This window comes from Puma concolor, chromosome E4 (genome assembly GCF_028749965.1).
Source record: "Puma concolor isolate L17-30 chromosome E4, mPumCon1.1.hap2, whole genome shotgun sequence".
In the NCBI taxonomy this organism is placed as follows: domain Eukaryota; kingdom Metazoa; phylum Chordata; class Mammalia; order Carnivora; family Felidae; genus Puma; species Puma concolor.
Genome location: NC_141683.1, coordinates 4,580,606 through 4,635,045, shown reverse-complemented (window position 1 = coordinate 4,635,045; position 54,440 = coordinate 4,580,606). Strand labels below are relative to the sequence as shown.

Here is a 54,440-nt window from a genome sequence, read left to right as displayed (position 1 = left end):
CAGTTCTACGTAAAAAAACAAGCCCTCCCTGATTTAACTATTTACAGCTACGGCTTATTGGCCACACGCCTCACAACTTTCTGAGACACTCGGCCTGTCTCAGAGCCAAGACTGAGAGTCCCTGCCTTCTCGGGGCAGATTCCCACAGCGGTCCTCGAGGTGGCTATTCCTGCGTCGCTTCCCCCCGTTTGGTCCCCAGATGAGCGTGCTGGGTCTCAGGGCGACCCAGGGCCACGCAAGGAGTCAATGGAGGGACGTGGGTTTGAGCCCAGGTCAGCCCGGCCGCGGGCCTGTGTGGTTCTGCTCAGCAAGGAGCGGGGCTGGAGAAGAACAGATGGCCCAAAGGGGTGTGGAGGTGGGGGTGGCCCTCACCCGAGGACTCAAGACACCGGCTCCTTCCTCGTGTTGCTGCGAGGGTGTTGCTGGCCCCGTGCAGAAAGCAGGGCAACGTCCCTGGCACAGCGAGCACCCAGGAAACGGAAGTGAGGGGTCAGTGGGGTTTGTGGGGCCCCTGCGCTGGGGTTGGTGTCGCCCGACCGTCCTGCTGCCCTGATCTTGCTCGGCGATGCTTCGGGGAGCTCTACCCCCCCTCCCCGCCCCGGGAATAACCCCTTCTTCAAGGCAAACATGGGCGGGTTTGGAGAAAGGCTTGGCCACAGGGTGCGCCTGGCTTCTGCCCGTGACCGCCACCCGCCCACAAGCTCTGTGGGAAACCCCCGTCTCCCCTCAACGAAGCTGCACCTCCCTCCTTCTGGAAATGGCCTGCGCGGACACCTCCAAACTCGCTTTGTTTTCGGTTTGCCTTTTCGTGGCCACGGGAGGCCGCGGTTTTGTGCCTAATATGGCCTCCTTCGTCTCTCCTGCCCATCCCTCCACTTCGGGGTCCCAGCCCTGGGGTTGAGGGCAAGAGCTCCTCTGAATGGCACCTCATTCTCCAAGGTTGTCCACACGGGTGTCTCCCAGTGCCCTGCGCCCAGGGACTGTCCCCCTCCCGTCCTCACCACGGCTCCCTCCTTCTTCCAGGTCTTTGTTCAAATGTCCCCTTCCACGTAAGGCCTTCCCCAGCCACGTCCTTAAAATTGCACATCCCACCCTCCGCCTGCACCCTGTCCTCCTTCCCTGCTTTCTCCTATCAGCACCCGACACACAGTGTATTTGACTTATTTATTTTCTCTCTCCACCCACAGAATGTACACCGCGAAAAGGCAGGTTTGTGTTGGTTTTGTGGATGCGACGAGGTGCCTGGCATGTTGTAGCTGCTGGATAAATATTTGTCGAGCCAATGAATGAATATCACCCTACGCTCACGTTCCTGAATCGCCTGCCCCAGTGACATGGTGCCCAGCCAGACCACGGTCGCAAGTCAGCCAGCCTGTCATTGGGTCTGAGATGGACCCGGCTCATCTGTCTTGTCGGCTTCCAATGCTCCCTCATGGTTCATTTCTAACAGGTGCAAACCTGTGAATCCAGTGTTGGGGGTGGGGGAGGCCAGGGGTGGGTTGGGAAGGGGATGTGTTCTGGGCAAATGGAGGTCACACTGAGGATTTGGGGGGAGAAATGGGAGGGAGGGGCGGGAGGAGGGAGGAGCCAACTTCAGTTCATTTTCTCCTTGCCTTGAAAAATCACCTCGGAGGTGGAGAGAAAGCAGGTTAGGCCCATTGTGACCAATGGAAAGGCCTGGAGAAGAAAGATGGGGGGTGGGGGGGGGGAGGAGGAGGAAGATGGCTCCCCCTGCCTGGCCTAGCTTGGCTCATCCTTGGGGTAAAAGCATGGCGAGGTCTGTGTGGCCTCCTCTTGCGCCTGTGAGCGTGTGTTTAGGTGTGTGAGAATTCACGGGGCGGGGGCTCCGGGGAGCAGGTGGGAGCATAGGAATCTGACCGCGTGTGGAGGCCGTCTGTGAGGCTGTGTCTGCCAAGGACTGGGGGTTCCGGGTGCAGAGAGGTGTGTGTCCGTGTGCGTAGGCAGAATGTAAGCATCCGTGAGTTTGCACATGGCTCCGTGGAGAGCAGTATGCCCCATTCCAGCCGGGGCGGGCGGGGTGGTGGGGGGAGGCCTTTGAGAGCTTGGCAAAAGGCCCAAAGAGCCGCAGAACAGGGGAGAAGCCTGGACAACGGGGCCCCAGGGAGGGAACTGTAAAGGGTCTGGGATTAAATGTGTTGAAGAGAAGCCTGAAGAGTAAGTTAGTAACTGTCTCCTTGCAGAGAAATGAGTTTTCGTCCCAGTGGCTACAGAGGGGGATATTAAAAGAAAACGCACTGAGGTTGCATCTAGAGAAATTTAGGTAAGACGAGGAAAAACGATCCTCTTGACTCCCAAGGTTATTAGCCTCTGGGATCTCCTCAGGGTCAAGAGGAATGTTTTCGATAATAGGACACATTCCATCCTAAGGTGGAAAGTGGGCAATTCTGCCTGGGAACGCATACGCATGCATGCAGTTTTTAAGTTCATGTATTCGTTCGGCAATTATTGGGGTTCTCTGTGTCAGGCCTTACGGGGGATGTCATGATTATTAATACATGATTTCTTTGCTCACAGAGCACATAGTCCTGGAGGGGAGATAAAACGGATATGAGCCCAGCCGGTGATCATTCAGGAAGCCAGCGGTAAGTGCCTTCGGAGAAATGCCAACCTCCCGCAGCCCCGGGTCATTTCTGGAGTGGAGGCTAGTGGTGATGTCGTGGGGGAGCTGAGGCTGTGTATCTCAGGGATCTGCTCCCCTGAGCAGATTCTGGGGGTCGGGTAGGTGCTGTCATACTCGCTTGTGTGATCAGAGGTCAACTTTTAGTGGGGGGTGAGGGGCTGTTCCCTTCCAGCCTGGAGTGGGGGTGGGCAAAGAGGCCCGAGTCGGGTACGAACCAGAGACTGGGTCGGGACAGAGCAAGGTCGCGGGGTAGGGATGGGGGGACAATCACACAACTCCTCGGACGCTGGGGCTGTCTCACCATTTCACCCTGCCACTGGTAGGACCTGAGTTCTGAATTGTGTTTCCATGAGAGAAAAAAGAGTGGGGCTTGGTGTGGGCTGGGCCATCGTGGGGGGGATGCTGACATTCATTGCCACCTTCTGCGGGTCCCAGAGCTACGAGCTTTATCTGTATTTTATATTTGTTCTTTAATTATTTCGGCAAACATTTCTTGAGCACCCACTGAAGACAAGGTATGCACCGGGTGCTGGGGGTGCTGGGGGACGTAGCCTCGGCAAGACAGGTGGAATCTCTGGCCTCCTCGGAGGAGCTAGAAAAGCAAAAGCAAAGAGCCAGGTATAATGAGATTCGGGGCGTGGTGAGGGGAGCATAGGTGCCATGAGATCCCACAGGAGGGGACCACTCAGCCTTGTGGGGAGGACATCAGTGAGGATCTCTGGAAGATGCTGATGTCTGCACTGGGGCATCTAAGGACGGGAAGAAACCTGAAGGGGTGGCCCACGGTAGTGAGGAGAATGTTCCGGGCGGGGGTCCAGCGTGGGCACGGCCTGGAGGTGAGAACAGGCGGAACCCGACCGCGGAACTTGGGCTTGGAGGCTGAGTGCAGTTGAGAAAGGAAGTCGGGACCAGCCCTTCAGAGGAGCTTCAAAGTCAACTGAAAGATTTTAGACCCTTCCTCGAGCGCTTGGGGCACCCCTGAAGAATTTTAAGCAGGGGGCGGAAGGGAAGAGAGTTGTGTCTTCTTTAGAAAGCTTCCTCGAGCTGTCGGGTAGAGATGGGCCTGGGCTTGGGAAGACTCCGGAGGCAGGTCGACCTTAGAAGGCTACTGCACCGGTCTAGGCTGGACTGAGAGTGGCTTTGTTGGGGGCGGGGGGGCGGTCAGCGCCTTCTGGTTGACTGTGGCGAGTGAGGAAGAGGGCTTCAGCAACCAGGTAAGGGCGGTGTTGTCTCTGGGATGGGAAATCCAGGAGCAGCGTATCTGCTTTGGACGCCACCGCACAGATTCTGCTTCTGCCCCATTTTGCAGGTGAGGAGACCGAGGCCAAGAGCAACGGGAGCTTCAGAACCCAGCTGGCGGCCGAACCGGGATTGGGGTTGATGGCAAAAGCCGTCCACACTCACTGCCCGCCCCTGGCAGGGGTCCCCTCTGAGCTCGCTGACCCCGGGAAGGGTTCAACCGGCGGCCAGCAGGAGCTGCGGTTTTTCTGTGGGTGGAGGCCGGGGCCACAGTGAGGAAGGGAGACGTCAGGGCCTGAGGAGCCGTGCAGGAAGTTCAGCTCACAGCAAACGCCCCTCCAAGGCCAGCGAAGATCTGGCAGCTTCAGAAAAGGACTAATGGAGGGACCCCGAGGCCCAGCACCTGGATCCCGTGACTCGGGGTTCCCGTCCCCAACGCTCTCTGACTTTCTGGAGCTTCCTGACGGCCCAGCGTTCACCTCCAGCAACAAAAGCTACCACGACCCCCACGATGTACGGAGAGGTGCACTTTCAAGGGACCCCCATAGCTACTAGATCCGGACAGACTTGTCCCCTCTTGGTGGGGCTTTAGGATTTTTTTCAAATGTTTTTTTAAGTTTATTGATTTGTTATTGAGAGAGAGAGAGAGAGAGAGAGAGAGAGAAAGAGAGAGAGCGTGCGAGAGCACAAGCTGGGAAGGGGCAGAGAGAGACGGAGACACAGACTCTGAAGCAGGCTCCAGGCTCCGAGCTGTCAGCACAGAGCCCGACGTGGGGCTCGAACTCACAAACTCATGTGGGCTCGAACCCACAAACTGGGAGATCATGACCCGAGCCGAAGTCAGACACTTAACCAATGGAACCACCCAGCCGCCGCCGGGGCTTTAGTATTTTTATACCCTTTGGAAAAAAGAGAAAAACAAACCCAGACACCAGGAGCGACATGCTCAAGGTCCCCGGGTGCTTGCACACTTTCTGCATCTTCGAATGCCTCATGGTTCTTGGCCCCGTACGACCCGGCCCAGAGGGTGGCTCAGGGGAAGTTCATGGTTTTGAATTGCTTCTGCATGTCCTAGAACCCAGATCTCTGGACTCCTGGTCGCTCAGTGGACACTGAAAATACCCAAAGTGCGTACCATCCCTGGGGCTGGGGCTGACTCAAGCAGACACAGAGGGCTGGGCGACACTGCTCTCCGTCCTGTGCCTCCCGCAGGCCTGCCACAAGGCATCCCAGCTTGCTCAGACCTCTTCTGCTCTCTCAGTGACATCTGTCCTCAGACGGCCAAGATTGGAGTCACCCAGGGTGCCGGCTCGAAATGCAGAGCCCAGTTTGTCCTTTTAGAACTGCTAGACTGGGAATATTTGGTGGAGTTGATGCGGGTGCTGTCTTGAATTTGCATCGTCTTTTTCTTTTTTAAGGTTATTTATTTATTTTGAGAGAGAGAGAGGGAGGGGCAGAGAGAGAGAGGGAGAGAGAGAGAGAGAGAGAGAACCTCAAGCAAGCTCCATGCTCTGTACAGGGCCGGACGCGGGGCTTGGGCCCAAGGACCGTGAGGTCACGACCCGAACTGAGGTCAAGAGTCGGAGGCTGAACTGACTGAGCCACCCAGGCGCCTCTTGAATTTGCTTTTTACACTGGCTCCCCCCATCATTCTTAGGCAGCCCTGTCGTAGGGGATGCAGAGAGAAGTTTCTCCAACCAGAAGACGGAGGTCTGGGAGGGCCCTGGCTCGAGGCCTTGGATGGGAGTTGGCCCTACCCCCCACCCTGCACTGTTTGGCGACTGTGGCTGAGTTGCCAGGGGAAACAGGCTGTGTAACTTCCTGACTTTGGCGGCTTTCCCTCCTTGGCCTTATCTCAACATCCGCCACCCAGTCCAGGGTCTGTGCTGGTCACGTAGGAGAGGAAGCCGGTGCCAGGCGTGTGGAGGCGTACTCAGGGCACCGGGGAAACGCTGGCCCCAGGTCCTGGGGCAGGGAGGAGCGTGGGGATGTGGTTCTGAAGAGGGGTGGAGGCTGCAGATTGCTTAACGTCCTTCTCCTTGGCCCGGGGGCTGTCCGCCCAGGGGGACCCTGGCCGGGTAGAGGCTGCGATGCGTGGCCAGAAGTCTCTGTCAGTCCCCTGGAGGTTCAGCGCCCCACTCCCCACCATCCCCCCCAGCCCCGAAGGTGGTATTGCCTCCTGGCCGGTGACCTCTCCCCTCCTTCCCTCCTTCTTCCCTCTGGACCCAGGGCCTCCAGCCCCCCCACCCCCACCCCGGGCCCCCCCACACTCTCCTAACCTTCCCTCTCCCCTCTGCTCTTTTCCTGGTGCTCAGCATCTTTCCCCGGGGTCCTCAAACCCTCTCCCCACTCCCGGCCCCACGCCTGGGCTCTCTGGCTGCAGCAGGGAGGCCCCACAGTATTTAAGGATGGGAGAGCGAGTTTTGAAGAAAGAGGGGAGGCAGCAAATACTTTGAGTGAAACAACTCATGCCTTCAAGGGTTTATTTATGTGTTCGGCTCTACTCTACTTTGGGAAGAATTGACGGCCGGTTCGAGAGTTCAAGGGCTCCAGGAAGAAGGGGGCAGTGAGATAGGCTTTCAGGCACCCTTGCAACTTAGAGGATTTACAGTCGGATGCCTGACCGTATTTATACTACAGAGGATGAAGATATCCGCCCTCCCCCCCTTCCTGCTTAGCCCCCTGCTCTGGGGGAAGGAGAAGAAGGGACGAAAAACCACCAGGCCCCGTGCAAATGGATTTCTGAGCCCTCTTTGGGGCTATTTCCGAACGTCACACAAGAGGAAACAAAGGCCCAGGTGGTTAGGCAGGTGGCCCAAGGTCTCTCGGCTGCCAGTGGCCGGGCCAGGGTCCTAACCCTGCTGGTCTGGCTCCAAAATGAGTCCCGCTTTCCTTCTTCGCTGTGCCGCCCAGGGAGCACAGATCACAGGAGAGCTTCTTCGGAGCTGCCCCTTGGAGGGACTTTTCTTGGCTGTGAGGCAGCCTGGAAGAAATTGTGCTAAACTGAGAACTGAGTGAGCATCGCAGAATTCCCTCCTCAGACAGATGGTCACTGCTCCAATGGAGAGCAGAAGTTGGGTTTGAAGAGGGGTGGAGGCTGCAGAAGCTGGGGCGGCGGGGCAGGTCCAGAGGAAGGAGGTGGGGCCCCCATTTTGAAGAAGTCCCGAGACGTACGCATCAAAGGAGTTCAGAGACAACATTAGCGAACGAAGAACTATGTTCTCCCACAGGAGGCATGGGAGTCTCTTGGCCGTTCTCTGTATGTGGCCCAGTTGCCCCCAAGCCACTCTGAGAGGCCTCACTGATCCCTGGGCTACAGGGATCCTCCGAGATGCATTTCAAGGACACAGAGACACAGAGAGAGAAAGAGGAAGAGAGACAGAAGCAGGGAACCGCTGTCCCTTCTCCTGGCTCCCGGACGGGAGACCAGCTCAAGCGACAGGCCAGACTTTTCTTTTTTTTTTTTTTTTTTTTTAATTTTTTTTTTTCAACGTTTTTATTTATTTTTGGGACAGAGAGAGACAGAGCATGAACGGGGGAGGGGCAGAGAGAGAGGGAGACACAGAATCGGAAACAGGCTCCAGGCTCCGAGCCATCAGCCCAGAGCCCGACGCGGGGCTCGAACTCACGGACCGCGAGATCGTGACCTGGCTGAAGTCGGACGCTTAACCGACTGCGCCACCCAGGCGCCCCCAGACTTTTCATTTTAACTGTGACTTGATGACTCTTTTGATGGCTCTTATCTCCCAGGCTCCTCCCATTGACATGTGCTTATCCAGCAGAGTCAAAATTCTGATCCCTGTGGCCTCAGCCCGGGTGGGAGTACCTCTGGAGGCTGGCAGGGTGGGGTCAGGTGAAGCCCCAGGACGGTTTCAAGGCCCAGAGGGGTGAGAAGGAGCTGCCAGGGACCCAGTGCGGCCCGGGTCTGGGACCACACGCAGGGTTTACTCTGAGGCTCCTTTGGGAGTGGTGACTGGCTAGGAAGGGTCAGGGAGCCTGGGAGTGGGGCCCGGGGGTGGGGACCTGCCCTCTTCCTCAGGCTCTTAGCCCTTTTAAGCCTTGATTGCTCTGGCCCGGGGGTGGCCTGGAGTCAGTCGGGCCGCAAAGGGGCGGAGTAGAGGACGGGAGCGAAGGGAAGCATGGGGATGGGACCCAAAGGAGGCGGGTGACCCAGACGCATAAAAGGGAGTACGGCCAGGGCCAGGACAGGGCGGGGCGCAGGGGAGAAGGTGGGAGAGGAAGGCAGGGAGGAGTGGGCAGAGCTGGCTGAGGCTGGGAGGGGAGAGCAAGGGCACCCCACCCTGACCCCACCGGATATGGCTGCACTTTGCAGCCAAGTTTTGCTGAGAAGGGGAAGGTCGCCTCCCTACTTATCATCGGGGTGGAACCGGCTTTGTGAGGCCCCAGGCTTGTAGAGTTTTGGAAGCCCCATTGAAGAGAGACAAGGCAAAATTATTAAGACAAAATCAATTACGGGAGTAAACATTTATTTAGACTAACAAATCATGACAGGTTAGAAGTGTTTTCAAATCTGGCAAATACTATAAACATTGTAACATCTGAAAGAGTCACGTAAAATCTGCGTGAATTCCCTGAATTCAGCTCTAAAATAGCTGTCGCCCTTACCTTTTCTGCCTTCTTAAAAAAAATCTTTTTTTAATGTTTATTTATTTTTGAGAGAGAGGGAGAGAGACAGAGGGTGAGCCAGGGAGGGGCAGAGAGAAAGAGGGAGACACAGAATCCGAAGCAGGCTCCAGCTCTGAGCCATCAGCACAGAGCCTGATGCAGGGCTCGAACCCATGAACCGTGAGATCATGACCCGTGACGAAGTTGGACGCGTAACCAACTGAGCCACCCAGGTGTCCCTGTTTTTGTTTTTTTTTTTAATTTTTTTAAACATTTATTTTTGAGAGACAGAGAGAGACAGAGCATGAGTGGGGGAGGAGCAGAGAGAGAGAGGGAGACACAGAATCGGAAGCAGGCTCCAGGCTCTGAACTGTCAGCACAGAGCCCGATGCGGGGCTCCAACCCATGAACTGTGAGATCATGACCTGAACGGAAGTCAGATGCCTAACAGACTCAGCCACCCAGGGGCGCCATCTGGCTATTTATTCTTTGTCTCTCCAAATGACAGTGATTTTATAATATTATTTTACACAGACAGAATACAGTGATAATTCATTCTTTCCTCTGATAGGGGTTGATCGACACTTTTATTATTATTAATAGATTAGGATGTTTCTTTCATGTCACAGTTTGCTGTGGGCAAAATAGCAATTTTTATAATTGTCGAATTTGGGAAAATCTGAGCTAAATTTCTTATAGGAGTTGCAGAATTTCAGGACATTTTTCAGTAATTAGTCGTAAATGTTCTTTGAATTGATGGCACTCATTAACCAACTCGTCATAGGTCCTAGTTTTTGTGTACTAAGAGGAGTTTACGCAAGCTCTATCAATGGCGATATTTTATGTCAAACCAGTAAGAAATGTAAGATATCCCCAATGTGTTCCTATGATTTTCTTCTTGTTAGTTGGATTATTAAACAATCCAAGTGCCTGTTTATTCAAACTCTGTCTATTTCTCTTATTGAATTGCCTTTTTTGATAGAACTTTTGCTCCAATTTACTTCTCAATTTCAAAATAATTTGTGCTGATTTCATGGCTCATTTTTACCACTTTTGTTTCATAAACCTATGAAGTACTTTTGTTGACATATGATTGACACATAACATCGCATCAGTTCCAGGTGGGCAATATAATGATGCAGTATTTGTATATATTGCGAACCGATCACGGCTGTACATCTAGTTAGCATCCGTTAGCTTTCTCATCACGAGAGATTTTAAGATCGCCTCTCTTAGCATCTTCCAAATAGACAATAGAGTATTATTAACTATAGCCATCATGTTATAATTACACCCCATGACTTATTTGTCTTATAATTGGGAACTAGTGCCTTTTGACCATCTTCGCTCAATTCCCCCAGCCCTGACTCCCCACGTCTAGCCACACAGATCCCCGCACATCTGTTCTCTGTACCTCTGAGTTGGGTTTTGTTTCTTTGTTGTTGTTTTCGATTCTACACAGAAGTGAGTGTTGTTCTGCAACCCTCTCAGGAGCTTCCTGGATGGAATCTCAAACGGGCCCTGTATGTGGAGGACAGAGAGAGACCAAAGAAAGAAATGGGCACTGCAGGTTGGAAGGTGGCAGGTTGAAGAGTGAGGGAACTTACGTACGAGGATGGGAGCCAGACTAGTAGATCCCGCCCCGCTTCCCCCAAATCGTAATAGTTTATATAGAAGGCTTAACGGGGTTCGGTCACATATACTGGCCAGATCACTCTCAGGGCCGCATCATTATCTCAAGGCTGTGTCCTTGGAGCAGCGTCTGGGAGGGGGAAAGCCAAGCGGAACCATAAACCAAGGACAGAGGAGGGGCTAAGGAGCCTCGGATTGCCCGGGTCCGGCTCATGGGTCAACCGAGGTCGGGTCTTTGATGACCTCCCCCAACAGTGAGATCATATCATTTGTCTTTCCCTGTCTGACTTATTTCACTTAGCATAATACCCTGAAGATGCACCCATATTATCAGAAATGGCAAGATTTCACTCTTTTTTTTTTTTTTTTGTCGACTAGCATTCTGTTGTCTATATATACCACATTTTTTCCTTTTTCTTTTTTCTTTGAGAGAATTTTATTGTTTATTTTTATTTTATTTTATTTTGTTTTGTTAAGAAATGTTTAATGTTTATTTATTTTTGAGAGAGAGAGGGAGAGAGAGAGAGAGAGAGAGACGGGGCAGAGAGAGAGGGAGACACAGAATCTGAAGCAGACTCCAGGCTCCGTGTTGTTAGCACAGAGCCCAATGGGTGAGCCCTGAACTCACAAACCACCAGATCATGAGCTGAGCCAAAGTCGGATGCTTAACTGACCGAGCCACCCAGGCGCCCCCTATGTACCACATTTTTTGTATTCATTTATTCATCAGTGGACGCTTAGGTTGTGTTTATGTCTTGGCTATTGTCAATAATGGTGCAATGAACATAGAAGTACATATATCTTTTTGAGTTAAGTGTTTTTGTTTCCTTTGGGTAAATACCCAGAAGTGATTGCTGGATGATATGGTATTTCTATTTTTAAGTTTTTGAAGAACCTCCATACTCCTTTGCACTGTGGCTGCACCAATTTGCATTCCCACCAGCAGCACTCGAGAGTTTCCTTTTTTCTGCATCCTTGCCAACATTTGTTACTTCTTGTCTTTTTGATAATGACCCGTCTGACAGGTGTGAGGTGATATCTCATTGTGGTTTTGATTTGGATTTCCCTGATGATTACTGACGTTGAGCCCCTTTTAATGTACCTGTTGGCCATGTGTATGTCTTCTTTGGAAAAATGTCTACTCAGAGCTTCTGCCCATTTTTTAATTGGATTTTTTTTTTTTTGCAATTACATTGTAGTTCTTTGTGTCTTTTGGGTATTAATCCCTTATCAGCTACGTGATTGGTAAATATTTTCTGTCATTCAGTGGGCTGCCTTTTCATTTTGCTGATCGTTTCCTTTTCTGTACAGAATAAACTCGTTAATTTTTTTTAATGTTTATTTATTTTTGACAGAGAGAGACAGAGCATGAGCAGGGGAGGGGCAGAGAAAGAGGGAGACCCAGAATCCGAAGCAGGCTCCAGGCTCTGAGCTGTCAGCACAGAGCCCGACGCGGGGCTCGAACTCACAGACTGCGAGATGATGACCTGAGCCGAAGTTGGACGCTCAACCGACTGAGCCACCCAGGAGCCTCAAGCTCATTAATTTTAAAGTAAATTTTCTGTTCTTCAACACATACATTTAAAGTTGATGAAAGAGAATGTACTCTCTTTAAAAAATTAAAAAAAAATTTTTTAAGTAAGCTCTGTGCCCAGTGTGGGGCTCAAACTCGCGACCCTGAGATCAGGAGTCACATGCTGTTCCCACTGTGCCTGCCAGGCATCCTGAAGAGGATGGACTCTTGACATCTGCCCATATCTGTTAAATCTCACTTGTATTATTTAAATCTTCAAAGAGACTTTCCAAGATGCAGTTCAGAAAGGCACGATAAACTGAGGGTTGATGGGGGGTGGGAGGGAGGGGAAAGGGGGTGAGGGGCATTGAGGAGGGCACCTGTTGGGATGAGTGCAAATTGTATGGAAACCAATTTGACAATAAATTTCATATTAAAAAAAGGCATGTTCAAGTTGTAACAACTTTTTGAGTAATTTTTTTTTTTTTTGTATTTTGTATTTTGTGTTTCTCTCCCAAGAAATGTTTCAGATCCTTAAAAGGTCACTGTTACCTGGCAAGGTGTGGTAGGCCCCTCCCCTCCTCCAAACATCTCTCAATTCCCAAAACGTCTAAATATTTACCTTGCACGGTAAGACGACTTTGCAGATATGGCTCCGTTAAGGATCCCGAGATGGGAAGATTCTTTTGGGTTATCCTGGTGAGCTCAACCTAATCTAATCACAGGAGTCCTTAAAATCAGAGACACTTTCCCAGTAGAAGGAAACGTGACTCATGTAGAGTGCTCAGAGACGAAAGGCTATTGGCTTTAAAGATGGAGGAAGTGGGCCACGGGCCAAGGAATATCGTGGGCTTCAGAAACTGGATTAAGGATTCACTCTAGAGCCTTGGTAAGTAAGGAACACAATTCTGCTGACACCTTAGTTTTAGGCCAGTGAGAACTCCTCAACGGTAAGATAATATACTTGTGCTATTTTAAGCCAGGAAATTTGTGGTGGTTTGCTAGAGCAGGAGTAGAAGACTAATACGCAAGGCCTGAAACGTTTTTCAATGGGAAGACTTTCCTTCTACTCAGAAAAGTTCAAGTGGGCTTATGTGTTTGAGATGATCTCAGAGAAGAATGTAAAAAGGAAAACCCCTATCACTGTTGGAAAAACAGAAGTAGCCGATAAGTTTAGGTCCTCTGGAGGCAGCTTTCTCTCTGGTGAGGCATACGATGTGTTCATAATTATATTTGCTGCATTACTGGGTCTCTTCCTGGCCAGAGAGAACTTCCGTTTTGGCCAGGCAGTGAGAAGAACGGCCTCTCTACTTACAATATCACACGATGGGGGGTATTGGAAGTTTTTCACAGACTGGCTTCTGGCTTTTGAAACAATGTCAACCCTTGTTTTTCTTCCGCTTTGCACGTACTTTTGGTGTTGGGTGCCACAGCACCTATTCTCACCGAGAATACGGCTGGCACTTTCCGGGTCCTGGCGTGAGGTGAGGTGGCGTGGCAGGCCGGCAGAGGGAATGTTCCAGGCACCCATTCCGCCAGCAGGACGGTAGGCAACAACTTCACTATTGCAGCTGATGGAGAACCACACACACAGGTTTCACAGAAATCCAAAAATCTACAAAACACACGGCCAAGCAGACACATGGCTGCGAGCCCTGATGTGAGTCTTGCAAGGGCTCCTGCAGAGGGAAGTCCTGAAACTTAAGCACTGAGAGCTTTGGGGTATATTCAGAGAAAGCCTGGCAGGGGATTCCCTGACACTACACTGTCACCCTGTCCTTCCTGCCTTGACTTGACACCTTTCCTTCAGAGAGGCGGCCTGGGTTGAGAAGAGAACACAGACTTGTGAGTTTGGACAGTGATCTCTCTTGGCCTCAGTCTCCTCTTTGGCGATGCGGATAATTACCCCCCAGGGATGAGGGTTCGGTGGGCTTACTGGAAGCATCAGCCAGCAGTCAGCAGGCTGCTGACTTTGTCGTGGCTCCTCCTGGGGCTGCTGGGAAGAGGCTGGGAGAGGAGAGGTGCCTGGAAAAGTCCTTCCCCCACTTGACTGCGGGCAGGGTCGTGCTCCCCCTTTCGGGCCTGTGGGGTATGCTACCTTGGATCACCCCCACCCTGATCCCACCTCCAAGGCTGTGGCCACCGCCCCCCCCCCCCCTTGTTCTTCTGAGCATCCCAAAGGAGACAAGGCTGGGAACTCCAGAGAAAGAATGTGGAGGCTGCTGGAGTAGGTCCTTTTAAGAACAACTAGAGGTGACCCCAGCTCCCTTCCTGCCTTCTCCCGGGGGCTGTGAACAGCTCTCGTGCCCCTGCAGACAACCCTTCAGCCCAGAGAGTGTCTCGAATGCACCCTGTGGCTTTGCAGCACAGAAGTCAAGTGGCGGTCAGCTTCGGACCGGCAGGCTGCCAGGGACCGGGGAGAGGTTTGCGAGGGGGAGAGCGGCTCACAGGGTCACAGAGTCATCATGGCGCTTCGGCCCCCGTTCTGCTCACCGGGCCTGGGGGAGAAAACGTACTTGGACGGTGCAGAGGCTTTGTGAGGCTTGGGGCACACAGACTGCCCGGGTCAGTTCAGTTTCGTCCCTGCAGGTTGGGGAGGTATAAGAGGCCGAACCAGACTGGGAAAATCATCAAACTTCTAAAAACACTTCTAGAACAGTCCATGCACAAACTGGGAAGCGGTTAAAAGGCAGGTTTCCCAAAGCCGGTTCCGTAGATTTCCATTCAGACAGTCGACAGGGCATGCGTTTTTTGTTTTGTTTTGTTTTTTTTTTAATAAACTCCCCGGTCTCCAAGCTGGAGGTCAGAGGCCCCACACTTCAAGGAACTGCTCCTGAAATGACACACACATCCTCAGGGCGGGAAGTCTTCTGTGGTCTAACCAGACTCTCTCCTGTTGTGAAACTTGTTTCTTCTGATCCACGGTTGGCGGGCACCTCAGTGGCACCGGCGCAACGGTAACCATGGTAACCCAGGGGGTGTCCCGGGGCCTGGCTCTTGCAGGAGGGCCGTTTGCTAGACGTCCTGGGCCTATGCCAGGCCCCTGAGGGTTCGGGTTCCGACCCTACGGTCCAGCCAGAGCCGGAGAGGAGAGCCGGGGGCGCCCGCGCGGCTCAGCCTTTGCGGGTCACTGTTCCCACCCGGGGCAGGGGTTCGGGTCCCCAGACCGCGCCCGACGCCGGGTGAGTCCGCGGGAGCCGAGGGGCGGGGCCGGGCCGGGGGCGGGGCCGGAGCCCGCGCGCTCTTGTTGCTATGGTAACGCATCAACATCCAGCGCCCTGGTGGCGGTGTGGGCTTTGGAGGCGGCGGAGGCGCGCAGCCAGAGCCTGCGGCTGAGATGGTGAGGTCCCGGGAGAACCAAGGAGGGGGGCCTCAGGTGTCCTGAACTGGGTTGGGGTTCCGAGCGGGGAGAGCGGAGGGCTGGGGAGGGCAGAAGTTGTGTCGAGGTCTGGGGTCAGGAAGGCCCAGGAGCGAGGCTAGAAGAAACAAGGGAAGTCCTGAGGGGGCTCCAAAGGAGGAATGATGGGTGGGGTCGCTAGGGATTGAAAGCGTGGGGTGGTGTTGAGCGGGGGAGCTGCGGAGAAAGGGGTGTTCTCGTCCCTGTCCCTCAGGCTAGGACCCCCACTGGCTGGGGCCTGTGGACCGTGATGTGGGAAAACCACTGGTGAGGAGGCCACGTGACGGGTCATAGCACCAGTTCGGCCACCGATTAGCAGAGTGACAATGCACAAGTCACCTAGGGCCCCCGAGCCTCAGTTTTCTCTCTTCGGATGGGGGGGGCCTTGGTTCACTCAGCAGGTACTCAACAAACATTTGTGAATGAAAGGTTTGAAAAGCCCTGGAGAGGGACTGGGTCTGCTGTGGCAGGCCTGGGGGTTCCCCGGGGTGGGAAGGATCACGGAGTCCTGAAGGTGGGAAGGATCACAGAGTCCTGAAGGTTGACAGGTGCACCAGGCCTGGGAGGAGCCGTGAAGGGGTGTCTGGGTTGTGTTGGTCCCTGAGGGATAAGGGCGTGGGACAGAGGACAGGTGGTGGAGCCTTGGTTGGGTGTGGGAAATAACCTTAGAATTTCTGGGGCACACCAGCTGCCCTGGGTGTATCGTAGACACATTTCATGCCCATAGGTCCCCCTGCTTTTCTAGGGCTCGGTGGTTCAAATGCAGCATCCCCAAGTAGGAATTTCAGAAGAGGTTTGTTAATTATAAAACAAGTCTCCAACAAAGACCAGCTCCCCATATCTGAGGATTCCCTGGGGTATTGTAGTGGGGGATCCCCTTTCATTTATCACTTTTTTCTTTTTTTTTTTTTTTAATATTTATCTATTTTTGAGAGACAGAGAGAGACAGAGCATGAGCAGGGGAGGGGCAGAGAGAGAGAGGGAGACACAGAATCCGAAGCAGGCTCCAGGCTCCGAGCTGTCAGCACAGAGCCCAACGCGGGGCTCGAACTCATGGACCGCGAGATCACGACCTGAGCCGAAGTCGGACACCCAACAGACTGAGCCACCCAGGCACCCCCCAAAAAATTTTTACTGTTTATGTATTTATTTTTGGGAGAGAGGGAGAGAGAGAGAGAGAGAGAGAGGGAGACAGAGAATCCCAAGCAGACTCCGCACTGTCAGCACAGAGCCTGATTCAGGGCTGGGACTCAGGAACCAGGAGATCATGACCTGGACCGAAATCAAGAGTTGGATGCTTAACCGACTGAGCCCCCCAGGTGCCCCAGAATTGTCGTCTTTAGAGGATTCAGATGAGGGATTCCTCACCTAAGGGCCACTCAGGGTCAGGGTTGGCCTGCTGAACTCCCTTGGACAGGACTGGGCATGTGGGCACCTTTGAGAAGTAGTGGGTCAAGTGAGTGATCTCTGCTCTTTCGGCAGGCCTTGTGTGTGTGTGTGTGTGTGTGTGTGTGTGTGCTCGCGCGCGTGTATGGTGCTGCTCACTAGCTTTGGAGAGTGTTTGGAGGAGTGGGGAGGTTGGGAGGGGTGCTGATGGCCGCAGGAAGGCAGGGGTCACACTTAGGCAGGTTTCCAGGACTCTTGCAAAAACAATAAACAGCAACACCCTTCAGAAGGAGGGTTGGGACCTCAGTACTGACCAAGATGCCACCTTCGGATGGCATCGCACAGATGGCCAACCTTGTGTCCCGGCTGGCGAAAGAGGTGGCCTGAGTGGATCACTCAGCAAAAGGCAGGTGCCTGGTGCGTGGACATCCCCACCTTCTTGGACACCAAAGGCCACGGAAGGGGAAAAAAATCGGGCCAAGAGCTGGAAGTCTGCATTTGCCGGCCTGTGGTGCGAACCTGTATGAAAAGAGGGACTGGAACCCGGGGTGGAGAGCACGTCCAGGAGAGGGCGTGAAAGGTCTTTGTTCAGCTGACAGGTGTAACAGGACAGAGAAAGTCCACAGCTGTCTGCGTCATCCATGCTTCAGCTGTCTTGCTGGATTTGAGCTGAACGTACCAGATCTGAAGTTTTTAAGGGCGTCACTTTTCTGTGTTCAGAGTCAGAGCATCAGGCCCACGGCCCTGTTTTGTTCTCAAATAAATATAGTGTGTTATCTATAAAAATAGTTACCTGCTCCACGGCAGAAAACTATCCACTATAAGAACCGTCTTAAGATACTAATGGTCACCCCGGGGCGCCTGGGTGGCGCAGTCGGTTAAGCGTCCGACCAGCCAGGTCACGATCTCGCGGTCCGTGAGTTCGAGCCCCGCGTCAGGCTCTGGGCTGATGGCTCGGAGCCTGGAGCCTGTTTCCGATTCTGTGTCTCCCTCTCTCTCTGCCCCTCCCCCGTTCATGCTCTGTCTCTCTCTGTCCCAAAAATAAATAAAAAACTTTGAAAAAAAATTAAAAAAAAAAAAAAAAAAAAAGATACTAATGGTCACCCCAAGTTTCTGTCCAACATTTTTGTGGATACGCATTCTGGGCATGTGCCCTCCAAACACACATTTCCGCCGGAATAACTTGCACGTTTCTTATAACCTGCTTTCTGCAAAGTTGGTGTATTACGGAGATTGTCCTGTATCGATGACAAAGTGAAAGCCATCCGACTGACCAGCTAATCTTTCTGCATCAGAGTCTCTCCCCAGATTCCTAACAGAGGCCAAATTCCTGTGGTCCTGGGGTGGGATGGTATTTGAAGAGAGAGAGAGAGAGAGTCAGCTAGGTCAGCAAGATGAAAATATCAAAGCGGGGCTGGCATTTTTATCGGTCCCCAATCCTCCCAGTCGCTCTTGCCTCCCCAGCTATAGCCAGTTTTAACGGTCTCTCTTCCTTCCCTTCCTTCGGAAGCCGCCTCCCCCCGCGGGCTCCGCTCAGCTTCTTGGGGATATTTATTTGGTCATGCAAGAAATAAAACCAGCCCTTCACTTCCTGAAAGAACCTTTTGGCTACCGTCTCTGGCCTAGAGGGATCTAACTTTCCATTTCTGCTTGGTTCTTCATTTTTCCTAGTGCTTTTACACGGTGACCTCCCTAGTCCTTGTAACTCTTGGCGAAACTGGCTGTGCTAACCATGGTGCGTGGCTTGTGGCTTCAAAGTCAGCATTTCCCCCGTGAGGTTTCTCAGCCACCCAACCCTAGAGAGCTCAGTGCTTCCCTCTGCCCTGCCCAGGGGCCACTTTCCTGTGGTCATCTCTTTTCCTTCCTCTCATCTGCCTTCTAGGCTCAGGCAGGCTCTCGTGTCTCTTGAGTGACTTCCTCTGGACCCGGGTCCCAAGGGCGCAGGAAAGAGGGGATTGGACCTCAGCCCTGGAGGAACCTGTAGTCTCGTGGACACCTGAGGGAAGAAAAAAACCTGCAGGAGCCCTTGAAAAGAACCGGGAAAACAAATGCAAAACAATAATCATACTTCCCATCTGTATTCCAAGCCCTCTCACATACATTCGTTTCCACGGTGATTCGGAAAACGCGGAGCGGTGTAGTGACCCGGAGCCAGGCGTGTTCTGGGCCTCGTGGAGGTCACCTGGCCGGGTTTTATTCATTCATTCTTCATCAAATGCATCCTAAGCGTCTACTGTGTGCCAGGCCCCACGCCGTTCCCCTTAATTATACCCAGAGCTCTCGCCATCCCTGCTGAGCCAACGCCTTCCACCTTTTCCAGGTCTCCCAATGCGTTCCCTCCTCCTCCCTTTTGTAGCTTCTATTCATTTCTTCTTATTCTATTTTTGGTGGAAAGGGGACCACTTACCATATAATAACCCTTCAGACTCTGTTATTAGGCATCCTCAGGGCCTGCTATATTTGCCTTTTAATAAATCCAAGCTTGCCTGCTCTGCTGTCCCCGGGGCTGCCTGAGGCTGTAAAGGGAGGCTCCCACTGGAAGCCAGGCGGTGCGCTCAGCTGGAGAATAATCTCCCGATTTGGTGTGAAAGCCTGATCCAGGTGGAACAGGTGCCCAGGGCTGTCTTTTTGGTCAGGGCAGGTCGGAGAGAGCTTTTAGAACACACTGCCCAGGGTCTGGTGACCTTGAACGACAGAGTCCGTTTCCCTGGACGGCTGCTGATTCCCAGGTTCGGGAGACCCAAAGTGGGTAGCTCGTGCCCCCGAGACGGCCCAGCTTAGAGAACTGTGGGACTGCGTGGCTCCTCCAAAGGGGGATTTGGATCAGCTTTAGATGAAGCCTGGAGTCGCCCCACAGTTCTCACAGAAACCGCCTCCTGGGGACAGACTTCCCTCCGGGCAGAGCTGAAGCCTCGCTGAGCCTTGGGCGCGGAGGGTGTCTTAGCCAGTCTCGTGGGTTGCAGGCCAAGGGCCAGAACTCTACTTTGAGTACAAGGGCATATACTGAGGGGATTTGGGAGAGCTCCCGGCTGGGAAAGTATGCGTGGAAAACGGCGACAAAGGGAGATGCTGCAGCCGGAACCGGGGCCAAAATCACAACCCGGACCTGGCCTGGCAAGGACCCTTGACGCACGGGGAGCTTGGTGGGTGCTGCTGTGGGCGTCCTTTTCAGCAGGGCTCCAGGCGCTGGGTGCAGCTGCTGCTGCTGCCTTCGCCAGCACCTCTCTGGGCCGCCAGCTCCCCTCCGTTCTCCGGCTCAGGGGATCCGATCGGTGAAGCCGAGGCCCTCTGCCCAGGCTCAGAAGGCGCATGTGGATCTGGTGTTTTTAGCATCTATAGTTGGAGGAGATGGGCCTTAGCTCTCACAACTCATTAGATGAAGACTTCTCCAAATAGTGGGAGATACTGGGTGGTTAAGCTTTAGGGGTCCCAGGAGTGAAAGCCACAGCGTGGACACCATCAAGCAGTTTGCCTGATTGTAGAGGAGCCTTTGATCCACTGGAGTTTACGGGGCACCCACCGCGCGCCAAGCCGTGGGCCAGGTGCCTTTCCATCCTCGGTGTCCTCTGGTCCCCCCCGGAACCTCGTGAGCTGGTGGAGACATGGAGGAGGGCAGAGAGCCGTGTTAGTTGCCAAGGGGGCTCCGAGCTCAGGCTGAGAGGCTGGGCGGTGGAGAGGACGCTGCGTTTCTGGGGAGGCAGCCCAAGTGGCCTCACGCGAGAGTGTCCTTGTGGGAAACTGGGACCGGGACGACAATGACGTCCTCCTCCTTCCATCCCCATGTTCCTCCTCCCTGCTTCGGTGCCACACGGGGACCTGGCCTCCTTCAGGCCTTCTCACCCGGCTCCTACCCAGAGGATCCCCCGCTTCTGTGGGGTGTCTCCTACGTCTCAGGGTGTCCCGGCTGCTTTCCCTCAGTGGTTTTCCACCTGCTTCTCCCCACTACGGGCTGCCGGAGGGTCTACCTTGCCCAGGGTGCAGACGGCGCTGGGTGCTGACGGGCCCAACTTTCTGCCTCTCCCTGCAGCCGCTGAGCGCCGCTGGCATCCTGAGTTCCTCTTCCACCACTTCCAACAGGTCGAGGAATAAAACTCGCTATCGGACCAAAGCCGTGAGCTCCGAGGTGGACGAGAGCCTCTTCGGAGGTGTCAAGGTAACCCTCGCCCAGCCCCTTCCAGGTGGCCCCCCGAGGAAGACCCCAGGGAACAGCGGCACGTGGCTTCCCCCGCCCCTGCCAGCCTCACGTCCGCCCGGCGTGTAAAATCTGGTGTAACGTCGAGGGGGTTCTGTTGCCGAGAGCAGATGGCCGCCCAGTCAGTGCCCCAGGATGGAGACGTCTGAGGGTCAAGGTCGAGTTTGCAGATGGGGAGGGAGTAAGGTGTTTCCCCTCCATCCAAGAACAGCGTCAGCGAGAAACCCAGCCCCCACCCCCACCCCGGGGGCTCAGCCAGCAGGGTTACTGAGCTTTGGGAAACCCCCGAGCAGGTCTTCGTGTGCTGATGTCGCCCACACGAAGCGAAGGAGAGAAGGTGCCGAGAGGGAGAGCTAGCTAGAGGGGCCTCGAGATATTCTTGGTACTGGGGACGTGCAGCAGGAAAGAAGGAAGAAGGGAGGCCAGGGGAGAGAGACGGAGAGACCGAGAAAAGACCAGCTGTGAACACCTGGGCGGCAGGCAGGTGGGGGGAGCGGTGGGGTGGGGAGGGTCCGCGCTTGCTATTCTCACCGTGAACCGCAAAGGGCTTTCCAGAGGGTTCAAGGCGGCCATCTCTCTCCATTAGGAGACCCCCACCTGCAGCAGTTTCCCACGGACAAGGGAAAATCAGAGGAGCTCACTGTCACTTGCAGGCAGCTCTTGTTTGGGGCCCTCGGGGGGTTTCCTAGTTGCAGCGAAGATAGGTTTGGAAAGGGCCGCCTTCTCCAGGAGTCGTCCAGCTGGCTAGCGGGAGGGGCAGTGGGAAAAATGCCCGTTCCTGGCCCATTTCTTTGGCCTCTTCCGAGGGGGGGGTGGGGGGCGGTGGTCAGAAGTCTCTGAGCCGGCAGTAGGGGGCAGACGCGGCCCGCGGCGCGCCTGAGTTGCGCCCTCTTGGCGGCAGATGGGCAGCAGGGGGCAGCAGCACTCCGGGGACGTCCCTGCAAAGTGAGCTCAGGACCCGGAGGACCTCCACTGAGGCCATCCCCCTGCCTCCACTTGGGATCACAGTTACTGCATTTGGGACAAGTGAAATTCTCTCCTGTGCTCAAAATTTTCCTGAAATAAGTGCTTTTATTTTATTTTACTTTATTTTATTTTACTAAAAAATTGTTTTTAATGCTTATTTGTTATTGAGAGACAGACAGACACAGAGTGTGAGCAGGGGAGGGGCAGAGAGAGGGGGAGACACAGAATCCGAAGCAGGCTCCAGGCTCCGAGCTGTCAGCACAGAGCCCCACGCGGGGCTTGAACCCACAAACCGTGAGATCATGACCTGAGCTAAAGTCAGACGCTTAACCGACTGAGTCACCCACCCAGGTGCCCCTATTTTATTTTGTTTTATTTTGTTTTATTTTATTTTATTTTATTTTATTTTGTTTTGTTTTGTTTTGTTTTGTTTTGTTTTGTTTTATTTTATTTTGTTTTGTTTTATTTTATTTTATTTTTTATTTTATTTTATTTTGTTTTATTTTATTTTGTTTTATTTTATTTTATTTTTATTTTATTTTGTTTTGTTTTATTTTATTTTATTTATTTTATTTTATTTATTTATTTTCATTTTATTTTAATTTAATTTAATTTAATTTTTATTTTAATTTAATTTAATTTAATTTAATTTAATTTTTTTATTTTCAAGAGTCAGACACTTAACTGACAGAGGCACCCAGGTGCCCCAGTGGTTTCGTGTTCTTATTATCAGACTCGTTCACGGTTGGAACATTTTGGAAAAAAAAATCATACATTTAATATGTATTCTTGCTAATTCTGACTCCCTGACTTTCTCACCACGTTAGTTGTAAGAGCAGGTCTCTACCAGGCCCTTTAGCCGTTTCTAACTCCCTCCATATGATTTTTTTTGGGGGGGGGAGTCCAAGTAAATTAATCATAAGGAAAGATTAAACACTCCCAAATATCATAGACTGGATGAGTCTGTATCAAAGTGTGTTATCTCGAACTCACCGTGCGTCCGAGAGGGACCATTCTCTCTTCGTAAATATTTCATGGAGGGAGAGGACCCCGGAGACCCCAGATTTTCATTCCTGATGGTTTGGGGTTGGGAATGGACACATACTAGGCACTCCCCTCCCCATCCACCCAGGAGTGTCTGCACGAGACACGGAGGGTTGGGGGGGCTTGTTCTCAGAGAAGCTGGTCAGTACAGAACACATGCAGCCAGGTTCAAGTGCAGAACACCACACTGTTTTCTCAGTGCTCCAGCAACTCTCGGCGGTCCCCACAGGACCGGGTGCCGGCCAGCCTTCTCTGCCACCGGCTGGGGTGGAAGAAAGAGGGGAAGGCTACCCTTGAAGAAGTTAGGATTGACTGGCAGGTGTGGGCTGACCAGCTTCTAAGCCGTCCTTCCTGACCCCGTAGCCTCTGACCCAGGACAACAGTCCTACCGTGCTGCTCCGAGATAAGCACGCCATTCGGAAGACTCTCGCTGCCCTGAGCTTGGACCACAAGCCGGAGACCATCCAGGTCGTCACCCGGGACATGGTCCGGAAACTCATGTGAGTGCCCAGGGCGCGGTGCCCGGCCTTCCTGTCCCAGCTTGCCCTTCTGCCGAAGACCCGTGCGGGGAGAGGGGGCTCCCTGGGTTCATGAAGTTGGTCCGGCCCCCCTTTCTTTCCTACTCGTCTCCCCTGTTTGCCTCCTAGCTCTCCTTCCTCGGCATTTCGGCCTCTCCTTTTCTCTTCTTTTTGTATCTCTTCTTGCCTTTACCCTTGACCCCCAGCATCTTCCTTTTCCCTTTCCTCTGGCTGCTGACGGACCTATTGGCAGAGGGGCCGTGCTCGGTGGGTCCCGGCCGAGCCCCCCTACTGCTCTGGCTGCACCAAGAATCTGAAGTAAGGGGGAACTGCCCAGATGCTGCTCAGGCCCCTGGCTTCTTCCCGGGCTCTGAGGCCAGAAGAGGAAATTCCCAAGGGGAATTCCCAAGTTCCTCTGGGATCGGCCCTGCACGCCCGCCCGGCTTCCTGCCTGGAGCCGCCTCCTTGGCAGGCGCCCTGGGGTTAGGCCTCCCCTTCGGCAGTGTGAACCGAGCTTTCGCTCAGGGGCCCGGCTGCACCCTCGGGACCGTTCTCCCAACTCTGGCCGCACCTCGGAGAACTGGAGCTCCCGGCTGCGCCGCCGGCGTCGGGAGCTGGGGAAGCCCGGCTGCGACACGGCTCTGCGAGCACGGTCGGCTCAGCCCCTGGCGTCAGATGGCCCTTTATGGTCAGCAGAGCTGCAGCTGCTGGTGGGGCCCAAGGCAGCGTTCCTCCCTGGAGGGGTCTAGTCCTGCCGGCCGGGATGCCCTCTCAGATGCGACCGTTTCTGGTCCTTCAGGTCCCAGGCCACGTCCCAGATCCATCACTCATTCGGGCCTCCTCCCGGACCCTCCCCAACACACACGGGCACGCGCGCACGCACACACACACACACACACACACACACCCGCACACACACGCACGTGCACCTGCCACATGCACACACGTGCACACACATGCACATACATACACACAATGCTTGCACACATATACACCATTCGGGCCTCCTCCTGGGCCCTCCCCAACACACACGTGCACAAACACACCCACACCTGCAACACACACGCACCTGCCACATGCACACATGTGCACACACGTGCACACAGGCCTGCACGCACACACAATGCGTGCACACGTATACACACGCACACACTTGTGTACACATGGTCACATATACCTACACAATGCACACGTGCGTGTGCACACACCCACACACATATGCTCACACATGCACACACACGCACATATTCACACACGTGAACACTCACATATACTCACACCCATACTCTCACATATGCATGCACACACGTGCACGCACAGTACACACACTTGAGCACGCTCACATACATGCACACTTGCACACATACACTCACACTTGCTCACACATGTGTACACGTATAGTCACGTGCTCACACATACACATACACGCAGGCAGATTCACACACTTGCATACGCAGACACGCACATACACACGCACGCGCACACACACACGTGCACACACATACACACGCACGCACACACTTATACTCACACGCGTGCTCACACACTCACACACATACACACGCACGCGTGTGCACACAAGTTTTATGGGATGAGGTTCACTTCCTGCCTCAGGCCGGCTGCGTCTCGCTGCCGTGTCCCTGTTAAATGGCCTCACCCACAAGCAGCTTTAGTCCTGGCCCCTGCTGCTCCCGCCTGCATCCTCTATGTATGTCATTTGTTTGTAATCATTATAATTAACTATTGGTTTGTTGAATGTGCTGGGCGGCTAGGAGGAGAGGGCCACAGACATGCCTCCAACTGTTGTTGATCAGAGATTTTAATTAATATTTAGGGTTCAAAGCTTCTCTCTGGGCCGGATGGACAGGGATGCCTAGGTTTCTCGCAGCATCCGTTTCGACCTTGTCCAGCGTCCCCTCGCCCTTTTTAAGTCGTCCTCGAGGAATAAGCTATTTTTGGAGTTCAGGTCGCCGGCGTCGTTTTGAGCTCTGCCTCTGGGCCCAGCTCTGTGCTGCGGCCTGGGCCGCCAGGCGTGCGGTCAGCAGAGTCTGAGTCCTGGAGGAGCGTGTGGCCCAGCACACAGGCTGCACCCGTGGGGCCACGGCACAGGCAGCGGGAGCCGCACGCGTGGGCTCCCAGGAGGTCAGCTCCCAGCCCGGTGTGGGGATGCGCGTCTGTGCACACGGCGCAGGGGCTCGTGGCTGCACACACAGGGCAACGTACGCACCAGACCTCTTAGCAAAAGTCCTTAAAACGTCTCTGTTTGGCCCGTCCCTTGCCTGGGACCCCTTCTCCCCAGGGGGCCCATGGGGGGGGCGGCACTGGGGGACGCTGGCAGTGGTGAGGGAGGAGGGGAGGGCGGAGCGGTGCTGAGAGCTTCCCCCTCCTCCCCACTGACTGCTCATCCCCTGCGTCAGTGTTCCCGCCAAGGATCCCTCGGGGGAGTCCCTCATCATGAGCCCTGAGGACTTTGAGCGCATCAGGTGGGCGTCCCACGTCCTGAGCAGAGAAGAGCTGGAGGCCAGGGAGCAGGCCTTCCAGAAGGAGAAGGAGGCCATCATGGTAGCTGCCCTCCCCGAGCCCCGATCTCTGCCGATGGGAGCGGGGAGCTCTGGTCAGGGGGCCTTGGCAGGAGGCGCCCACGTGTGCTTCCTGGAGACCCTAGAGCGCACGCCAGGTGTGGACGCTGCTGGGGGCGGGGGCGGGGCGAGCAGGAAGCCAGGCGGAGAAACTTCTGGGTTCCGAGGGCATGACAGGGTGAAGCCATCCCGGGGGTCACACTGGGTCACCCGTGGTAGCGGGGCCAGCGCCCAGGGCAATCCCCCCACTGATCCAGACCGCGTCCCGTAGGACTCAGTGGCCACACGTAAGAAGATCATGAAGCACAAGGAGATGGTGTGGAGAACCAACAGGAAGCTCAGCGACCTGGAGGAGGCAGCCAAGGAGAGGGCCCAGGACCTGCTGCAGAGAGCCAGCCAGCTGCAGGCCGAGCAGGAGGAGGAGCTCAGGGGCATGAGCAAGGTGGGGGCCTCGCTCCTCCCGCACCCCCCAGGACGCACTGCCACCCCCCTCCCTCCTCTTACCGGACAGGCTCCGCCCCAGCTGGACGTGGGGAAAACAGGGGTGACCGGTGAGGGGCTGATGGAGGGGGCGTGTTGCTGCAGTCGGAGGGAGGACCGGCCTTGCCACAGGCTAGCTGTGTGACCCCCAGCAAGTCACATACCCACCCTGGGACTCACTTCCTTCATCTGTTTGTGTTTTTGTTTTTTTTTTTTTTTTAATGTTTATTTTTGAGAGAGAGACAGAGCATGAGCGGGGGAGGGGCAGAGAGAGGAGTAGACACAGAATCGGAAGCGGGCTCCAGGCTCCGAGCCGTCTGCACAGAGCCCGACGCGGGGCTCGAACCCACGAACCGTGAGATGGTGACCCGAGCTGAGGTTGGACGCTCAACGACCCCCAGGAGCCCCTTGCTGCCTTCATTTGCAGAGCGAGAGTGGTGAAACCGCTTAGCAGGGTGATTGGCGGGGGTGAACGGGCTAACCCACAGCAGAGGCTTTCCCAAGTGTGGTGGGCACATGAAGGTGAGGACGCGACTTCCGCGTCTGTCCTGCTGGCTCCGTTCTGGCCGCGCGCCCTGCCCCCCCCCCCCCCCCCCCAGCGGGCTTCTTCTCAAGACACCAAAGCGCCTCCTTTAGCCCAGAGCGTGAAGACCCGAGGCTCGTTTGGACTTTTGTTTCTCAGTTGCACGTGGGTCCCAAGCAAATGCACACCGCCAACCCCCAACCCTCTCATCTACACCTTCTCCTCACACCTCCTTTTATTTTCCAGAACTTTCTCTCGCTCATTCTCACGGATGGCCGTCCCCTGATGTGTCACGTGGGGCTCTTCCCCCTTAAAACTCTAGCGGCTTGGTCTCTGCAAGAGAGTCTTAGGTTCCCTGAGAAGTAGGACAGAGGGTCTGAATATGGGGGTTCATGGGTCCCCCAGGGGGAACCTCGAACCTCTGAAGTTTCATGGAAATGTAACGTGCGTGTGTGTGAGTGAATCTTAAGGAGGACAGGGTCCGTAGCTTTCCTTATGTTCTCGAAGCGCGATGACCCCCCGGACACGAAGGCCCGATACCCTGCAAGGCGCTACCGTGGCCTCTCCTCGCACAGACCAGGGGCCTGGCACATGTCGGCGTGGAGCTCCGCCGAGGCGAGGGCGAGCACAGGATGCTCTCGCTCTCCCGGGCTTGCGCGAGGCTGTGCGCGTGTCCAGCATACCCAGCGGGACCCGTTTCTCGCCCCCACCTTCCACACCCCCTGGCGCATCCCGCCCGATCCGCGTGCCTTGACCCAGGGCCACTGTCGTCTCCCCGCCTCCAGATCATCCTCAATGCCAAGTGCCATGCCATCCGGGATGCCCAAATCCTGGAGAAGCAGCTGATTCAAAGAGAGCTGGACGCGGAGGAGAGGCGTTTGGATCACATGATGGAGGTGGAACGGCAGAAGGCCATTCAAAGGCAGGAGGAGCTGGACAGGAAGAGGAGGGAGGAGAGAATCCGGTAAAGCGGTGGTTTTGGGGCCTCCCTCCCTGGCGCTTCCATGGCTCTTTGGGTGTGGGTAGCCTTGCCAAGGGAGAAGAGAAATGGTCACGATCACCATCTGTGAGCATCTCAGGGCCTGAGGAAGGGATTCCGAGAACCGCAGAGCTTCTCAAGGCTGATTCCCAAGATGGTTGCTTCACAACCTGGCCCCCCTTCAGCCTCGTTTCCCACCTTTTCCTGCCGTCCCCTCTGCGCATCCCCCCCCACCCCCTTCCCCCAGCACCCCTGGGCTTGTCACAGTTCACGCTTCTGTCCTTCCTCCTGCTGTGAAGCCTCTTCTTTTCCCCCTTTGCCCCTGGAAAACGCCTTCTCTTCTTTCCGTGTGTGACACTTTTGCCGTCACCTCCCCCGGAAACCCCTCTCCCTTCACCAGGCAGGCTCGCTGGCTCCCTTCTGGTGCCCGGCCACACCGTGGTGTGGTCTCCCACACACTGTGTTATGCTTCTCGCACCGCGGCTCCCCGGCCCGCGCCAGACTGCGTGCTCCCTGAGGACGGCGTCCCCGTCTTAACTCACTTCCGTAGCTCCCGGGCCTCGCAGAGAGTGTGGCCGGTGGTTAACACCTGTTAGAATGAATAAATTCAGTCCCCTTCCCTTTGCAGGAAAGGACAAGCCCCAGAGGAGGTAAATCATAGAATCATGGTGTCCCAGATCTAGATAGAACACCCACCATGGAAGGCAAGAAATATTTCCATAAACAGTCCTTGAACCACACTGACTGGCTGGTGTCTCTCTCCGTCTGATTCAGTCTTCTGGAACCATCCTTCCCTGTTCTTCTCGTAGGTCCCTGGCAGATTACAGTAGGCTCCCTATAAACATTTATTTATTAGCTCAGTAGTTCTTAATCTCCTGCACAAACGGCTCTAATTAAGGAAAAAATCTCTGCCTGCCTCATTAGGCCGCTCTAATGATCTGAGCTGGTCCTTATATTGAGCCCCAGCCCTGCCTCCTTGAGACTCTTTTACTCATTCCTCCCGTTTATTTCATCTGGAGTCAGGAAGCCATTCAAGGGCTCCACCTGGATGGGAGTCTCGTAGTCCTTCCTCCCCATGCTCACCCCGACCTGTGTCCTCCCTCATTGTCCCTGCCTTTACTCATCCGTCATGGGGTCTGGACGCCTCTGGGTTTACTGTCACCCCAACGACACACAGGGAGTCACCGGCCACGCTGATTGCAGACTCTGGGTTCTCTGCTTTTTACTGTGGAGCTGAGCCAGGGCATTGCTGAGCCGAGAGGCTTGCTCACACCCAGCCCTGTCCATCGGCGGTGAGGGCCGGGGCATAAGACAGACGGACGGCTAGCGAAGTGGGCGGGGGAGGTGGCTGGGGGACAAGACAGGACGCAGCAAGAGGCAGCACAGGAAGGAGACCGTGGGCTTTCTAACTGAAGCGAGCATGGGGGGGGGGCGGTGCCCCACGATTGCTCTGGCGGGCTTGGGGGGGGCGACGATAGGATTTCAGAAGCCCTTGACACACTGAAAGGGAGAAGGTGCGTTGCGATGTGGGGTGCACTCGTGGGCAAACAAACGAAGAAGGGGAATCTCAGGAAAGGCAGCTTGGGGCGCCTGGGGGGGCTCGGTCAGTTAAGCATCTGACTTCGGCTCAGATCGCGATCTCAAGGTTCGGGGGTTCGAGCCCGGCGTCGGGCTCTGTGCTGACAGCCGGGAGCCCAGAGCCTGCTTCGGATTCTGTGTCTCCCTCTCTCTCTGCCCCTCCCCTGCCCCGCGCTCTGTCTCTGTGTCTGTCTCTCTCAAAAATAAATCAATGTTGGGGCGCCTGGGTGGCGCAGTCGGTTAGGCGTCCGACTTCAGCCAGGTCATGATCTCGCGGTCGTCCGTGAGTTCGAGCCCCACGTCAGGCTCTGGGTTGATGGCTCGGAGCCTGGAGCCTGTTTCCGATTCTGTGTCTCCCTCTCTCTCTGCCCCTCCCCCGTTCATGCTCTGTCTCTCTCTGTCCCAAAAATAAATAAACGTTGAAAAAAAAAATTAAAAAAAAAATCAATGTTAAAAAATTATTTTAGAAGAAAGGGGGCTTGGAAGGTAGGGAACGGGCCCCCTCAGGACAGTCTGGTCTCAGAAAGCACGGCGATGTTTTACGGGGCGCTCGTCGAGTTGTCCCTGTGACTGCCACCTCCCATCGTGGGGGCTGTGTGGGTGGAGGCTGGAGCGGAGAAGCGCGGGCCCCGGGTTTCTGAGCCCCTGCGCTGCCGTTCGCTCCTAGGGGCAGACGACACATCGTGCAGCAGATGGAAAAGAACCGGGAGGAGCGGTCGCTGTTGGCGGAGCAGCGGGAGCAGGAGAAGGAGCAGGTGCTGGCGTCCATGCAGCAGCTCCAAGAGGAAGATCTGCGGGTAACGCGCCCGACCGAGCGCCGCTCCCAGCGGCTCCGGCGCCAAGGCGCTCGAGATCCGGGGGACTGGGGCGTGCACTGCTTTTCTGTGAGGCACCTGCGCATTTCACATCGCCGCCCTTAGCTCGTCGCGGCCGCACTGAACACGCGTTTGGCCGTGGCGCCGCGCTGGGGGGCGGGGGTGGGCAGGGATTTGGACTCGTGGCCTCCCGCCCCCCTCCCCGGGTCGTGGGGTCCGACACCAACGCGTCTGCGTGAGTGGACGCAGAAAGGAAATACATAGCTGTCTGCCTCGCACACGCAAGCCCCTAGGGATGTTTTCTAGCCCTCTTGCCATTATCCGGGGACACGATGCGCCGGGCAGGTGGACCGCGGGGTCCACGGCCCAGGCTCCCCGCGGTTCCCTCATTCAAAGCGCAGGGCACCCCAGTGTGATTAATTGTGTGCCAAGAGCCAAGCCTTCCCCCTGCCGCCCCCACCAACCCCCCCCCCCCCCCCCCCCCCCCCCCCCCCCCCCCACCCAAACCCGTTCGTCTAAATAAAACCCGTGGGCACATCCATCGCAGAAGAAACGATGACATACCCGCCCCGAACTACCCGCCGGAACTACGGAGACTTAAATCCTCTCCTGTTTGCCGGTGTGGTCTGCTGGGATTAGGCAGAGGCCCTTGGCTGGCGAGCATTTGGCACATTTATTTGTTCTCCCCCTCCCCACTCCGTTTTTTTGGCCTGTGAACATTTAAAAAAAAAATCAAAAAAATTTTTTTAATGTTTATTTATTTCTGAGACAGAGACAGAGCATGAGAGGGGGAGGGGCAGAGAGAGAGGGAGACACAGAATCCGAAGCGGGCTCCAGGCTCCGAGCTGTCAGCCCAGAGCCCGACGCGGGGCTTGAGCTCGCAAACCGTGAGATCATGACCTGAGCCGAAGGCGGTCGCTCAAACGACTGAGCCACCCAGGCGCCCCTTGCCTGTGAACATTTTTATACACACAGGCAAACTGGAAGAATTGTGTCACACCCATCAGCGCTGGGCCGAGACTTCGAGACTTTCCGCTTGCCAGTCTGCCTTGCTCGCTTGTCTCTTTTCGGAGCACATACGCGTTCTGTCACTGTTACGCTATTCGGCGGTGAGCTGCAGGTGTCTTGGCTCTTTGCTACTAAATGCTGCAGCCCTTGTCTCGGAAGCACAGAGACGTTCTCTGTCCAGTGGACGCTACAACACTCACAGCCCCTTGTCGAAAAGCGGAATCCAATGATTCTCTGATATCGTTTAATACCGAATCCACATTCAGTCCCCCAGTGGCTCCCTGAAGGTGCCTTGAGTTGTCTTCTGTCGCTCCAACCAGGATCCAATCAAGGTCCCCACCTTGCGTTCACTTGGGCCTCCTTTGTCAGCTTTCACCTGGAAGAACTCTGGTTCCTTCCTGCCTTCATTGCTATGGCACCGGTATTTTGGAGCGCCCAAGCTAGCTAGACTTGAGGAGCGTCCCCCTTTCCGGCCTGTCGGGTGATGTCCTCAGGGTGTCATTTAACTTGTGGAGTGTGCATTCTTTCCTTTTTCTCCTCATTCCCCACGTTAAGATGGCTGGTTGTCGTCCCCCCCCACCCCCACCCTGTGATGTGATGGCGGTGAGGGATGGGGGTCCCCGAGGGGTCTTGGGGGGCAGCCTCACAGTTATGGAGGCTTCTCAGAGTGCCTCACAGTGTGAGGGCCTGTGTGGGGGGTGAGGGGAGGAGCCCTGGGAGAGTCAGGAAGACTGGGGCGGGGTGGGGGGGGCAGGCAGCCTTGTGAGCTGCTTGAGAAGGGGGCCCAGCTGGGCTGAGAAGCCAGAGAGGCCTGGCCGAGCTCCTGGCTCAGGGGAGCAAGGGAAAGAGCCCGGAAGAGGAGACAGGGCTTCAGCATGCAGGGAAGGGGTGCGAAAGGAAGGCCGGGAGATCTGGCTAGATTGTCGGAGGGGGGAATTGGTGGACTCCCTGAGAAAGTTCCAGGCATCCGTGAGTCAACACCGTTGCCTGATGTGTCTCGTCGTACTGGTACTGTCCTTCGAAGAGGCATTTTCCGAGCTTCCAGGAAGTGTTCTTAGGCGACTTGAAGATAGGAATGTGTTGGGGCGCCTGGGTGGCTCTGTCGGTTGAGCATCCTGCTTCGGCTCAGGTCATGATCTCCTGATTCGTGAGTTCGAGCCCTGCGTCGGGCTCTGTGCTGACAGCTCAGAGCCTGGAGCCTGATTCGGATTCTGTGTCTCCCTCTCTGCTCATCCCCTGCTCGTGCTCTGTCTCTGTCTCTCTCTCACTCTCAAAAATAAATAAACAAACATTAAAAAAAAATTTAAGATAGGAACGTGTGTCTCCCAGCTCAGACCTGCCTTATGATCTCTGGGTGGTGCAGGGCAGTGCTCCCCACCTTGCTAGCAAGAGGGAGAAGAGCAGGGCGGCGGGGGGGGGGGGGGGTTCCTGGGGTTGCTTTGCAATGGCTTCAGAGATCAGAGACAGTGAAAGTCCTTCAGTTTCTTGGAAGTCTAGTGAGCCAACAAAAACAGCAAACTGAAAAGTAAATAAATAGGCAAAGACGTGAGTCAATGCATGGTTGTATGCATCGTGGATGGGAAGTTGGTGGGTTTTCTAGTTGAGCGGGTCAAGGGATTCAATAGTGCATGGGTACCAGTGGCAGCCCCAGCTCTGGTGGGAAGCAGATAGAAAGGAAAGGAAGGAAGGGAGAAGGGGGAAAGGGGTGGAGAGTCGCTGGGCCAAGTGGGGAAAAGTGGGGTGAGTGAACAGGTAGGCACGGCGAGAGTGAGGGAGCGCTGACGGCCATGACTCATGCATCACAGGCCTGGGGGGGAGGTGGGGGGGGGCAGTCAGTGCTGTGTTGATCTGGTGCACGAGGCTTCCCGGGAGCCCCGAACTCGGCTGTGAGTCAAGCTTGGGGAGAGCCCGCAGAGTTGCCTCAGATGAGTCAGGTCAGAAGCGCGGCTGGGGAGGAGCTGGAAGTCTTGGGTGGGGCCTGGCCTTTGACAGATGGAAGGAACTGGAAACAGCACACGGTGGGAGTTGATGGGTAGAAGAATTGGGCACAAAGAGATGGAGATTCCTGGGAGAGTATAGGTGGGCCAGATTCCAACATTCCATCTTGTGCACAAGACTCCGCACGGGGCCCTGAGAATGTGCTCCGTCAGATCATCGGGGGCTTTGCAAGTTCAGGCTCCTTCCTTAGAAGGGATCTTGTCCCTCAGGGTCAGGTGCCTTGACTGCCATCATTCACTCATCGTGTTTCTCTGTGTCTACCTTTTTTTGTTTTTTCTTTTGCTCACACGCCATTCACTTTGGTTCTCCTTTATCCCTGTTCTAGTTTATTGAGTATTTGCTGTTTTCCTCTCACTGGGCCGCATGTTGCCAGGAAGACAGGAAACGCGACGTGGTTGCCGTCCCCTGACTGGGACAGAGTAAACCCACAAGAATGAATGGGGACCCACAAGGCAGTGCCTGAGCTGTGGCACCGTCTTGAGTGCAGAGGGGATTCAGAGGTGCAGAGAGAACCGACAGAGAATCTTCCAGGGAAGACTGGAACTTTAATTTAGAAAGACCAGGTTCCAAAATTCTGGAACTGGCGTTTGTTAGCTGGATGGCCCCGGACAAGTCACTTAAATTCAGGGCCTCAGTGTCTTCATCCGCAGGAGAGACATAACAAGCTTTACCCTTCAGGGTCTTGGGGTGCATTTAGGTTTCAGAGCTAGGCTGCATAAAGTGCCCAACGGGTAGAACATACTCAATGAGGGCAACGCTTTATTATTTCGGTCATCGCCATTGAGTCGAGACCAAAAGCTAGGGCTTGCCTAAGAGAAGGAAATTGAAGGCAGGGGAAAAGCCCGGGAACAGCGGGTAGGACTTCGCAGGACACGTGGGAGCCGCCGGGTAGAGTTTTAAGAGCCTCTGCTTCCCTGAGAGTGTATACAAATCAAGAGTGTCAGGACCACCACCAAGCCAAGAGGGTACAGACGGCAAGGAGGGGCTGCGAGGGGTCACCGGCGACGCTGGAGGGCCCCTTGACCAGGGGCCAGCGGCGGTGGCTAGACCGCAGACGGTGCGCGTCCCCCTGCCTCTCTCTGCCCCCACGTGCCAGTGTCTCCTGGTCTTGCCCCCTTCCACTTGGAGGCTTCCTTCCTTCAGGACATGGAACGAAGGCACCAGGAAAAACTGAAGATGCAAGCCGAGATTAAGCGCATTAACGACGAAAACCAGAGACAGAAAGCAGAGCTGCTCGCCCAGGAGAAGCTGGCGGACCAGATGGTGATGGAGTTCACCAAGAAGAAGATGGTAGGTTTCTTTCTTTCTTCCTCTGAGCGCAAGCAGGGAAGGGGTGGGGGTGGGGTGGGCAGAGCATCCGAAGCAGGCTCCATGCTGTCAGCACTGGGCCCGACGTGGGGCTCGAACTCATGAACCGCGAGATCACGACCTGAGCCGAAGCTGGACGCTCCACGGACTGAGCCACCCAGGCACCCCTGAAGACGGTAGGTTTCCGAGGCCTGGGGCTTGTGGCACGAGCGAAACATCTACGACACGGACAGGCAGGCCTGAGATCTAAGGGGACTCGCCGCAGGCAGCCATGCCTCCCTTTCAAAACGGATGTCCTTCATTCAAGGACCTGGCTCCTTTTCCTCTTCACGTTGGCCGGTTCACTTATTCATTAACAGAGAGCAGGCTCGAGGGACACCCAATTTAGGGTGTTATATCCTTGTTAACACCTTTGATTAGAAGTTGGATGAGGGTCAGGTACAGGCAGGGAACAAAATGAAAACTATCGGGGAAAGTGAAGTTTTTGTGGATTCCTGGTGGCCTCTGCGTAATTATGTCCCCGGTAATCATGGGTCACCCGCCCCATAACTTTCTTGTGAAAATTCCTAGATTGGGCATCCTGTCCTGGGTGTTAGAAAATAGAGCCTTCTCCCGCAGTGGCTGTGGAAGCCGCAACCACAGGTGTGGCGCAGAGCAGGGGATCCAGGAGAGGCGGCTCACGCCACGTGGGCTCACTCAGGAGCCGGGCTGAGAACCAGAGGGACCAGGGTCAGTGAGGAGTGGAGAGTGGAAAACAGAGTGAACGTGGCTTAGACGGAGCGAACGTGGAGTTAGGTACAACGAGAAGGGAGGGCTGAAGGTGGCAGGAAAGGCATTCAGTGCTGCATGTGCGTGCCCCCTCCTGCTAGCTCCGAGGCTCCGTGGTGACAGAGAACGTGCCCTGCTTCCCTCTAGTAGGGATGACAGGCAGGGGGGGCATCGCGGGCGTGTTCTGAAAACGGCGGATCGGATATACCTGTATGCTCCAAATGCAAGCCACAGAAAATGAAGCTCAACAAAGCCTTTTAATGTATTTATTGTTTGGCTTTGGCTTGCTTAGCAGATGCCAGGAGATGCAGGCAATAGCGGGAACAGAGGTTGGGGGCAGAGATGGTTGGGGGCGGGGATGGTTGGGGCATCACAGTGATCACAGAGCTGCCGTACGTCGGGAGCTCAGTCTGTGCATGGGCTCTGTGCGCAGTGCTTTACAGCTGTTGTCTCACTGAACCATTACAGCACCTTGTAAGCCCTGTCACTGACCGACGCAAAATACCCCGAATGCTTCGCTGTGTGTCCCACAGCAGACTGGGTCGAACGTACCTGGAATGCCGTGGACTTTGTGCGGAGCTCAGCCACCGGTTCCCCGAATGGGTGGATGTAGTGGTAATAAGCCGGTCACGTGTGGGAGCTGGTGGACAGTTTGCAGAGCCCGTGGCCGTCATGACAAGAGATGAGGTGGTGAGGAGACGGGGAGCTGAGAGCGGTTGTTGGGGACCCCTTGGACCTTGAGCGGAGGCTGGAGGCCTGGACTGGTGGGGAAGTCACCGGAGATTTCCGAGCAGGAGAAGACTAGGGCTGGTCTTCACATGTGGAAGGGACACGGGGGGGGGGGGGGGGGGGGGGCGGAGCTGGGATAGGCTGGCGACCGGCATAGCGGTCGGGCGCTTGGGCACGCCCACAGCCCATGTCACAAGACTCACCTCACAGGGGCCTCTGCTCTTGCAGCCGGGGCTGCCCCTCTAGGGCTAAAGGCAGAGACTGGTTGTGGAAGTCTCCAGAGTTCCCTGCCCTGCCATCTGGGGCGAGGTGAAACCGAGGCCAGCTTGACACACAGCCCCCCGTGCACAACTCACAAGCGGGCAACTCACTGGGCTTCACAGAAGTCTGGGCAGGTAGAATGATGGCTACGGAACATTCTTTATGGGAGGATCACGTTTCCGCCCGACCCAAGCCATTAGTCTTATGACTACCCAAGAATGCTAGTTGGGAAGCCGGGTTTGGGAAGATTGTAGGGATATGTCTGCTCTTCCCGAGAAGTGGCAAAGGGTGCCGACTCTGATGGTTCGCTCCTTGGGTATCTGCTGGCCCCCGCAGGACTGCCCGAAGCGTGGCTGGCCGTGTCTCTGCAAGGCTGCAGCAGTGGGGGCTGCTCTACGAGAACTTTTCTTCCTGGCAGGCTCGAGAGGCAGAGTTTGAGGCTGAGCAGGAGAGAATCCGGAGGGAGAAAGAGAAGGAGATCACCCGGCTGAGGGCCATGCAGGAGAAGGCGCAGGATCACCAGGCACAGCAGGTACCCGCTCAGTCTCGGCTCCCCCGTGCCTCCCTCACTCCCTTAAGTACCCCCTTTGACAGCCTGCGAAACCACCCTGGAGGGCAGAGGTGCGGAAGAGGGGATGCAGGTTACGTAGACTTGAACAGTCTGATGAGGGTGGGGAGGAGCAGAGAGAGAGAGAGGGAGACACAGAATCTGAAGCAGGAGCCCGATGCGGGGCTTGAACCCGCGAACCACAAGAGCATGACTGGAGCCCAAGTCAGACGCTTAACCGACAGAGCCACCCAGGCGCCCCGATCATTAGCAGCTTTTATTTTTTTTATTTTTTATTTAAAAAAAAATTTTTTTTTCAACGTTTATTTATTTTTGGGACAGAGAGAGACAGAGCATGAACGGGGGAGGGGCAGAGAGAGAGGGAGACACAGAATCGGAAACAGGCTCCGAGCCATCAGCCCAGAGCCCGACGCGGGGCTCGAACTCACGGACCGCGAGATCGTGACCTGGCTGAAGTCGGACGCTTAACCGACTGCGCCACCCAGGCGCCCCTTTTAGCAGCTTTTAAAACGAGAGGCAATCGCAGGACCGCCTGGAGGTGTTCGAGGTCTGGGGAGGAAAGCATTGGGATGGGTGGCGGCGAGGGAGGGCAAGGCGACCCCTCGGGGTATCTGCGGACCAGAAAGTTCTATGAGATTCCGTGTGCTCTTCCCTGCAATGACCTCGTCGCCAGAGAAATCCACGCCACGCCTCAAAGCAGGCCGTGTCGGAGTCTGCAGCCGGTGTCTTCCTGAGGTGCCCGCTGGGTCTCGGGGTCGGTTTGCACCCTCTCTGGTCTCCCCACCCTCTCCTTTCCCAGGATGCCTTGCGGGCCAAGCGCAACCAGGAGGTTGCGGACAGGGAGTGGCGCAGGAAGGAAAAGGAAAACGCGCAGAAGAAGATGGAGACAGAGGCCAAACTGCGCCAGAGCCGGCTGGAACAGGTGGCTTTCAAGGAGCACGCTCTGGCTGTTCAGGTGCAACGGGACCGGGACGATTTCGAGAGGATTCTTCGGTAGGTGGGGCTGGGCACCCCGGCTTCCTTTCCTTGGCCTGCGGCAGGGATGGCCCGCACTGGGGGGAGGACCCTGCTGGCAGGTGCACAGACAGAGGTGCTCTCCTCTTGCCCGGGACGGTGGAGGCATTCTGAATGGATGGGTAGTTGAAATGTTTCAAAGACAAGAATGGGGAGCCGAGAGGTTTTTGTTTTTGGTTTTTTTTGAACTTTTTTTTTTTTTTTAATTTTTTTTTTCAACGTTTATTTATTTTGGGGACAGAGAGAGACAGAGCATGAACGGGGGAGGGGCAGAGAGAGAGGGAGACACAGAATCGGAAACAGGCTCCAGGCTCCGAGCCATCAGCCCAGAGCCTGACGCGGGGCTCGAACTCACGGACCGCGAGATCGTGACCTGGCTGAAGTCGGACGCTTAACCGACTGCGCCACCCAGGCGCCCCTGAACTTTTAATGTTTATTTATTTTTGAGAGAGAGAGACAGAGCTTGAGAGGGGGAGGGGCAGAGAGAGAGGGAGACCCAGAATCCGAAGCAGGCTCCGAGCTGTCAGCATAGAGCCCGACGCGGGGCTCGAACTCACGAGCCGTGAGATCATGACCTGAGCCAAAGTTGGACACTCCACCGACTGAGCCACCCAGGAGCCCCAGGAGCCAAGAATTTTCCGATTAGGGATTTGGAAACCAGCACCCGGAGGAGTCTAAAGAATTGGGTATTATTTGGATTGTTTGTCCCGGAGGATTAAAGGCATAAGTAAAAGTTACATCTGGTCCCTCTGCCCTCCCCTGCCTCGACGTACCCCCGCTGGTTAGGGGTGAGGATAAAGCAGGCAGTGGGGGAGAATACGAGGAACAGAGAGAGCTTCGGACACCAAGCTTGTGAGTCACTGGAGAAGAGCTCCGGGGGGCGGGGGGTGTCTTTGCCATTCATTTGATAAACAGTATCCAACACGTAAACTCAAGGCTCCGCCGTGGGACATATTGGAGGTGAACAAAACACTGTCGTTGGCCATCGCTGTGGGAAGGATGTGAGCAACTCCTACTTGGATTGACCTCCCCTGGATCCATCTGTCTTTCCTGCCAGCTCGTCATCCTTTTATTTTCGTTGTCTTTTGTCTCCGCGATAATTCCCTCCTGTAAGTGGAAGTGAGGTGTTCACAACTGTCGCTCTCCCTGCCCGTCGTTCACCCCCAGAGCCGCCAGCCGTCACGGCTGCTCTGGCGTCAGTCGGGGTCACCTGCCGCCACCAGACCCCACCCCCTGGGCTAAGTGTTCTGGGCTCACCAGGAGTGACTCCTTTCTTGCTCTGGTTCGGACTCTGTGATAGCAGCAGCTTTCAAAGAAACAAACCGAATTGCGATGGGGGTGTGGATACGAGATTACAGAAATCGTGCTCCGGTGAGTAGAGACTGAGAGGTGCGGCCCGGCCTTCTCGTCTACCTGGTCTATGTGCCAGAGGTCCTCCTTGGTATTGACCCCATTAGTTGCATGCCGGACCCCAGGGCCCCCCGCCAGAGGCAGAGCAGATCTGTAGGAATCTCCGTCCTTGCCAGGGCCAGGGTCCTGGTCTTTTATTGGACCCTGGGCCCCCCGCGCCTGCTCCCCCAGCCGCGGTGGCCTTTGCCTGCCCTCAAGGGTCATGCCGCGGTCTCTGGAAGCCTGCCGAGGAAGGCAGCTTCCTTAATGGCCCCAAAGATTCTGCCCCTGGGCTCCAAACTACCTTTCAGATGCCCGCCCTCACTGCCACATGCCTTTAGCAGGCACTAATAAATATTAATGGAAAGAAATTAAGGTCCTCCTTCTGCCCCTGACCCATTTGTCCCTTCTTTGCTTTGTTTGCCTGAAGCATATGCACCAGCCAGTTATTAAAGCGAGACCAGCCCCTCGGAGATGTTCGGTCTCACCTGCTGTTCTGGGTTAGCATCTAGACCTGGTGTCTCCAGGGCCACGTGACCACCAGGCCAGGTGTCTTCAAGTGCTAGGAATGTCCCTGCCCGTAGCCAGCAATGCAACTTTTCCTACTTCAAAGCATGACCTTGTGGATGGCCTCTACGTGGGCTTCCTGCTTCCGGACAGAGGGATGCCTTTGACTCTCAGCTCACCGACTAGGCAGGGAGAGCTGACCTCCCCTCCCCCGTGGTGCTGAGAATTGCCTTGGAGCTTTCACCAAGTACTGTGTCCCGGGCTCCACCTCCACAGATTCTGATGTAACTGGTCGGGGGTGAGGCCCAGGCTCCAAGGTCACTGCCCTAACCCCGTGAAGTGACCAGGCTCTTCCCCACTCAGATTTCTCACTGCCTGCCAGCCCAGGGGATCTCCAGTGACACAAGCAGCTTCCCATTTCCACCCTGTCTCGCAGGATGTAAAACAACAGAAAACCCTTATCCATCTAGGAAAATAAGGGCGAGGCAAAGAGGCAAGGCTTCCTGCTGTCACAGATGTGTCTGAGCAGTGGAGGTTTGGAGTCTAAACACAGAGGGGTGAGGAAGCCAGCGCGTGTCTCCTGACAGCCTGGGAGGCTCCGTGGCAGGTGCAGGGTTTGGGAGGTGCCCGCCGGTGTAAGGGACGTGCCCAGAGTTGAGACGATGCTGCGTGTTGTGGGTCTGGGGAGATGAGTAAGTGACTTGTGCTTTTGGAAGCTTTGTCGGGGACACGAGTACCCTCAGGGCAGGGGGGCAGGTAAGGAATCCCTGCCTGAGATGATTTTACATGTTGTTTTGGTTTTTGATTCTGTCAAGAGGCATCTGGGTGGCTCTGTTGGTTAAGTGTCTGACTTCGGCTCAGGTCATGATCTCGAGGTTCGTGGGTTCGAGTCCCACGTCGGGCTCTGTGCTGACGGCTCAGAGCCTGGAGTCTGCTTTGGATTCTGTGTCTCCCTCTCTCTCTCTCTCTCTGCCCTTCCCCTGCTCATGCTCTGTCTGTCTGTCTCTCTCTCAAAAAATAAACATGAAAAAAACAATTTAATAAAAATAAAAAAGAACTAAGATGATAGCCCAGGGTGGCCTAGCACCGCGCTCCCCCTGGGATGTGAACACAGTACCTTTGAGTTTTCCGGAGCCTGTCTGGCCCACACGGGCTGCTTGGCTGCTTGGCCAGGGAAATCAGGGCCCGTAAAAGTCCCCTCGTGAGGAGGCCCCTGTGGGGAATTTGGCGAGCTCCCGCCTTCTTCCCGCAAACACAAGAGCCTGCACGGCAAGTGTCAGTCCTTGTCACTTCTAAGCATCCCCGTTGCAGTTTTGTTAATGTCATTGTTATTGTTTGTGGGAAGGAAGGGAGGGAGGAAGGGAGGGAGAGGGAGAGAGACTATCTTAGAACAAGCCAGAGACGAGTTCTGCATTGTACGACAGAAAGAGCTGGAACAGTAGCTTCCAGTGGGCGAAACCCTGAGCACGGGCCAGCTCCTGGTGAAATATAAGAATGCAGGATCTCTCGTTCAAAAAGTATTAAGAATTTCAAAACAGTGGGCGCCTGGGTGGCTCAGTCGGCTAAGCGTCCGATTTCGGCTCAGGTCTCATGGTTTGTGGGTTCAGGCCCCGCGTCGGGCTCTGTGCCGACAGCTCAGAGCCCGGAGTCTGCTTCGGATTCTGTGTCTCCCTCTCTCTGCTTCTCCCCTGCTCACACTTTGTCTGTCTCCCTCTCTCTCGAAAATAAATACACATTAAAAAAATAAAAAATAAAAATTTCGGAACAGTGATGGAGGAGAACCAGAGCGCACACGGGGCCCTTCGGAGCCCGCCCGCGGTGCCGGGCCTGGCTGAGGAGGGGGCGGCATGCCTGGGGGCAGCTCTGGTCTCTGAGCCCCGGAAAAGGGCCGCAGTGTGCGGGGCTGCGGTCTCTGAAGCATGTCCACCGGAGGAGCCCTTCCGGAAGGCTCCCGGGGTGCCTCTCCTCGCTGGGCCGGCCCAGACGGGCCGTTCGGCAGCCGGTGTCCCTCCTCCAGGGCTCAGAGAGAGCAGATCGAGAAGGAGCGGCTGGAGGCGGAGAAAAAGGCGGCGGGGCGCCAGCGGCACGCGGACGAGCTCCGGCGCCAAGTGCGCGAGAACCAGCAGAAGCAGGTGCAGGACCGCATCGCCACCTTTGAGGAGGGCCGGCGTCTCCAGGAGGAGGCCCAGAAGCGGCGCGAGCGCATCGATGACCTCAAGAAGAAGAAGATTCAGGAGCTGAGGTGCGCCCGGATCCCTGCGCCCCGCCCCGTGCCCCCCTCTCCCAAGGACGGGGTGTGCGGGAGTGGGGGCGACTCCCGGCTCCGGAGTGGGGGGGGGGGGGGGCTGCCGCAGAAGGTTCCGGGCCCCGGGGCCTCCTGGATCCGTGGCAGGGGCCGGAGCCCTGACGGGAACGTGTCTGGGGGACGGATTGTAGGAGCCGGGATGGGGGGCGCGGGCCCCCAGGTCCCGGAACCCCCACCGGGGCCTGCTTCCTGCTGCTCCTGTCTGGTCCCACGGCCCACGCACGCCTGTCCCGCCCCCTGCCCCCTGCAGAGCCACGGGCCTCCCTGAGAAGTACTGTGTGGAAGCCGAGCGCAAAGCCAACATCCTGCCAGCCGCCTCTGTGAATTGAGGGGGGCCTCCGTGTCCCCGGGGACGCCTGCAATGGGACAGGCTCTGCCCAGTCTCTGGGCGTCCATGACTGCCGCTAGCCTAGACATTTTAGAGGTACAGATTAAATTTATCCCACTTCTTTAAGGAACTGCTCAGCTTTCTTGGGGGCGGGGGGGGGGGGGGCTGTGTCTGCTGCAGGGTACTGAACGGAGCCAGGGCCGAGGGTGGCGCGATGGCCTGGGGCAGGGGACCGAAAGGTGCCCTCTGCAGGTGGTCCATCCCAGCCTCTCGGCCCTTGGCCCTGGGTCCTCTGGGCTTCTTGGGGCCCCGGCATGTGGCCTTCGTGTCCTCCTTCAGCACGGCCTTGCTCTGCCCCTGTCCCACGCCTGGTTTAGAGGTACTTCAGAGCCAGCGGTTGGAGCTGTCTCTCAGGGAGGGGCTGGGGCAGGAGGGACCCGGGCTGGGCCCCCACCTGTGGCTCAGACCCCACCTCCTGTGGCGGGGGTGGGGGGTGGGGGTGGTGTTTGCACCCTCCTGCTCTGCCCTCTCCACTCCAGGCAGTGCCTCAACACGGACACCTGTCCACCCCCAGGCCCACCCAGGGCCCTGCTCCTCGCCCAGACCCGGCTGCCCCGTCACCTGCTCTCTCCTAACTCTGGCAGCTGGGGCTCCCCAAGGCCACTGTCGCCTCTGTTAGTCAGCTTGCCTCCGGTTTCCCCCAAACACTCTGATTCATTCACGCATTCAAAGGCTTCTTGAGCGCCTGCCTCGGCTGGGTGCCCCCCAGGCACCCGGTGCAGCGGACCTGGGTCCACCCTCCCGGAAGCTTCTCGCTTGGCCGGTCTGCTCCTGCTCCTCCCTCGGCTGCCCACGCCAAATGTCTTGTGCCTCTAGAATAGTCTCAGCCTTTTCTGGAAGGACCCCGCTCACCAGGCTCCTTGTGGGCTGCAGAGCTGTGGCCCAGGGGTGGAGCCGTTTCCGCGTTCTGTATGCCAGGGGGGTGGGGAAGGCTCCAGCCCGCCCCCTCGGTGCTCTAGGCCTCGAATCCGCAGCCCAGCCTTGCTTCCCTCCATGGGCCCTGCACTAGAGGAGGCAGAGGGCAGTGCCGGGCGCGTCCTGGCTGTTTGCAACGCCAGGTTATAAGGGCCTCGGGCAAGAGTGCTCTTTTCATAGGGCCCAGGGAGAGTGGGCAGGCAAGCTTCTCCCTGTGCCTCGTCTTCGTCAGGGAAGCCTCCCCAGGCACCTTGTCGTCCGCCTGCCCCACCCTGCCCAGGCTAGCTGCTGGGGCGGGGGGCTCCCTCCTTCCTGCTCAGTGGCCCTGAGTGCGCCCCCTCCCCCGTCTTGGAAAGATGTGGTACTCTCCCAGGACGGGAGACACCCCCTGACCTCACGGGCACGCCGCTGAGGATTCCGGCGCCTTCTGTGGTGGTTTAGCTCCTCAGGCTCCTCAACTGCGGTTACTACCTGCGGGGACCAGGCAGTGTGAGCCCTTACCCGTGCCGGGGCAACCTCTTGCCAGGAAAGCCAGAAAGGGCCTCGGGTGCCTGGAGTTTGCCCAGATCCCTTCCTGAGTCACCCATCTGAGGGCCAAGGAGGCAAGGGCCCTGTCGGAGTGTGGATCGGGAAGAAAGGGTTCCAGGCCCGTTGCTGACTTATGAGGCCCCGTGCGGAGAAGCAGGCAGAGTTCACAGGCTTAAAGCATGGTCTGCGTTTCACCACAACTGCTGCTCGTGAAACCGCGGGTGTGCGGGGCCTGGCAGCTCCCGCGGCCTAAGAACGAGACCATCTTGCCGTGGCCTAGACCTGCGGCGGGGGGGAGGGGGGGTGGTGGCAGGTCTGAATGAAGGCCTGGCTTCGGGGACGGGGGAACACGGCCACCTCTGGGCAGGTGCAGACGGTCTGGGAGTCGTTCCCCTCCAGGAATCCAGGAATCAGCCCGTGATGTGGGAGACGGGCTTGGTTGCTGCTCTTGGGATTCCTCCACACCCTGCACAGGCTCCCGCAGGCTTCAGGGCCGGCCCGAGTCGGCTCCTAGAAGTGGGGCATTCCTGACGGCTTGCCTCAGATGCCAGCTGCATGTGGGCTACGTCTTTTATACCCTCCGCCCCTCTCACTGCGAAGGGCAGGGGGGATGATGGCAGGGAAGAGGTCCCTGGCGTTAGTGGGGGCTGGTGGGGTCAGGCCGCATGAGGATGGGGGCAGAGCCAAGGGGGGGACCGTGTGAGCCCAGCTCTGCAGAGCGGGGGGCGGGGGGACAAGGAAGAGAGAAAACTGGAATTCCTGAGGACTTGGGGACGGGGGGCCCACAGCTCAGGAACAACCAGCTAGACATCGGGCCTTTGGGAGGGGGGCATGCTTTCTCCCAGGGAAGGCTCTAGCATTCCCCCCTCTGCTCTGAGGCAGAAGCGTGTGTGGAAGCAGGGCTGGGGGACCAGGAAGTGCTGTTTGGTGCTTCTTTGTTGACGTAAATGCAAAAAAAACAAAAAAAAAAAAACAAAAAAAAAAGAAAGAAGAGAAAAGCAAAGCTCCAGCTCCTGACTCTGTCGTCTGGGTTCCCGAGCATCTTCCCACTGCCTGTTCTCTGCCCCTTGGGTCTTCGGGTCCTTGCAGGGTCAGGCCGGGCGGGTGTAGTCTGGCAAATCCAGGGGTGGGGCTCCACCTCAGAGCCCTGGATCAGCTCTGCAGGCGGCCGCCGCGCGGGCACATGTCCCCCGGCTCTGGGCTGGCCCCGTGCCCCTACCTGCCCCCTGCGTCACCCTCTGCTGGGGCTGGGAGGCGGGCTCAAGCCCCCCGCACCTGCCGGAGAAGTGGCTGCATGACTCAGCAGCCTTCCCTGGTGGCCAAGCCCGGCTGTCCCTGACTCAGCGGGGTGCTGGGATGTCCTCGGCACCCCCAAAGCCTCAGCATTCCTGTCTGTGACTCGGGTCACTGCCGGACATTAATTGGTCTCAGTAAAAGCACTTTGATTCGGCTCGGATGAAAGGGGCTCAGAGAGTTCAAAGCCAGACAGGGCTTTTGGGGTGAGAAAGGGTGACAGCTGCCTGGGTGACAGTGGAGGGGAGACGCTGGAGTCTCAGACAAGGAGTCGAGGTGCGGAGGCCACAAAGTCCCTCACTGTTTCCCCCTCTTGCCCATCCTGGCCGCTCCCCCTGCAGAGGGGGAGCCTGGCAGGTAACACTCCAGACCAGAGGGCGACCTCTCCCCCTCTCCTCCCCCTCCCATACTCTGGGACATATCCCAGCAAATCACCCAAGGTTACGCGGAAGAAGCCCATTTCCAACATCACAGAAATCTCGAGTCCCAGGAGAGGCTAGGTCGTTCTTGATCTGCCTGGCTTTACACAGCCAGACGTTCCCTCTAAGCTTCCTCCCTGCTGGGACACTCTCGGTCCCGGTGCCGCTTCTGCATTTTCCTTGTGCTCTGCATGCACTCTCGGCAAGGCGTGCCCATCACCCCAATGCCCTTTTGATGACTTTGAGGCTGGGACAGGAATAGGGTTGAGATTTTGGGTGGCTTTCTCAGGAGACTCCTGGAAAGAGGAGTCAAGGCACCGGGTGGGAGTGGAGAGCGTGAGAAAGTGCCCAGAGCTAAGGAGCTTTTCTGCATGGCCCCTGGGGAGAGACTGTCCTGGGGCTAGTGGGGTGAGCACCAAATCAGAGTCTCAAATCTGGAAGGGGCCGCAGAGACCCTCTCGCGCTTGAATCCCTTTTGCAACCTCTAACCAAACGATTGGACAGTTCGGGCTTGCACACCTTGAGAGACAGGATGCTCATTACCTCAAAAGGCAACCCAAACGGTCTCAGATCAGCCCCGATGGTCCGAGTGTCACCTTCTGCATCCGCCTGGCTGCCGGGACCACACGAAACAAGTCCGGGCTCTTTTTTTACCACACCCCTTCAGGTACCTCATGCAGCCATGTGGGCAGGCAAGCATTCGAAATTCTAGAAACACAGGACTCTTCGGAGCATTTTGTGGGGTGGGGTGGGCTGTTGGAAGGAGAGGGCGGGGGAGAGCAGGGAACCTTTATCCCTTGGGCTGGGCAGTTAGCTCTCCTGATGGTTAATACTTCCATGGTCCCAGCCAGCCCTGGCCCGGCTGCCCCTGAACCCCACCCCTCGGGCACCGCCTTCCCCTCTCCCAGCAACGGAAACAAACAGGGAGAGGAGAGTGAGGGTGGGCCAGGCGGGCTTAGCGGGGAAGGCTGAGGCAGACACGCACCCGGCCCGGCTCGGCCCCTGCCAGCTTCCCCACAACCTCCCTGGAAACTGCCAGGCAGGCCAGGCGGGCCAGGGGCGGCCCCCCGGGCACCGAGGGGGACCACAGCACCCGTCCGCCATGAGTGTTGGGGGGAATCCACACGGCAGAATCAAAAGGCAATTTTATTTCTATAAGTTCAAAGTTCGAAGTCCCACCGGACGCGTGAATGAACCCATCCCAAGGTCTCTCCGCACACAGACGTGCACGCGGTCCCGGACGACCGGTCTGAATTGTGTGGCCATCCTGAAGGCCTGGCTCCAACCCCGGTGAATGTTCTGCGGGAATGGGGAGAAGGTCCCCAGAGATCCGGCCGTCAAGGCTCTTCCCTTCGGGGCAAAAGTAACCATCAGCGGGCTCTCCTGGCTCTGCTCTTCTGAGTTGCGTCCTGCTGGAGCATCCCCTGGTTTCTTTCCCAGGGACTGAAATGCTCCCCCAGCCGCTTGCGGTGCCCCGGGCCCATCACGGGTCACCCCCAGAGCTGTTCAGAGGTCACTTCCAGCAGGTGAGGGGGCTTGCCGCACATCACCACAGCTCGTGACCCTGGGAGCAAGCTGGCACCCCCTTCCTCGCTGCCGTCCCCACCAGACCGAGTTGTGCTAATCGCGGCCTCCTCAGGGCCCAGCCCGCTTGTCCAGTGGATGAGGGTCCTGGTGCATATGGTTGACCTCCTTGAGGTGGACATAGTTCTTACCGTCAGAGTCTCTTTAAAAAAATTTTTTTTTAAACATTTTATTTATTTTCGAGAGACAGAGAGGGACAGAGCGTGAGCGGGGGAGGGGCAGAGAGAGGGGGAGACACCGAATCCGCAGCAGGATCCAGGCTCCGAACTGTCAGCACAGAGCCCGACGCGGGGCTCGAACTCACAGACCGTGAGATCATGACCTGAGCTGAAGTCGGACGCTCAACGGACGGAGCCACCCAGGCGCCCCATCTTATCATCAGAGTCTCTTAATTCTTCGGTTTGTCATCGGGAATTCAAATACTCTTTCCAGGTGGTTCCGTTGACAGCAGGTCCGGTCCTAACCTTCAACCCCCCACTCCCACCCCCTGCCTTGCCGTGCTGACACGGTAGTGGGCAGGCCACTCTGCTAGAGGCCGGGGACCCCTCTGTGCTGCTTGCTCCCGTGAGTCTGGGCCATCGCTTGATGGGAGGGATTTGGGTACATCTGGGCCCCCCCCAGGGGCCCCCCTTCTCCTGGGCAGACCAGCAGGAATCGTGGAGCCTCGGGAGGCCTGAGCTGGGGCTCGGGGAGGCGCAGGGGTCAGGAGCTCTTGCCCACCACCCCTGACCCTGCAGCACTGACCTCGGTCCCCGAGCCCTGGCCCAGTTCCCAAAACTGAGCGCATCCATGGATCTCAGCCTTCTCTCTGTCACCGACCAACCGTTCCTTGTCTGAGCTCGGCAGTGTCTCCCCATGTCACCTGGGCCTCCCCACCCCGTCCCCCCACTCTTCTGGTCCCACCGTGGCCTGGTCCGGCTGCCTTCCCACCGCGAGCCCTTGCTGAGAGCTGTCGAAAGGGATCAGCCGCAGGGGCTTCCTGCCTCTGTGTGACCACCCCGTGTGCACCTGTCTGCCCTCTCTCAGACTCGTGTGGTGATGTCCGTCCATGGTCGTCCAGACCCTCTCCTCTGGGGGTTTTCTTGGCACGCTCACTCCTGGGGTCTGCTGTCCACTCCCTGGGTGTTGTAGGGGTGAGCCTGGGTCTACACGGGGGCCTGGGAGAGGGGTAAGGGCCTGCTGATTGTGCGTGTGTGTGTGTGTGTGTGTGTGTGTGTGTGTGTGTGTAGTTTAGCAGGGGGCAGGTTGCAGACCTGGGGAGATGGGAGCTCCAGCTTGAGCCTGGGGACCTGGGGGCAGGGCAGGAGGTCAGGGCCCGCAGCGGTTGTGTGGAATTGCAGTGCAAGGCTTTGGAGGAAGGGGAGGCCGGCCGGGGCCTCTGCCTGTCCTTCCCCAAGACGTCGTGGGGCTGGGCTGCGCCTCATCTCAGAAGCAGCCTCTGGGCCTCTCTGGGTCCTGGATCTGCCTCTTCCCTCCTCTGTGTCTCTGTTCACTCCTTTCTAAGCCTGTGTCTTGGGATTCTGTTTCTGTCTTAGGACAGAAGCAAATATAATCAGGGCGCCTGGGGGGCTCAGTTGGTTAAGCATCTGACTCTTGGTTTTGGCTCAGGTCCTGATCTCACGGTTCGTGGGATCAAGCCCCGCGTCCGACTCTGTGCTGATGGTGCAGAGCCTGCTTGGGATTCTCTCTCTCCCTCTCTCGCTTCCCCTCCCCCACTCATGCTCACTGTCTCTCTCTCTCTCTCTCTCTCTCAAAATAAATAAACATTGAAAAAAAGAGAAGCAGGAGCACCTGGGTGCCTCAGTTGGTTAAGCGTCCGACTCTGGCTCAGGTCACCATCTCACAGTTTGTGAGTTCGAGCCCCGCGTTGAGCTCTGTGCTGACAGCTCGGAGCCTGGAGCCCGCTTCGGATTCTGTGTCTCCTCCTCTCTCTGCCCCTCCCCTGCTCACGCTCTGTCTCTCTTTCTCTCTCGAAAATAAATAAACATTAAAAAAGATGGAACAAAGAAATAAAAAAAAAAAGCAAATACAGCCCCAACTGGCGGGTGTGCGCAAAGGAGGCCCTGTCTCCTGTGCTGAATGAACTGTGGATTTCTTAGGGAAAAGCAAGGGGGGCCGTCTAGGGTACTCTGGACCACAGATGGCAGCCTGGGCCCTCTGCCTCCTCTCTCCCCCTCGGAGCCTCTGATGGGCCATTCGGATGCCACATGTGTTTCTGTGCCCCTTTGCTGAGCACGGACTCTCTCAACCGTCTTCTCTTTCCCTGGGGCACAGACAGACCCCAACAGTCCCCTGGATCTGTCCAGGCCTCTCTGAGACCTGAAAAAGAAGTGGGTGGGAAGATGGGATGTGTGGGGTGGAGACTGGGTGGGGGAAAGGGAGAGGAGGAGTTGGGGTGGGGGTGGGGGGCTCCCGGGAGTGGCCTCTCTTCCTCTGTTGAGGATGAGCCCAGAGAGAGACACACGGGCTGGGGGCTGGTCTCAGAGCCAGGGGGCTGGGCCTCTGCTGTGAAAACCAAGCTGACACTCAGTGCACTCGTTCGTCACCAGCCTCCAAACCCTGCAGGGCTCAGGGCACAAGGCAGGAAGGCCGTCAGCTTCATTTATGGGCCCCAAACTGCAAGGAGGTGGCAATTAGCCCTTAGTGGGTCAAAGGAGAACAACAATGTGACTTGCCTTTTGAGGCTCTGAGGGCCCCCGGTGTGAAGCCCTCAAAAGTGGCTGTTCTTCTAGGAGTATCTAGGTCCTCAGTTTCCCCCAGCATGCGTCCCCTGGGACCCCCCACTCCGACCCAGTAAAAGTGCCCCTGGTGGGCCCTGTCTCCGGATCACTTTGGAGCCCAAGCCCCACTCCCTGCTGATAGCTTCCTGCACCAGCTCCCCAGCTGTCGCTCGGGGAGCTTGACTGCTGGCGGGCTTAGGCTGTGGAGCAGGACTCGGCGGGGGGGATCCTTTGTTAGGGGGCTAGGTTGCTTCTGGTGGGCTCACGCCTATTTGGAACCCCCTCCCAAACCCTCAATTCACACACTGATCCGTGTTGGTACGACGCTGCTGGTGTTGTCCCAGAGTCAAGGGATAGATAGGCTGGCCAGTCTGCCCTTTAGCAGATGGGGACTGAAGTCTTCCCGTGTCTCAAGTCAAACTTCATTTCTGATCCCCATGAATCGTGCGGCCCGCTTAACGCACGTCCCGAACCTAACCACAGTCCACCCTAGCTCAAATCCCGAACGCAGAAACCACAAACCCCAGCCTCAACCTACTGGAACCCCAACCCTAAGTCGGCCTCGGCCCAGCCTCCAGTTTGGCTGTAGCCGCATTACCACACGTGGCTGTGAATGAACCCCTCGCTCGCGCCTTATCCTAACACGGACCCCAGCCGCACACCCTAGCCTCAGTTCTCGTCACTCTAGCCTAATCTAGCCCTGGTTCCTCAAGCGTGACCTCGAGCTCATTGCTGATCCCAACCGCCCGACCCAGCCTTCGCCCTGGCTCTGATATGAACTGACAGCCAGGACCCAATCCACCAGCCCTACACTTGACCCTGATGGAGACACAGCTTTCCTCTTTGCCGTGCAGTCCCGCTTCTTCCTGGCCCCCCCCCCCCCCGGTTCTCCGCCCCCCCCCTCCCCCATCACTGGCCTTCCAAGCTTCTACCCCGTGGGTACATCTACTAACCCACACGACCACCGAGCCCTTTCCTTGGGCCGCTCTGGGTTGGGGGTCAGGATGCCTAGGCGTCCCCCCCCACTTTGCCAGGCTCAGCAGCAGCAGGTGGGCTGAATCCCCCCCCCCCCCCCCGCCCGTCTGTAAAGGGAGGATAATGATCCTTGCTCTCCCGAGGGTGCAGGGCAATCTCATAAACCTCAAAATAAACAAGGAAATACAGATATTCGTTGGTACCTCTGGCAGGCCCTAGAGCACCCTGTCATTGCTGAGGGGGGGGGGGGGGCGGAGGGATTTGGAGCACAGAGGCGCGTGGACTCCTCGCACTTCCTCGTTGAGCTGGCCTTGGCCCGTAACTCTCCCCAAGGCTCTTCACCCCTGCCCTCCCTGTGGCCCCTGTCAGCGACGACGGCCCCTCTGAGGGAGCTGAGCTGCTGAATGGGACCACGCAGGACCTGACCCCCACCATCGCGGGTGGGCGGTCCTGGGAGCCCCTAGGCCAAAGAGCCGGGGGCTGGTCCTCCACCTTCTCGCTCTGCCTCCTCCCCTACCCACCCAGCTCCAACCTGCCCAGGTCACCCCAGTGAGCAGTCCAGGTGTCGAGGGGCCTAGTCTCCCCTCCTGTGCCTGGAAGCAAGGGCACCAAGTGACCCCTGAAATGTGTGCACGAGCAGAGACGTGATGCGCGCACGCCCCCTTCCTGGTCTTTCCGGTGGCCCCCAACACCCCCGTGCCCAGGAACCCCCTGCGCTCGGGGCTGGCCTCACCTCAGGTAGGGGTGGGCACCACAGCTCCCTAGGGGCAGCCAGGGGAAGCCCCTGTGCCCATGCACGCCTCCCTCTTTCAGCCCTGGGGAGACCCGACTCCCTTTGAAGGGCCAGAGGCCTCAGGGGAAGGCGGGCTGGACGTTCCCGGGGCTCTTTCATCTGCCTGGGACTTCCTTCCAGCCCGAGTCCCCTTTCCTGCTGCCCCTTCCCACAGACCTCAACCAGGGGCGGGGGGGGGGGGGGTTCCCCCAGGGTCACAGATGAGCTTGCAGGAAAGGCTGGGTCAGACCCCTGTGTCCCTGGGCCCGGGTTAACCCTTCCCAGCCTGGCCACCTTTCCTCCCAGGCCTGGCTCTCCTTCCGCTTCCCCGTCTCCCCGGGGGAAGGAGGCAGCAAATGAGTGGTGAGGGGAGCTCTGTGGACGCTGTAGAACCAGGCGACTGTTGTTACCCCGAGCATGGGGCCAGGAGGAAGTGGAAGCTTAACAGGTGCCTAATTACAAGTCCCGCCGGCCTCCCTTTGCCACTCTCGGGAGAGGGAAGAGCTTGGGTGAGGGCTGGGTAATACCTGGGTAGGCCGCTCTGTCACCCCGATAATTAAGGCTCCCGGGGCTCCTCCCCAAGGCGGGGACCGGGCCCCCTCCCTCCTATAGAAATAACTCCGGCTGTGGCCCCGGCACTCACTGCACCTTCCTGCCACCCCGGGCAGTGTCTGGGCCCTCCGCTCCCCCTCCCTCCACCTGTCCCCACACACCCACCACCGCTGGCCCCAGGGACACCCAGCCCAAGCGGAGGAAACACCAAGCCTAGAGACATGGCAGTCCGAGGAGCGTTCCACCTTCTGCTCGTGTGCCTGAGCCCAGGTATGGGGCTGGGCATCCGGCAGGGACACCCACGCGATGCCAGGAGGGCAGGGAAAGGGACCACAACGGGCCCGCAGAGGCGCCTCGGAGGTGGTCCGAGGCCCCGCTGCCAGCTGGCTGGGGATATGGCCAAGACGGCCCCGTGCCCGAGGGTCTGGGGCACAGGCCTTGATGGATCTTCGCGGTGCCTGTGAGCCGTGTGGGGCTCGGACGTGCACGCACACGCTGTGCACGGAGAGCAGGGCTTGCCTGGAGAGCTTGCCTGGGGATCTGGGGGTGGGGCAGGGTGTCAGGCGCACGGCGAGGCTGGCGTCGCCGGGGAGGCTCTCCCCGGAAAGGCCCCTTTTCCTCTCTGTGTGCTGTTCCCCCGGGGAGGACCCACTCCCCCCCCCCAGGCTAGAGCCAAGGGCAGGGAGTTGCTTTGAGAGGAGACAGCGCCCCCTAGGAGACGGACTGCGCTCTGAGAGCTCCAGGGTAGCGCCACCCCCCAGGATGAGATGGGTGGTGGGGATGGCGCCTCCCAGAGCCCCCTCACCCCGAGGGGGCACACCTCGAGAGCAGGGCTCAGAGGTTGATGCTGTGGCCCCCTGCCCCTGTTGGGGCAAGTCCCAGCAGGAGCCCCTGTGTGTGGGCATCGCTGGAAATGGCTGAGACCCTCCTGGGGTCTGGGTTCGCAGGAGCGGGTTTGTGGGAGGAACTCGGGGAGCATTTTCAGCCTTCGTGCACACGTGTGTGTGTGTGAGAGAGAGAGAGAGAGAGAGAGAGACAGAGGGAGAGAGAGAGACTGCATTACTGGCAGGGTGACAGCAGGGTCCCCTCACGAAGCTCCAGCTGTGGTCTGGGGACCCGGGACACGTCCATGTGTGTGGTGTGGGGCGTGGGCGTGGCAGGACAGACCGGCGCTCTGTGTGTCTATGCTCCAACACCCTCTCTCTGCTCTGTCACCTCCAGAGGGAGGGTTAGGAGCTGTGCAGGCAGCTGGGAAACGCACCAAGGACGCCCACAGGGGGCGCACAGTCCCTGGTGCTTTGGCGGGGGGGGGGGGAGGGGAGGGGGCCCACTGCGTTGCCTTGGCCCCCTTCCTCCTTCCTTCTCTCCAGGGACTCCTGTCCAGCTCTCTCTCCTTGGCTCTCTTCCCTCTCTTGTCTCATGCTCCCTGCAAGACTTCCTCAGTGCAGGAGCAGGAGGGACCAAGGTGAGACAGCGAGGAGTGAGGGGTGTGGAAAGGCTGGAGCCCCGCGGACAGGGCGGAAGTCGAGAGGCTTCTGGAGAGACTGAAAGGCTAGGGTGAGGCTCCCTGGCCCGGGACAAGGGAAGACACTGCCTAGCAGGGTGGAGGCGCTCTCATTCAGCCTGTCCCCTCCTTCCCCAGCCCCCTCCCCTACAGATCTACCCTCCTGCTGGGCTGCTGGGCCAGCCCCCTGGGTATGGGGACAGCCCTCCCGGCAGCCCTTCCCAGGGTGGAGCCTCTGCTCTCTGGGCTCTGGCTCATCGCTGGTGTGCCTCCTGGCGCCCCAGGAGCTGGCAGTCAGTGCCAGGATCCCTATCTTGGGAGAGCCGATCACATCTCCCTTGGCCCGGGGCTGGAGGAGGTGTCCTCACGATCCGCTAGTGCCCGTGGCCGCCCGCCTGCTCTGGGTCACCCTGGAGCCTGTGGGGTTAGGGCTGCTGTCCCTGCCAGGGTTGGGGGCGGGGCGGGGGATGCCTGAGGTGTCTGGGGGTGTTAAAAAGGCCCCTGCTGGCCCTCTGGAAGCGAACCAAGCTCCTGCAGGGACGTGTAGTGTTGAGCGGATGCGCACGGGGAGGGCGCCGTGGGCAGGGATGCATGCCTTCCAGATGAACGCGCACTGTGCGTGCAGACGCGTGTCTGTCTGGATCTGACGGGTGTCTGTGTGGGTAGCAAAGTGGGACCCGCATAGAGATGTGTCTGCGTTTTGAAGGTCTGTTAAGTGTGGCGATGTGGGGCGGTGACCGTGTGAAACCGGAGGTGTGTGAGACACTCTAACAGAGACGCGGGCCCCGAGAGATCCGGAGAAGGGCAGAGCGGGAGTTGCCGAGACC

At 57.0% G+C, this 54,440-nt stretch overlaps 2 protein-coding genes and 1 long non-coding RNA gene across 3 annotated transcripts in view; 2 read left to right on the top strand and 1 right to left on the bottom strand.

Annotated features, from left to right (window-relative positions):
- Positions 1-14,116: 14,116 nt before the first annotated feature.
- CFAP45 (cilia and flagella associated protein 45) lies at positions 14,117-42,417 on the top strand. Its single transcript, XM_086694580.1, has 13 exons — positions 14,117-14,174; positions 14,817-14,991; positions 20,512-20,587; positions 23,000-23,136; positions 25,572-25,716; positions 26,005-26,175; positions 27,522-27,700; positions 29,961-30,090; positions 34,258-34,404; positions 36,599-36,712; positions 37,548-37,741; positions 41,676-41,900; positions 42,214-42,417. The coding sequence occupies exons 1-13, from the start codon at positions 14,117-14,119 to the stop codon at positions 42,290-42,292; spliced, it is 1,830 nt and encodes a 609-aa protein (XP_086550706.1). The 3' UTR covers positions 42,293-42,417.
- On the bottom strand, positions 38,182-39,835 carry LOC147572260 (uncharacterized). The gene is made up of 2 exons (XR_015246351.1): positions 39,640-39,835; positions 38,182-38,869 (listed from the first exon to the last, which is right to left on the bottom strand). It is a non-coding gene; the product is annotated as an uncharacterized LOC147572260 (long non-coding RNA).
- Positions 42,418-52,175: 9,758 nt separating the features above from the next.
- Positions 52,176-54,440, top strand: part of VSIG8 (V-set and immunoglobulin domain containing 8) — a 6,375-nt gene continuing 4,110 nt past the window's right edge. The window contains exon 1 of the mRNA XM_086694530.1: positions 52,176-52,379. Coding sequence (XP_086550656.1) covers positions 52,331-52,379 — 49 coding nt within the window. The 5' untranslated portion in view covers positions 52,176-52,330. The remainder of the gene's footprint in view (positions 52,380-54,440) is intronic.

Excerpts from the sequence above, each read along its gene's own strand:
- CFAP45 (XM_086694580.1), top strand. The coding sequence starts at position 14,117 with ATGGCGCTTCGGCCCCCGTTCTGCTCACCGGGCCTGGGGGAGAAAACG. Across the intron at positions 23,137-25,571 it reads GACATGGTCCGGAAACTCAT|TGTTCCCGCCAAGGATCCCT; the intron begins GTGAGTGCCCAG and ends CCCCTGCGTCAG. Across the intron at positions 25,717-26,004 it reads AGGAGAAGGAGGCCATCATG|GACTCAGTGGCCACACGTAA; the intron begins GTAGCTGCCCTC and ends CGCGTCCCGTAG.